Source organism: Apteryx rowi, unplaced genomic scaffold (genome assembly GCF_003343035.1).
Source record: "Apteryx rowi isolate R43461 unplaced genomic scaffold, aptRow1 scaffold_22, whole genome shotgun sequence".
In the NCBI taxonomy this organism is placed as follows: domain Eukaryota; kingdom Metazoa; phylum Chordata; class Aves; order Apterygiformes; family Apterygidae; genus Apteryx; species Apteryx rowi.
Genome location: NW_020448530.1, coordinates 1,533,342 through 1,605,430, shown reverse-complemented (window position 1 = coordinate 1,605,430; position 72,089 = coordinate 1,533,342). Strand labels below are relative to the sequence as shown.

General features: G+C 35.9%; 3 protein-coding genes across 4 annotated transcripts; all 3 read left to right on the top strand.

Annotated features, from left to right (window-relative positions):
• The first annotated feature begins 15,844 nt into the window (after positions 1 to 15,844).
• Positions 15,845 to 22,443, top strand: SPON2 (spondin 2). The gene is made up of 6 exons (XM_026064671.1): positions 15,845 to 16,012; positions 16,814 to 17,039; positions 17,400 to 17,623; positions 17,896 to 18,087; positions 19,205 to 19,379; positions 21,420 to 22,443. The coding sequence occupies exons 1-6, from the start codon at positions 15,845 to 15,847 to the stop codon at positions 21,596 to 21,598; spliced, it is 1,164 nt and encodes a 387-aa protein (XP_025920456.1). The 3' UTR covers positions 21,599 to 22,443.
• Positions 22,444 to 26,613: 4,170 nt separating this feature from the next.
• Positions 26,614 to 32,238, top strand: LOC112965564 (transmembrane emp24 domain-containing protein 11-like). Of its 2 annotated transcripts, none has more exons than XM_026064688.1 (5): positions 26,614 to 26,763; positions 27,691 to 27,805; positions 28,632 to 28,746; positions 31,003 to 31,149; positions 32,038 to 32,238. In XM_026064688.1, exons 1-5 carry the CDS (start codon positions 26,634 to 26,636, stop codon positions 32,185 to 32,187), a joined length of 657 nt encoding a protein of 218 aa, XP_025920473.1. In that variant the 5' UTR covers positions 26,614 to 26,633; the 3' UTR covers positions 32,188 to 32,238. The 2 variants fall into 2 exon arrangements, with proteins under 2 accessions (XP_025920473.1, XP_025920474.1); XM_026064689.1 differs by having other exon boundaries at positions 26,634 to 26,763; positions 27,691 to 27,791; positions 28,621 to 28,746; positions 32,038 to 32,187.
• Positions 32,239 to 35,175: 2,937 nt separating this feature from the next.
• RNF212 (ring finger protein 212) lies at positions 35,176 to 58,283 on the top strand. The gene is made up of 12 exons (XM_026064714.1): positions 35,176 to 35,287; positions 36,808 to 36,869; positions 40,234 to 40,308; positions 43,751 to 43,807; positions 48,308 to 48,366; positions 50,499 to 50,563; positions 50,653 to 50,722; positions 51,595 to 51,640; positions 52,756 to 52,819; positions 54,826 to 54,898; positions 55,724 to 55,920; positions 58,246 to 58,283. The coding sequence occupies exons 1-12, from the start codon at positions 35,176 to 35,178 to the stop codon at positions 58,281 to 58,283; spliced, it is 918 nt and encodes a 305-aa protein (XP_025920499.1).
• The last annotated feature ends 13,806 nt before the right edge of the window (positions 58,284 to 72,089 follow it).

The following is a 72,089-nucleotide window of genomic DNA, read 5'->3' as shown; positions in this document are numbered from 1 at the left end:
GGGAAAATGACAGAAGAAATATCTTATTGCAGTGTTTCTAAATATATATGGGTAAAATGAAAGTATTTTATGAAATTAAATACACTCCAATGTAAGGAGTTTAAAGAGAGATTAAGATTTTAAAGAATAAATATGACTAAAAGTTTCAGGCAGGCAGGTATTTCAAAGACATCATGAACTTACTAAAATCACTACCTGCTATTTCATACTTCTGAGTGAATTAATATTCTCTTTCTTACATTTTCCAGGAATATATCATGGACATATGAGAGGTACTCTGTGAATGGATATTTCTGATACTTCTTACCTAAATATTTCAAATTATTTTTTTCAAAATATGAAATGAACTTCCTTCATTACTGTACATATAAAATAAGCACCAGTCCATGTGATATCTGCAGATGTCTAAGATTCTCAAAGCTGTTTAGATTTCCACCCCTTTTTTTCTTGTGCTTTGGTAATGCTGACATACTTAAGAAATAAATATATATGATTATTACTTAAGAGAGGTCAGCAAGAGAATCCTGGAAATAAAGAGAAAGTACATCAATGCCCTAATAGCCTTTTCATGCCCTGGAATATATTACATCAGAGTTGAAAAATACAGGATATAAACAACAGATATTGAAAGCACCTGAATGAATTGAATAGTGTTAGAGTTCAGTATCTGAACATGAAAAATCCATATGGATTTTAGACCAGAAAAATTACTTCTTTTTTATCTTGGCTTTATTTTTTTTTTCTTTCTAGGACCTGAGTTATGATTATGGTAACAATATTGGTTTCTAGTAATTTCTTGCCACAGTGAAAAGGTGTCTTTATCCACATCCTTTCCCTATCTTTGTCTCTGAGTAAAAACTTAGAGCTTAGTAAAAACTTAAGAGATTTCTGATATCATAATAAGTCTCTTCAGAGTCTGCTATTAAAGGAGATGTGCTTTTAAAAGTACACTACTCTTTTCCTCTCAGTATTGTATATACAGAACATCTCAGCTGCCCTTTTAGGATAAGCACAGTAGATAACATGCTTTCCATTCACATTAGTATAGTCTGGCAGATATCGTTGTCTTCCTATTGGTGAGTCATATTGCCTCTTCTTCTACGCAGAAAAGTGGAACTCTAAACTCCTGGTAAATAGAAGGCTACTTATCAATAGCAAGACTTCCTGACTTTCTTAACTGTTTTTCCATATACGTGTTATCTAAGAGTACATGTAATTTGTGTGTTCTTCTACCACAGACTTTTGTCCTAGTACTATCTCTAGAGAAACTCTATCTCCCTTTTCTGAAGACCAAAAGGTGGGTATGAAAGGTGGGCCATTTTCTGCTTTCTCTTGTCTGATCTCTGGAACCTCTGTGCTGAAATTCCCCTAGGAAATGGGAAGACCAGGAATGAAATGAATATGTTTATAGACAGCATGTCTTAAAAATGTCTGCTTACTAGGAAATTGTTTTATTTTTTAATAAATAGTCTTTATCTCCTCAGAAATGTATGGGGCTTATGAATAGCAGTTATTTTGCAAAAGTCAGAGCTGGAAATCTGTTTCATTGAAGTGTGATACAGCCTGATTTCCAGTGACATACACCCTAAATGCTATCAATGGCTTAATAATGGCAGTATCATAGCATGCTTTCGTAAAAAATTGCTGTCAATAGCATATGGAAAGTCTCAGTAGAAAAATAGTTGTGCCCTTGACATTTTGGATATGAATTATTTTATGACTGTCAAGATATTTGGTACCATGGATATAAAATGATAAAGTACCCTTGGTGTATAGCACATGGAACAGATTTTCAAGGTGGTTTAAGAAAGAATTTACAGTGTATCTGAAGGAAACATCACTGAGGAAAAAGTCTGTCTAAGAAAAAATACTCTGAAGACCTAATGAATCTAATTTGCTTGTTGAGATTATAGACAACAAGAAATATGTGGTGAGATAAAGCAGTGAGTAGTAGGATATGGACTGACATATACACAGGCCCTGGTGAATGCCAGCAGTGGCAATCTCTCTCGTGATTAAGCAAAGCTGAAGCTGGTAAACAGCAGAAAGCAGGGTTTGGAATTGCTCAGTTTCCTGCAGATTATCCTCACTGACAGAGTTTTTGAAGTCTGATAGAGCCAAAGAATCCTGCAGAAGAGAAAAGCTCACAAAAAAGGTGGGGTACGGTTATAGGAGGTACAATCAGCAAATCCAGAGCCACTTGCATTACCAAAGCGATTCATTTCTTAATTCTTGTTTATTTTCTCTCCTAGCATCCTAGCATCTAACTCTCTAATATGTTATTTTCTACAGCAGAAACTTTAATTTGTTATTCTTTGTTTCTCACCTGCACAGTTTGGAATTAACTTTGTATATTATTATCTTAGGAGGCAATCAGATCTCATGACAACAGTCAGCAGTGTTAGAAGCTAGGCAGAAAATTATTTGATAACATCTTTGGGTGGTAACTATAGGAGCGAGAAAAAGTGGTGGGTGCATTTTAATTATTCTGTGATATCTATCCATTTGCTCTCTTCTGTATTGTCTATGTATAATGTATTCATATCATCCTCATTCTGGACCATGCTAGTGTCTTATAGACTTTGGAACAGGAGTACTCTGCAGTGTAAGCCTGCTTTTAAAAGTCTCCTGCATGTCCAGATTGGCAAGCTGGAGTGCTCCACAACACCATTCTGGCTCACACACCTGGGTTGTCTTTTCCCAACAACCAGGGCCTAGGGCAAGTTAATGGGTCATGGCCTTACCCAGGTTTCACCCTGGCGCTGAGGCAGGAAAATGGTCAGGGTGCACAGCTGAACCTGGGAGCTGGGAAAGCCCTTGCAGTTTAGATGGGACTACAAACCGCCTCTAATTCCTGCTGCTTTTTGCCTTCATGACAGATGATAAAACTGTTTTGTTCATTGTTTAGTCTGTATTATATGTTCTTCTTTTAAAAGAGTGTGACAGAAGAGCAGTGAGAAAGGCTGCCTCTTTGCTTTTTCCTGGCTGTTGCACTCTGTGTCAGGTGGACGGCGGGGAGGGAGAAGAGGAGATTATAATGTCTGGATGCAGATTGAAAGACTTGAAATAAGCRCATGGCTTGCCTGTAGCAAAGGAGCAGACCTACAGCCAAGCCTCAGAGGTCAAGGAGAGGATACATTCCTAGAGACCCGGAGGGAGACTGTGTGAAGGTTGCTGCAACCCAGGAAGGCAGTGCAGATTGCTGGAATCGAAAGCATCTGGAAGGAGAGACTCATCCTGAAAGGAAATGGAGAACAGGGGGAAGATTTGTTTTCAAAACTTTCATTTTGTGTGTATCATCCAGAAGATCTGCATTTGCTCTATTTTAAGGGGTTGCCTGTGCTCTAAGAAAGCACAGACATTAGAAGCACTTTAGTGTCTTTGGGTATGCTCATTCTAAAGATAAGATTGGCTAGTACCACCTAAAGGCTCAGACCTCCTCAGAATCACATCATAACCTCATAAACTCATATGTTTATATATAAGCTTTTGGGAACAGAGGGCCTCTCTTCCTTATTTGGAAATGACTATAGAAATATTAGTAAATTATCCCTGATGTAATTTATTTGGCTAGTCCTGTGGTAGGAGACAAATAGCTACCATAATGGACTAGAAATCATGGAAAAATAAGCTTGCTGTTTAAAGTTGACTTAATTAGTGATGACAACTAGTCTCCGGTTAGTATAAGTTATTTAATAGCATACTCTTATAATGTTTTCTGTTTTCCASAATTTTTGCCTGCTTTTCTATCTCTATGTTAATTAGCATTTCAATTTTTCAAGAAAGCACCTATCGTATAATACATACTGCAAACAACGTATATTTTCCATTCTGTTTAACGTGTCACCAACGTATCTGTGGTTCAATACTGCAAATGCATAGACTTGTGTCATACATTGGGCCAAGTTCTCCGCTGTCCTATATCCTCACACAGTCCTAGTACAATACAGAAAAATAAATGCATCAGCTGCAGGACCAAACAATCAACAAAAATCATTGATCCCTGTTTAAGTTGAGCTTCAAGCATTGTGCACAGCCTTTCTTCCCCCGCCTCTTAACTATTCTGGGATATTTGACAGCGTTACCAAACATGAACTGAACTCCAGATTCCACATGCTTTATAGAAGCGTTGTCACCTACATCCTACTTGCATGGTCCTTACTGAGTCGCATCATACTGTGCTTTGCTAACATCCGTTATAACACTAGTTTAGCTGAGATGCTAATGGATTAGTGTGAGAGAATAATGCTTGGCTTATGTGGTTTATTCAATTCTGATTGTCTGATTTGCCGTACTCRATGGGCCTTTGTTGAGGTGTCCAACTGTGAGATTGCTGCAATGTTGGTTTGGGATTTGTGCTATACTATATCTAGACTTATCTTCATAAATTACTATGCAGTTCACAAGTACATTTTACACAAACTGTTATTTTCAGAAATATAAATGTTATTTTATTTTATTATGGTGGGAAAAAGGCAGGTCAGGCACTACTGTTACCATTGTAAGCATCTGTAAAGGTAGCTTTTCATGCCAAGAATCAGAAGAGACCTTTTTATCTGCAGATACAAGGACAGGGCTATTTGTATTTATATCAGTTTTTACAACATTAGAATAACTATTAAAGGAAAAATATTGATATTGTTGCTGGGGATGATCCCAAGTTTGGCAGATCAAGGCTTTTGAGAATTCCTTTGCTGTCTGCATGCTTGTATCTCTGACTATTTTACTTGCAAGGATTAAGATAGTAAAGCTGCTTACACTTTCTAAATTGCCAAAAGTTACTTAGCCAGGAGAACTGTCAAATCACAGTTTAGATAAAGACATCTGCCTCTGCATTAGGACAGTAAGGAAAGCAAATGCTGATGTAGCTTTCAAAATAGTGAACATGAAAAGTAGGAGATGCAACAGCAAAAAAATGAGTTATATAGAGTATTGGTAGTGACTATCAAAAGCTTATTAAAAGAACTCCCAGAGAAGGACTAGAGGACTTCCAGAAAAGGCAGAGGATTCACACCTGAAAAAAAGGGAAAAGTCTTTTTCTTTATGTCATACATAAACATACAGAATATGATGAAACAATGGATCCTCAGCAAATTTGCTGACAATACTAAATTGGGGGAAAGGCTGACAAGACAAACAACAAACAACAAAACTGCACTCAGGCAGACCATCGTAATATTAAAAAATAGGCCAACATCACAGAATTCTACAAGGAGTACACAGTTCTGCCCTGGGGCTAAATAACCCCATGCATCAGCTCAGAATGGGAACGGACTGGCTGAGTAGCAGCCCTGCTAAAGAAACCCCAGGGGATTACTGTGGACGCCAAGCGGAATGAGATCTAGCAGTGCTCTCATCATGAATAAAGCAAAATGCATACTGGGCTACATTAGGAGGTACAGGGACAGCAGACCATGGGAAGTTGGTATCCCTGTGTACTCGTCACTGGGGAGGCCATGCTTGGATTACTGTGTCGTCTTCTGAGCTTCCCAATTCAAGAGGGATGTTGAGAAACTGGAGAGGGTCCAGTGGAGGGCTACCAAGATGGTCAGGGGCCTAAAGTACATGGTCTGTAGGAAGCATCTGAGGGAGCTGAACTTGTTTAGTCTAGTGAAAAGGAGGTTATGGACAATCTAATAGCAACCTGCAACTACTTGAAGGGTGTTTGCCATCAAAGCAGGCAGAGCTAAAACTTTGGAAATGGCCACAGTTTGTAGCTTGGAAGATTCAGATTGGTCAGGAGGAAAAACTTTTTCATGAGGAGGGTGGTGCAGCACTGGAACTGGTTACCTAGGGAGGTGGTGGAAATCCCCACCTTGGAGGTTTTCAAGACTCAGCRAGACAAAGCCAGAGCTGGCCTGACCTAGTGTTGGTGACTACCATGCTTTGAAAGGGAAGTTGGACTAGAGACCTCCAGAGGTGCCTTCCAACAAGTGTTTCTATGATTCTATGAAATAAATTGATTAAATATTACTAAATATTGTCCACAAAACACATGAGAAAATTCATTTCTTTGCTAACCACGTTGGTTTACTGTGTCAAACTAAACACTAAAGAATGTGATTCTACATTCTACATGCATCCAAGATTCAGGTTTAGTTTCCATTACTATTTCTGAGCATACATTACAGAAGATTAAGCCCATTATTTAGATGAGTAAATCAATGCTTTTAAACTTCCAGTTTTGACTATTCTGGCTTTTTGTATTATAGTAATTCAAGTGACTGCTAGAAATGTGTCATATTATAATGGTCATATAGGGCTATTATTGTCCATATAACAAACTCCATAGGGACTGAGAAAGAGAAGAATGTAAATTATCACTGAAGCCTTTTCTCCCAGTTCTGTGCTTACTTATCCTTAGTTTTAATAAACAGTATTACTTTCATGTAATAATTTTTGCTTCTAATAATTCATTTTATTTATAATTTTAAAAATGTTGTCCAAACAATTGCTAGGACAGATTCTCAGTATCCATGATTGACAATATATTCAGTAAACTGCAGTGCAACTTTGAAACAACAGGTTAGGACAAGAAGTGAAGAATACTATCCTCTTTTAATGGAATCTGCAGAATTCAAGGTGGTTAATTAGCACATGGTCAGGACAATGCCATTTCTATTGACAAAAGAAATTAGGATCTGAGTTTTGCATATTTAAAAAGAATATGTCAGATTCTGATTATGTTCATGCTGGCCTAATCTTAGAGATTCTCTAGTGATCTTAGTTTATATTTATGCTAATGCTCCAGAATTAAAAATCCATTCAAGCATTTGTAGCAATACAGTGCCTCCTAGCATGATACCTGACACTGATTCAGTTTTCAATGTAAAAGCCTATTGGTMAATTAGTAGTACAGCTTCCTGAAATATAAATTGATATCACCTTATCTTTAATTTTTAGTTAATGCAGAATATCATGGAGAAAACCTTAATCATAATCTCTCTGTCGAGTTCACTTTTTCACTATAATAGTTCAGAAATAAAATTCATACTCAGGCACTTACGATTCTCAATAATGCAGGGATGAAAAATTACATATCCCATTATTTGAACAGCAGTTTTCTTCAACTTTAAAATCACAAACCTTTTTTTATATAATTTTACTTTCTACAATATTGGCAAAAATACTGCCTTAGAAAGAATTTTTTCTCAGTTTTCATATTGTCATGAGTTTTGAGAACCAAAGGGTAAATGGAACAGTTTATTTAGTGTATTATTTCTGGAGTGCAAGTTTTTGTTGTAGACAAGACATATTGGCCAGTGGTCAGAAACAATAATCTCTTTTATAGAATAGTCTTGTTTCTCCTGCTTGTTACTATCTTTAAGACCTTCTTTTGTTCTTGGGTATGAAATGTCATGACATCTATTTTCTATCTGCTGTCACAGTCGGTAATTCTGTTTAAAGTTTCTTTCTGCACATTGGGTCATATTTCTACCCAAGTTATAAAATAATGACTTATATGTGAAGCATAATGTCCCTGTGATAACATCCCAGTTCTAAATGTCTTAGATGAAGATTGCTGACTATCTGATTCCTTCAGGATCCTGATAGTAGCATTGCTAATTAAGTGTATCCATTTGATAGGGGTTGACTTCACAGCATAACAGCCCTTTTATAAAAAACTGTAAAAAAAAAGCTGTGATATTACTTATTGTGAGGAAAATCACAAGACTTTTATATTGAAGTTTTCCATAATAAACTCTGGGGGGATGTGTTTACTTCTCTACAGGATTGTTTGTATTTCATCCAGAGATCCTTCACAAGCATGTGAACACCTCTGCAGAAACTGTTGTCATTCATCATAATACAGAGATAGCTGCATGGAGATGTGCATCAGAACTCCAAAGCAATATAACTGTGTTAGTGTGGCAGTGTTTCTGACCTAACAGATCTTAATTAGGTCAGGTGTGGCACCATGTTTATTTAGCTCCGGTGTCTCTAGATTGAGACACTTTTCAGAGATAGATTGTTCGGTGCTAGCTCAGGGGATTCTGCACTGTAATTTTATGGTGTAGACATGCATACAGCTCTTCCACACAAATCCTCCCTCCATCCTTCTCCTTTATAAATATTCATTTTGCAGTTAAGTTCCCAATACTACTTATGAAAGAGAAATTCCTAATGTGGAGAGACCCTATGCGACCACTGGACAAGTGAAAGTTTTTTTGCTGTAGACTTGAGGTACTGAACTAAGATCAGAAACAAATTTTCTTCATAGTATCATAGGATGATAGGATAATTCAGTTTAGATGGGACCTCAGGAGGTCCCTAGTCTAAACTGCTCAAAGTAGGGTCATCTCTCAGGTCAGACCAGGTTGCTCAGGGCTTTATCCAGTCTTGTCTTGACGTCGCCAAGAACTGAGAATGCCTTACATCTCTGGGCAAACTGTTCCAGTGCTAGACTGTCATGGTGAAGAAGTTTTTCCTTATATCCAGTCTGAACCTCTCTTGTTTCAACTTACGTCCTTTGTCACTCATCCTCCCACCATGCACCAGTCTGAAGATCCTGGCTCCATCTTCCTGATGACCTCCTCATAGGTACTGGAAGGCTGCTATCACGTCCCCCCAAAGCCTTTCCTTCTCCAGGCTGAACAAGCCCATTTCTCTTGGCCTCTCCTCATGGGGCACGAGCTCCACACACTGAACAACTTGGCAGCCATCTGCTGAACTCACTCCAGTTTATCAATGATCTTTCTTGTATGGGAGGGAAGGGGGGGTGCAAAACTGGATATGGTATTCTAGTTGGGGTCTAACAAGTCCTGGATGTAATACTGTAATTGCTTCTGCTCTTTAATATATCCCAAATCTTCTTGCATTTTTGAATGGCATAACATTTTTTTTAGCAGCTGTCAAATTAAATTGGAAATTCCTAGTTTTTCTTAGTGTGATTAGATCATATTTATGACCAAGTTAAAGAAAGATGACAGAATTATATAGGCAAACAGGAAACAGGAAAGTTGTACTGATTTTATTAGATAATTTCCATGGGGAAGGTAAAGAAAATATGTTGGTCCCCAAAATATATTGCACCCTGCCAGTTGACCACAACTTCCCCATTCCGCTTCTTAAATCTGCACTGACTCCTCACCAGTATTATTTAGTGCTTAAGCCTCTCTCCAATGGAAATTCAATGGCAAAAAAGAARTAAAAATGTTAATGGTACAGGTTCATTCCAGTTTACAAATGAATTGGAAGCTGTAATTGGAAGATTGGATTTGTTGGAAGATGCAATCCATATTTTCCACAAAATGTGAGCAAATTTTTATTATGTCAATTATTTTGCTGTTATTTTTTCCCTCATTTTCTTTAGCCACATTTTTGGTTTTCAGTTTTCTTTTTCTTAAGCTCTAGTATAGACTGTTTTCTTTAATATTCTTTATCAGATAATAGTGAACTATTGAATTTATCAACAAGTTAGAGTTAGAAATGAAGACTTCCATTAGCACGAAAAGGATGTGAGAAGAGTAAATCTGATTAAAAAAAATAACTGTTTACATTACAAACGGTGGAACAAAAAAAAATCCCCAAATCAATATACTAAACAAGTTTAGTAAACTTGAAACCTACCATATTGGAATGACTACATATTGGAATGATGTTCTATAAAGGCTGTGAGCCCAATCCAGCCTAAGAATGATGGAATGAAGTAATATGTTAAGCAGTACACTGTTTTTACATTATGTGTGTGCACAATACCATGAAAATATCCTGTCTGCTACTCTAATGAAGCTGCAGTACAATATATGCTGGATTTTCTTCAAAGCTTTTCTTGTTTGAGTTAGAGGTTTTCCTGCAATTACTCAAACAAACTTAATTTAAAGGTAGGGAGTCCACAGGTGTCTGACTCAGCTCTGTAAGGTTTTCTAAATGTTAAACTTTTTTTCATGTTTAGCTTTTTTGCTAAGGCATGCATGCTACACAGTCCAGTGAGCTAATACTGCTGGTGCAGGCATTTCACAGATTAGCATAGCGCTCCGAAAGCTGGCCCTCATCCCACAACTCAGCCAGCCTGATGAACAGGTGGAAGAAGATGTTTTCTTTCCCAGGTCCATGGAGTTTTGGTGGTAGAAAGATGAAATGAATTTCTGCTTCAGCATCCTGTTGCAAGATATTTTGGAAGGAAAAAGAGGTGGTAACAGCACTGGCTGGCTTTTGCAGGTACAGGGGTCCGAACAACTGAAGTCCAGGATAGAGGAACTGCCTGAGTGCCTAGGCCTTGTGAGTCTGTTCCATACTTATTATGAATGTTAACCATAGTGTCAAGGGAAGAAGATCCCTGATTTGTGTTTAGCTGATGAGTTGGGGAAGGTGGGTTAAATTATTTTTTTCTGCTTGAGTTTATTTTTGTCAAGATAACTCTCTTCATTACTCATAATTAGATATGAAGATTTCATGGTTTCTGCTACAGAAAAATTGGATAGATAACCTCTGTGGTTAGGTTATCAGGGTGTTTCAACTGCTAAGCATCTGTGAGAGCCAAGAATGACAAGCTATGCATATTATGTCTGAAGGACTGTAGTGAAGCAGAAGAAAATGGCTCTGACCTTTACTGACACCAGCTGATTCTTGGCTCTTCTTACATAGTAGAAGACAGCTGCTGCATTAATGTGATAGCTGATCGATCAGGGAATAGATTAGGGAACCAAAAGCACTGCTGAAGATGACTATCCAGAAAAGTCATACACATTGAGTAGTAGAGAGCACAGCAAACTAGAATAGTTAAAGAACACCCAGGCAAAGGAGGAACTGACAGGTACAATCCCTAGTCTCACTAACCTATGGGTAATCTATGATTATACTGCTTCTTTCATATAAGTTAAATATGTATTGCCAGTGACTCCCATCCTCTTCTCTGTTGGGAGCTGCTTGTTGTGGTGTGTTCCTTGTATCAAAACTAATAGTCATACAACTATACAGGGAGTCAAATGAAGGAACTCATTTGGCTAAATGCTAACTTAGAACGAAAGATTTGCTGTTAACTGGATCAGTTCTTCAGTTTGGCTGTATAGCCACACAAATCCTTGTACTGGCTGTTCTTAAATAAGCTCTAATCAGTACTACCAAAACCATCTCAGTCGCAGTACTCCCACATTTCATAAATAACAGTATTACTATAAAAACATAAAAATGGAGCAATCTGGTAATGTTCAAATAATACCTGGACTGCTGTCAGTACATTTTTTATATTAGGTGGTTAAGAGGAAATTCTGCCAATGAGATCTTTAGAGTTTCCCTGGATACTCACCCTGCAGCTTCAGCGTAAGGCAATGTTCTATGGTCTCCTTCTTTGGGAGGCGGGTCACATCATTTAGGCCATGACAACTTTAATCCAATTTAAACCTGCTGCCTCCAGATTAGGAAATCGTGCCCTTTTCTGCATCCCAACTTGTTTTCATCTCCATTATTGTCATCAACATACATTGAAACAAAAGATCAAGATGCCTGAATCAGTTGTTTATATGTAGATGTTTACGTGTGAGCTAGGTATCTAGTCAATGGAGAGTTTATCAATACAGGTAATGGAGACTAGAGAGCTACTCATCAGTTATTTGTTTGGCCAAATGCAGGTATGTATTCAATGGTGAGCTGAATACCTCTTTAGATTCTATTGACTATAATGACTAGACCTGTTTTATATATAGTGGCAGTTTAGATGCCTAGTTCATAAATAGACATTCAATTTAGGTGTGTAATCTGCACGTGAAATCCTTATCTCAAAGAATAAGTTGAGATTCAAAGTTGCCTTCATTACTGTTGTACCGTGTACTGTTGGGAATGCTTCATCCTCCTTTGTAACTGCTGCATTTTTTAATAAGCTTCCAATACAACACCACAGTTTCTCCATGATAAAATATTTTTCCGCTTACTGAGATTTTATGATTTAAAGCTCACAGGGTTTTGATTGAGAGTAAACCTTTTGGCATTGTTGAGTGTCCATAACAGTATGTGTATCCATGGTAACTACAGGAGAGAAAGTAGAGTGCATAATCCTTCTTAAGTAATACCATGCTATGTTTTTCTTGGTAGACAAAGAGATGCTAGCTATTTATAAGCATATTAAACAGCTTGTGCATATTCAGAGTTGTGCATATACTCCTTACCAGAAAAATGGAGATTGTTTCAGTTAAATTTTAATGTGTGGTAATAGTTCAGAAATATAGATAAATGAACACAAAAGGATTTCTGGAGCTCCTGTTTTGATTTAAGGTGGGCAAATTAACTTCAGATTGGTCATTTTAGTTAAATTTCCTTTCTCTTAATCTTACAGTTTAACAGAGAAGTCATAACTAAACACGTCAGTCCTGTTGCTTACCAGAGAAAGGGCTAAATTATTCTCTGGTTAATCAAAACAGAATTTGCACCCTTTTAATGTGCTATGTATAAGCGATGGCCTAAAAATGTTCATATAAATGTTTTCATATGGTGCAAATGATTGAAAAATCAGTATGATATTGACCATACTGATAAGTGTTTGTTTTCTTGTTTTCTTAATTAAGTTAATAAAAATAACAGAATATTTTAGACACAGTTATGACTGTGATTTAAAAAAAAATTTGCACACCATTTTTGCTTTATACTTTCCAACTTTCATCCTGTGATTCTTAGGAAAACCTGCAGGAGCTGTAAGACTGTTGTCTTATTGACAAAAAGCAGCAAAAATTGCACACAGGCACAAGTAAAAGCGCTGATGCTTAAGTAAAACAAATCTTAATGCATACTCCTTCAAGCATTTAGGAGCTATACAGGTATGAATGTGGATGGAAAATAGGTGTACCTGAAGAGGCATAAACTTGAAAAACAAAAGCTATTTTGCTGTAAAAGAGGGAAGAAAAAAAATCCAATTTTATATATATGGAAAATGGTTTCTAAATGGAAGATCTTTTTCCAGTTTTCCATGAGTATTCAACTGCTTTTTAATGGGACATACAAACTGAAGAAGGAATGCAAGCATAGGTTCTGATCCCACAGCAATTTTTTCTCCAACTGCTGGCCCACAGAAATTTGGCATCCCAGAAATTTGGCTTCCCAGCCATGAAAGTAATTCATTGAGTGGAAATCTGTTTGTTTTCCCCCCAGCTATGAGATACTAAATTTGTTTTTGATGTCCTTCACAATGTCAGAGACTGATTATGCTTAGCACAGTTGCTATTTAAAGAAATAAGTTTGGGGAGTCCTCAAGTTAGTATTTTCTGACAACAACTACGCGTGTTTTTTCTGTTTTTCTCCTCTCCTTCAGCCATGGGGGAAAAAAAAGGATGCTAAATTAAAGTTTAAAGCTGTATTTTGTCTAACAATCTCATTATGGAATCAAAAAAATCCTGAAGATTTTAATCTTTCCTGCAAACTCTGTTATGGTAGATCCCTCATTATAAATAGGGAAAGGACCAGTATAGGAATGGTAAGAATCCTGGTCTATTCTGGACCAGGATCAGTGAGAAAGAAAAAGCAGTAAAACCCAGTTTTCCTGTAAATATCTGCAGTCTTTGAAGAAAGAATCCCTCTCCATTTTTTCAAACTAAAAAGTTTCAAAGTCTCTTTAATTCCTGCACTGGCAAGGTAGGAAGGTAAAAGAACTAGCCTGAGTTGTGTTCCATTAGCTGTATTTCTGAAGCTGAAGAGACTGATGACCTCAGGAAATGGGAGTAATTGAGCTCTAGAAGAAGAACAAACTGATCACACAGAATTGTAGAACTGGAAAGCATCTCAGAAGATCATGTACTAATATTCCAAGGCAGAATCAACTATAACTTTTGCTATTCTTGATATTTGTTTCTCTAATCTATGCTTGAAAACCTCAGATGACTTCCCAAGTTAATCACTTCCAATGTTTCAGTACCTTTTATCATTTAGTATGTTCTTCTTATAATATCTGAGCCAAATTATCCAGGCTGCATGTATTGTCCCGTTCCTAGATAAATTCATAACATGTAGTCACAGAACCAGAACTATCTAATCTGTTTTCTTTTGGCAGCAATTTTTCTTCAACAGGAGAAAGATAGTCTAACATATTAAATCAGTTTTGTCCTGGATCCAGAGCTAATCACTTTGCTCTCATTTTAAGTGTCTTCCTGGAGTCCTCACAGTTTCACTGTGTGAGGTTAGCTGGCTCAGTAATAGTGATGACAAAGATATTTACAACAACACTGACTGAAGTTTAAAGCTAAAACTCTGACTTGGTAGTATCCTTAAGCACTTCTTTTTTAACAGTGCTATATGCAACATACTTGAATAGTCATGGGACCTTTGTATAGTTCTTCCAGAGGGCTGAATGGGATGGAAAGATAACCCCCTTCTGATATAAGTAGACTGAATTCTCTAAGGAACCACGTGTGGATCTGGAATTCTGGATGTAATTCACATATCATCCTGCAACAAACACTGTGAAGACRTGGTTTAAAAGTATCCATGAAGTCTCTTTACCCAGTGGATTTTAGGGAGTCTGGCTCCTGGAACAGAAATAATTTATGGAAAACATGGATATTTTCAGTGGCATGAACACAGGATGGAGGAAAAGGCCTTAGAATTAAAGGGCATGTCCATGTCTAGATAGCTTAACCTGTTATGCAATTCCTAAAAGCTATCCAAACATACAGGAACTGTGGATATTGGGTGCTGAATCCATCTATGCTGAAAGTTGCTAGAGATTCCATTTCCATCAATGGAAATGCCATTCAGACATCTCAGTTTATTCTTTGGACTTTTCCTGTTGATTTACTGGGTGGGGGTGGGGGTGGTGGAAGAAGGGGCAAAAAGGGAGACTAAGTTTCCAGTTACAGGGCCATAAAACTCTGCTTGATTGGTAACCCCCTTCTGGAGGAAAGCACACATCATTTAAGCTATGATAGCCTGGGAGTTTCATCTGAGCAGTAACTATTTTTTCCATATGCTGTACCATGATATTTGAGATCTGTGGAAGTACTTAAGTGATATCCCTCACAATTTGAAAAGAAGACTCCATGCAAGACTTCCCTCATGGTGCATGGTAAACTTTTGAACTTACTTCCTTTGTTGATCAGCCACAATAGAATTTGTTAACCTTATAGGGATGGCACAAAGCCCTTATTTTCCCTATGGGCCTTTTAAAAGGTGGTGGGAAGAAGAATCTAAAATAAATATTAAGCATTATTTCTTAATCGGGTCATTGTATTATAAATAATTTTTGCCAGATAATTTTAGTGAGTTAAGTAAGTATGTGTACTGTGTTATAGAGGATTATTGATTTAGCTGTAATAATAAGATTTTTATTTGGGGTTTTTACTCTGAAGACAGCTAAGAAAAATCTCAGAGCTTCCCAAAACCACTCTTTCCAAAGAAACCACAGTGTTACAGAGCCCTTTCATCATCCAGCATACGGTACTGTAGAACACAAAAATATACACTGTACTACTTTAAATTAATTCATATTTGCAGGAGACACAGTCTGTGTGAGTATATGCAATTATGAAATGTAACTTTTTTTTCCTCTGACTTTTTTAGCTGCCTCACCCCTTTTATTTGAACACATACATATGGTGTGTGAGAGTGAGCAAGCTCTCTGTAAATGTTTGGAAGGAGCATCTGTCAGACAATAAAACTTACAAGAAAACATGCTTCTCATTTAAAGAGTATTCACTAGAACTATTTCAGTGTTGGAATCAGTTCATTCGTATAGCTTAGAGGCATTAATAAGAACAGAAAACTGTACAGTCACCAGAAAACTTGAACTGTTAGTAAGAATTCAAGGTTTTTTTAAAGCATTTTGTGTATTCGGCATCACAGACTTCTGATAGGAGCGTGAACCAGTTGACCTACAGGAAACCTCTGATAGTCCATCCAAAAAGCTTGCAAGCAAGAAGATGGCATGCTTTTTGCAAACCTGGAAAGTCTAAAGATTACAATAATTGTTGGACCAAAGGGATCCTCTTCAGGCATAAATAGCAAGACTCCTACTGTCTTCTCTTGCAGACCAGCTCAGCTGCCAGCAAAAGCAGGTGCTCTCCCCCTACCAGTGCTCCAGAGGAAATATTTAGTGAGTATTTACAGCTCTTTTAACAAATTTGTATATTATTAGCGTTTCAGTCACATTTGTATACTTTTCTCAAAGGACAAAAGCATTTTAAAGTAACTTTTTAAGGCTGTTATTTTAAACAATTGCTTGAGTTCAACAGTCTGATGGAATTACTATATTAATTTAAAAACAAAATTTGCACAACCTATGACAGTAGCTTTTTAAAAATATTATTTTTAACAAATGTTTAAGTTTAACCATCTGAAGTGATTATAATGTATTTTTTAAATGCACAAGTTATGACAGCAAAGTAATTTATATAAATTTGAAATGTATTTGACTTTAAATATTATGCCATAAAACAACCTTTTCAGAACACAAATTTAAAATAAATCATTTCTTTTGGCAAAGTAACCTGCAATTTAATCTTTAGAAGAATAAATATACCACTAATGTTTTCCACAGAAACAGTTGCTACTCTAATTAATTCAAGATGTGACTCTAATAAGATTTCAACAGAAAATCAGAAACAGATTTTCTCAGAGGTAGTACTATGAACAAGGTTAAGATATTTTTATTTTCATTAGAAACACTTGTCCCGGGTAGGGTTACAGATTTGTTGCATATAGCATGGAAATATCAAATCTGGAAGCATTATAATAATGTTTTTAGAAGCATAACAATTTTTAGTGTTTTGGATATAGGCTTTGGTTTTGTTATAACTTATTCTATGTTACATTTTAATAGGTAACCGTTATTCAATTTTGAGTTTAGGGTGACTAATATGGCTAACAATCTTTTTTTTATCTTTTCATGTGGAAGGGAATGGAAAACCTGATGTTTGTCCACTGCTCCTGTAAAGTTATCTGGACATTGCTTATAACAATTCTAGGTTATGCCAGCAGCTTGCCTGTGGGTGATGATTCTATTTGCACAGCAGAGGAACTGGCTAAGTACAGCATAACTTTTACCGGGAAATGGAGTCAGACTGCTTTCCCTAAGCAGTATCCACTTTATAGGCCCCCAGCACAGTGGTCATCAATGCTAGGTAAGTGAAGTATGTACAGTTTTAAGAACAGATAAATCTCTTGACTACTRTGATTATTGTTTCTTCTTAATATTCAATTTTAAGCCAACTAATGCAAAAAGAAAGAAAATAGCCAGAGATACTAGGAATGAAATGCACAAATTGCAGTATCTACAATGCTTTCAAAATCTGCAGCTGTTTTCAGTTGACTTCCGTTTTCAATTGGCTAAAGCTGAAATAAACAGTGATAAGTTGAATGTTTTAGTGTCCACTCATTTTTATACACAAAATTTTTAACCTCAGAAATAAAACAGAGAAGTTGAAGAAAAAAGGACAATCTAAAACAGACTTTTATGTCATGCAATGTATTCACTCAAATAGGTGTTACTCATAGTTCTGACTACGGCATGTGGAAAAAAAACGAATATGCCAGCAATGGTGTTCGTGATTTTGCTGAAAAGGGTGAAGCATGGGCATTAATGAAGGAAATAGAAGAAGCTGGAGAGAAAATTCAAAGTGTACATGGAATCTTCTCTGCTCCTGCCATTTCCAGTGGTACAGGACAAACCTCCACTGAATTAGAAGTGCATTCAAGACATCCCTTAGTAAGTAATTAACATATTGATTTTAAAGGTTTATATCATGTCACCAGCAGACAAAATTAAATATTTGAATTCTCACTGGTAAGAACAATATAATGCAATTATGTTACTAAAAAAAGTCTGCCAAAATGCAAGGAGCGCTGTATAGTTTTTATTTTAGAATTTTCAAAAGTAATGTTCTATTTTACTCTTCCTCTTTACAAAATTATCATAAATATGACTGGAACATTTTGAAATAAGTGATGAAATCCTGATGGATCTTTCTGTTTCATTAGGTTTCATTTGTTGTACGAATTGTGCCAAGTCCTGACTGGTTTGTGGGTATTGACAGCCTAAATCTCTGTGAAGGAGACCACTGGATGGAAGAAATATCAGTAGATCTATTTCCATATGATGCTGGAACTGACAGTGGTTTCACATTTTCCTCTCCAAATTTTGCCACTATTCCACAGGACACAGTTACAGAGGTAGGTATATGTCCATGGTTTATCACATTATGCTATATACTTTAAGTACTCCCTTTAAGAGACCAATTATCTTATAATTACACAGTAGACTCTTTCTTGCAAAACTGACTTCAGTATTTGGGAGTGATGATGCTATGTATATTTTCTGCATAGCTGATAACTCTACAGCTTTTATTTATTTTCTATATCTTTCCAATTCATTTAGGTAAACGTAGATGGATCATGAAAATTTGGCCTACATTTAAAATAATTAACGTAAAGTATGAGTATTATAAGATGATTTTTAATGACTGTTAAAGCAATAAGGAAATCAAAATATTCACAAAAGTCCTGTCAGAACTAAATATGTATCTAAATGGGAAATCTTGTAGAAAAGCAGAAAGTAGAGAATTGTTGCATGTACTGATGTGGGGTGGGAGTTTTCAGTTAAAAAAATTGCTGAAACCTGAAACTTAGATTTGAGGGAAGGGAGCCAAGGGAAAGCAGAGGAGAACTTTTTTGCTGCTACAGCAGTGCCCCCACTTTCAACCTCTTTTCTCACTCTATGCTCTGTATTCCTCATACTTTGCTTTTGTCATTTAAAGGTGGTAGGAAACAGAGCATCTTGATTCAGCAGTTTTGAATACCATAAGCATTCAGACAATCCTTTCTCATGTTTAAGGTCAACTTTTCTACAGCCAAATGCTGTACTAATGAGTAATGAGAAAAAATGGAGAAGCTGAAAACCAACTACATTTGACCTCCTGTATCCATATGACAGCTGCTATAGCATACTTAATATTTTATCATTTAATACTCTTGTAAATTCTAGCATTTTCCACCTTGTAATAATATCCACTTTCCCCATCAAACCATTTCATACATTACTCTGAGTTTTCAACACATCCCACCCCAGTCCTCCATCCAAAGGTTGGCACAATTCATTGTGCCCAGTTCCCAAAGTATTTTGCACAAAGGATCTGGGATTATCTGCAGTAGTTCTGCATGTTGGGGTTTGTAGACTGGTGCATTTTACTTGCCAAGAAGTATCACGTAATGTGTAAACATGATGTTAAAGGTTTTTTTTTTAATTGATATTATGATGTACTTCCTTTGAGGTTCCCTTTTTCATTCACAGATCACTTGTTCCTCTCCAAGTCACCCGGCAAACTCATTTTATTATCCCAAACTCAAAATTTTGCCACCTATTGCTCAAGTAACAATGCTGAAATTAAAGAAAAACCAACCAGGTCTTCCTGTCTTTAATCTTAATCTGCCAGCTCAAAGCAATGAAATATTAGACTCTGTCTCAGGTGAGTGATTATTACTTTGATATGCTCAATTCTCTTTTTTCCATTCATTCAGAAAATATGTGGAAATCTGGCAGGTGATGCAGATGCGGTTAGGCTGAATAGTCTATCTGCATAGAAATAATTTCCAGACTCACGCACAGGAAATAAAACAAGCCAGTTGACACAGAAGAGAGTATCTGAAAGAACAATAAGGAATGAATTTCATATSTGAGCTAGAGTCTAAACATTTGGGTTAGATCCACAATGAGGGTTATTCAAGTCTTAGTATCAGTGTAGATCTGTGAATTTTATGAGAAATAAACAATACTTGATTCAGAATCAGAGTTCCCCAAATTCTTTGTAAATTTTGAAGTAAATACTCCTCCATGGGTTTTTGCATGATGATGGAGCAAAAGAAGTATTATTGTTGTCTCTTTCTGGGTCAGAGGGTTTGAAATTGACTTTGACATATATATGATAGCAACACACATCCCCACATAAAAAAGATTGTTCTCTCTTTTTTTTTTTCCTTAAAAAGCTAGGAAATAACCTTTTTTTGGGTAGGAAGGTGTACAAACTACTGACTCAAGTCAGTCTTAAATGTAATTTTCAAATCTCCAGATCAACAACTACTACATTTGCTCTGAGGGAAAGACAACAGATGGATGGTGTCTACCTGGATATTCTCTTTACATTTGTCTAGTGGCTTTTTATAAAGTAAATGTAAATGTAAGAGAAAGAGTTAAGAATAAGAAGATTGACATTCCAAATCCTATGTGAGAGAGCAATGGGCTAAATCCCCAGTGTATTCCTAGAATTGCTGCCATGTTCCAAGAAGGGCTTCTCCGGAATGAAGATTGCATGCCTATAGCTCTGTGCTAAAGTCACCTCACAACCAGTAAAATAAAGCTCATTCTCTACACAGACTGGAACAGGAACATTTGGCCCTATTTAGGATATAAAGTTAAAGCAATGTATTTAAAATATGGTATTTCAAAAAACATTTCTAATCATATACCCCCACTTCACTGTGTATTAACCAGTACATCAGTCTATTCAAAAACTTATTCCAGAGGCAAAAGGACAGATTCAATTACCAGAGATCAAATCATGTCCCACATTCTCACTAGGAGCATGGGAATCAGAGACTACAACAGAAGTGGTCAGTTGTCTTCTAAGAGGAAGCACAGTGACGGAAATTTATACCAGAGGTCACATGTTCAGTGCACCATTTAGAGCTGGGTTTGTGCACAGCTATTTTATCCCCAAATGCTGTCATAAACAGTACTGATGCAATTTCCTCTGACAAGCAATATTGTTATTTAACCTGCTAAGGAATAAGCATCTGTATTTTCATGAGAGATATTTACAATACAAGGATATGTTATGCAAAGTACTCTAGAGTTTCTGACTTCTTTGGTTACAGTAAATTAAAAGTACATTAAAAACCCTTTTAGAATTAAAAGGTTTATAGTTATAGGATATCTTTGTTGGTGATGAGAACTGCAGTGCACATGCCAAAAAATAGCAAGATGATATAATGCTAAAAAATGGAAATTTTCTTTACTTGTGAAGCAAATTGGAACAAGAGTTAAATGGAGTTTGATATGAACAACTTAAGGAACAATATCTATCTAGGAAGAAATAAACCAGATAAAAGATTTAATTCTGATGTTTTTAGTAAGCCATGCAATGGTAAATGAATTATCACATTGATAGTAAATGTTTTGAATGCAATCATTTGAATGCAATCATTTCAAACATAGGTTTCTTCGATGTGAATTTTATAATTTCAGTTCAATAAGTAATATCTACACTCACTGATTTAGTACCTCAAACAGTCTGTAGACTGCAATAATAATAATATCTATATCCATGAGTTCAGGAGCTGAAAACAAATGCTTTTATTTATTAGACAACATATGGATTTTATTAATATCACATGTATTTTTGTATAAGAAAGGACACTATCTGATCATCATTCCTTAATGCTTTGCCAACTATGTATTTGCCTTAAGCACAAATTTCTGTAAAGTTACCTTTTTATTGTGTATATTGCAGAAACACCACTGGACTGTGAGGTTTCACAGTGGTCTTCATGGGGTCTCTGTAGAGGTCCTTGTGGAAAACCAGGGACCAAGATCAGAACTCGCTTTGTACTTCTTCAGCCTGCCAATAATGGAACTCCCTGTCCAAATCTGGATGAAGAAACAGGATGTGAACCAGATAATTGTGTCTGAAATAAAGAACAGATAATAATTTAGATAATTTAAAAGTAGGATAAGTTTAAATAAATTTAAACTACATATCAGTCAATGTTCCTTCTAATTCAGGTACGCTGTACTATTTTACTGAAAAGGTGTTTTAGACTGGTTTTGAAAGTTTTTTTATCTCAAGATTTTGTGGGGGGGTTAAATTCCTACGGTTTAGTATAACAACAGTATTTGATCATTTACAGAACAAAAAAYGCAGATAAATCCTTGTTATAAATATACTGTAAGTTCTTGGAGTACCCTCTAGTGGCAGAAAAGAAGACATTTGGAAAGATTGCAGTTCACATATATCAACAAATCTTTCAATCACAAAATCTAAGCTAATATGTTCTTAAATACTATAATTTGTTGATTTAAAGCTATTTATACCTAGAAATTTAATTTTTTTCTCTAAATTATGTTTATTATAATTTATTGGCGTGTTTGTTGTCTTTCTAAACATGTTTAACGTGCATTACTTCAGAAACTACTTACATTACTCAGAGTGATCAGATGTTTGCAGTATGATTATGACAATAACATAATGAAGAAAACATGTCTTGAGTCTTGTGAATGCATGAAAAGGTTTGTTTTTCTCAAAAGTGAGAAAAATAYCTCCCATAAGGACACTTAGCCAAGAAAATTACAAGCAGAAATCAGAAGTTTGTATACTAGTAGAAAAACCCTAAACTTAATTTAAAGTGTTAGATGTGATTTAAAAACTGACTAATGGCTGGTGTGAGTCCCTCATGGGACAACCGCCTCAAAAATAATCGATAGAAAGTTAACACTGTTGACCACAACATAAATTGTATCATTCTCTTTATATACGCAATAAATGTGTCCATGTTTCTTTAAATGTGTTTGTTGCTACTTGTGTCACCATGATCTTTGTACAGAGAAAACTTACTGAGGTTTTAAAATTATCTGAAATTAAGGTATACATGAATATAAGTAAACATAATTCTCCAGAAACTGTTCCAGACTGCAAATTTTAATGCTCAAACAATCCTTTGTTGTAAGAAGAAAGTAACATGTGACTTACAGCCTTGGCTACCAGCTAGGAAAAGAATTTCAAAATAAGAAAGCTGAGTAGAAAATACAGTCAGCTAACAAAGCTTTTAGTGTAGCACACTACAGTTTTACGAATATACAGTATAGATATTGAATGAGAGACCTTGGGCTGAGTAGGTTCATTCTGAAATATGTCAAATACCAACAACTTTATTATGCCCTTAAAGGAACACAGCGTATTCTCTTAGGGTAGAAGCATTTAAACTGTTCCCTATATTTTTTTACAGGAGATAAGTCTTGTAAAGTCCCAGAGAAATTCAGACTTTATCAGCTTAGCCTAAGCTGGTCATACAAACACTGATGAACACACAGCTGTTAGCTGTTAGAGCTCAGAATAGGAAATTTTAGCTATTATTTCTACATCTTGCATTCTTCAGATTTCCACTGTTGCCTGTTTTTCAAAGTTGTTTGTCTTATTCTTTTTATATATCTATTTTTCTTCAGGTTCTCCTGTGTCCATTTTTATCAGCTGATTATTTTTCATGTGTGTTTATTTTAGGGAAATAGTGTTATTTCTTTATCATTTCCATATACTGTGTTTAGTTAATTTCTCCACCTTTTCCATTCTTTGTCTTCTTTTCATAGAAGTTTTTCCTCATTTTATGTTTTCTTTTCCATTAAACTTATTTATTATGTAGTTACACAGTATTATCATCATCTCAGAAAATGCAAGCATATATTGAAATACAGATCTAAGTATTCTCTGATGGCAGGAACTAAATTCAGATCGATTGATCAGCTGATCATAGGCTAAACTCAGTAAAGTCCTAAGCAGAATTCAGATGCAAGTCTAAATTATGACTTAGGGAAAACAAACATATAAATTTTTGCTCAGCTGCAAGCTATCCTTGGACGAACCTTAAAGTTCTTTAAGCATTAGAGTTTTGCTTCTTGCCACGTCCAGAAGAGGCAAAGGGCTAGGTCCTGTAGAAGAGCATCTTTGTTTGCAACTGCTTACAAGTCCAGAATGTAGGATCTCAGTCCTACAAGATATGAACTGATACTGGGGCATTCCCAGTGTTAACTCAAACTGCTGAAGGCAAAAATTCCCCAAAGGACACTGAGAGAGAAGGAATAAGAGGCGGAGGTGGGGTGGAAAGGGAAGTGACTATGCAAATGGCCAACACAATTCAGGAAACTCAAATTAGTGATAAATAACTTTCCTTAAGGAAAAGTTTCTTATCCAGTCAGTTCCCTGGTTGCTGGTCTGAGAGAGGAGCTCTTCCTTCCTTTTCCCTTATATCCAGTGTTACAGATGGCTGGCAGACAAGATACCATGGTCCTAACCACATGGGATTTAGGGAAGGAATAGGTAAATTCTTTTTTGGGTTAAACTAATCTCAGAAAACACTTTGGAAAGAAACTTAGAATGGATCTGTAAAGATGCTTTTTTAGCAAGAATGTCATGTAGGAAGAATCAGCTATACGGGCAGATACTGTTGCAATGATGGAAGACACCTTCAGAGGTAAGTGTAGCAGCAAAAAGGTTACCACAGGCTTGAACTGAGGTCTTACAAAAATTATGGATACCAATTTCAATTCCCATAGTGTTATAGAGTACCTGATTACTGAGAACAGATTGTCCATTGCCTGAAAAGAAATTTAAGAACAGTTAGCTGTGAATACATCAAAGCTCATCTGACAACTGAAGCTATGTCTACATTTTTGCTTTCCTGTGGGCTGTAGCTTCCCTGCAGACATCCAGAGAAGCAGCTTAGTGTTCACTGATTGCGAAAAATCAGGATATTCTTTGTAGATAAGTCAGGATACAAGAGGGACTGGTGTGATCTGTGACTAAAAAGAATTAGTGTTTATAAGAATAAGAGTGAGCATCAAAGGTTCCTGGCCTTTGACTGTCTCTTTATCACTATAGGTATACTGTATTTTGCCTGAAGTGCACTAATACTTGAACCAGAACTTTGGTGAAGATACTTTGTGATGTGGAACAGACTGAATTGATAATAGTTGTGAGCCTGGGCCAGTGTTAGACAAAAACATTTTTACTTGGACAACTTCATAGATAGCAGGTTCAGTGAAAGCCGATAAACAGGAATCAGTTTTTGTTTTCAGATATGCAATAATCCAGTAAGAGCTACTATCCTGAAATTTTAGGTATTTATGTTCCAGCAATAAAGGATGAGTCACTGTCCTCCTTTCCTTCTTGATACAAGGAAAAGAAATGGTCTTGTAGTATGATGGAGCCAATTCTATGGCTACTAGCACTAGTAGAATCTCAGGTTCTCAGAAGGGCTGCTCAGAAATGGATAGGGAGAGGGATATGGTTTTATTTACTAATATAAATGTAGCCAAATAAAAACTGAATTAATTTCTAAAACTTCACTAGACAATACATCTTGCCTAGTCAAAAGTTGAGTGCACAGTATTTAGAGTCAATTGACAAAAATAATTCCAAACCTTACAGTAGAGTTTGCTAAAGATAAACTAATCTCAGAGCATGGGAGTTACAAACTGACATCAGTGAGAATTTTATCAGGTGATCTCAATTACAGTATCTGATTAATAAATTCATGGTTATAATGCAATAAATGCAAACAGGACATTTTATGAGGTAGGTGAAGAAGGAAACAGAGAAAGTGTTGAACAGTAAGGGGAAAGGGCCAGTCACGATCCTTTGGTCTGCACATAGTGTTGAGGATCAACTTGTGCAGCTCAGCAATTCACAGTTATACAAAAGCAAAACACGAAAGAAAATCCAATTACCTATCCATCTTTTCAAGTAAAAAAACTGCTGCTGGAAGTCCAACAAGGAGATGGTGTTACCAGTCGAATGCACTGAGTATGACATACACAGCACGTGTGTGTGTGCAGTAGAGGCAGCTTACATCCTCCATCTTGAAGGCAAGATGAAAGACCTCTGAAGTGAACTGAGAGCTTCATCAAAGACACGTTCAAGGACTTCACTGCACAATCTCACCTGAAAATGCCAGGTGCTGCTGAAAAACAAGGCAGAGATGGGGACAATCAGTGATCAGACTGTAGAGAGATGGAAGTCTTATGGCAGGAGTGCAGCGAGCTTCTGAATAAGGCAATGATCCCAAAGGTGGGTCTTCCCCACTGGAAAATGATTGTGTATCCTCTCACCCCGAGGCCAGCTTCTCAGACACAGGTATCTCAGTTTAAAGGACGAGGAACACTTGAGCAGTAACTCAGTCAGGCATCAGGCATATAGATTATTGGCTTTGTGATACTAGAGAGGGCAATAATAAAATCTCAATAATTGTTTGAATTATACTATAACTTTCTTTAGAGAATTTGTTAAGTAGTATCTAAGAAAAAGACATTCTAATGCAAAAAAATCTTATTTAGATAAAGTGTTAATTCTAAATTTTTCTGCTGTATCATATCACTTAGTGTTTCAGACTATTTTATTAATCAGGTTCTTTTGACTTTCTTCTTCATATTTCTTTCAGCCATTTTATGTAGTCTGTATGTTTTTTGCATAGGTATATATATTTCCAATAATTTAAGTTGGAAATTACAAAATTTCTAGATAAGGGAGGAGTGAAGCTCTGGAATAACCAGGCAGGATAAATGGGAAATGATACAAGAAAAACAAATTCATTTTAAGTTGAAATTTGAGTAGCTGATGGAAAGAGATAGATAGCCCAAGAGGTTGCTTACAGTAATCTAGGGTACTGATCTCAAGTACCTTTTCAGTTCCATATTCCTCTATGTGTATAGAATAAAATTTTGATCCAGATGCTGGGAAAGAAGAAAGACTTTACATATTATCTCTTTCTTGTTATCTCATTCTGTGGAACATACTGTAGTTGTTTCTAAATGTGTAACCACCAGCTGTCTTTTCTCACAGCTTTTTTTTTTCTCTCAAAAACACACTGATAAGCAGCAAACAAGGAACAGCTACAGGACTACATACATTTGTAAATAGTCATCTTCAAATTCAGTACAACTGGGATACATAAAAATCATGAAAAGCCAATTAATAGGATTTCTTATGAACTTCTGGATTTCTTTCTCACCTGCTTTGTATTTTCATAGTGGAGAAAGAGAAGAGAAATGTATAATTGAGGACGTTCCCAGTGACACCTTGGTAATTGGTAGGTACCTGTCATTGCTCTTTAATGATGATCTAAAGTATGCAATAATAAAAATAGCTTGTAATGTAACAGGAAAATCTGTGACTGGTAAGTATGGTAAAATTGTGGTGATAAGAAAGAGGGCACAGTGAAAATAAGCCCCTGCAGCCGGGGCAAGCCAAAGTGTCATCGCACATTGTGTGTGTACATTACACATACAAATCTAACTTAGCAGTGCAAGTTTTCAGCATCTTTAACTGGATTAAGAAAAAAATTATCTTCTAATTTTATGGCAGTGGAATTGCTATTTTGACATGTGCTTTTACATATTCTAATTGATTTAGTCATTCATACCAGAACTTCTGTAACATGGTTTCCCCATATGAATGGGAGAGCTACTTTTTTTGCTTAACACTAGCTGGGAAGAAGCAATTCAAGACATACTAAAGTACCATTCCACTTGGGGTATCATAAGCCCATTAAATTCTTTCTACTACATTGGAAAGGTAAGATTAAAAGAGCACAGTCAAAGTAAGTATGTAATCAGCTTTTACAAATATTGGGATCTACGTGAAAGACAATCTTAAAAATGTAATTTGGGTACAGTACCTACACCCTCTTTTGGAGGTCTCTGCATTCTTTCTGGATGCTAATATTGCCAGAGCCTTAGGGGTAATCAAAAAGTATTATTTGTCAATCAACCATTCTTATAGTATTCTAGAAAAATTTCTACTGTAGTATAAACTTCATTGCATTTCACATTGTGTTATAAAATGCCTCCGAGCAATTTTTAGGCATAAGTCTATGAAATACCTATCATGTTTTATTATTAATCATTTATATCCATATTTTTGGATATAAAAATAATAATGGATATAAAAAATAATAAAGATGTTTACTATTAAGCTATTTTTTGTTTAGAAGATGTGCATCTATATTTTTATTCAGGAAATTACAAAGTACAACAGTGGGATATACGTGAGCAAGAGTTTCTTGAGTCTGCTCCTGGTTTGGGAATGTTTGTGACTGTCACAACTCCTACTGCTGAGGTAAATCTGTTATCGTGAACATTTCTGTAGGGTTTATATATTGACCTTTGGCACTGGAAGGCAACACTATCTAAAAAAATGGACACTTTTTTGTAAAATGTAAAATCATAGTATATCAGCTAATTAAATATTTTGATGTTGAAAAGTATAAGCACCTTCTGGCTGCCTTCAGAATAAATACAAATGGCAATGTCTAGTAATTATTTGTATGGTTTTAGAAATTTTATTTTAATCAGCTAGGGTTTTTGCCTTTTTTCCCTCTGTTTCTTTAATCTTGGCAAGACTTTTTACATTACTACTAGATTCAGAAAACAATATGTCGTTAAAAAAACAAAGATATAATTGCGAAAACACAATAGATTTAAAAGGAATGTAAACTCACTTATGAAGCAAAATGGTACAGAAAGTATTTGAGCAGCTGAAAGAAAGGCTGATAATAAATTAAACTGCAAAAGTGAAGTTAACCATGAGGCTGCATATAGCCACCATCCATAGCAATTGCCTGCACTGCCATGAGGTGCTGAGCTTTTTCAACAATAGACTACTTATTTCTGTGTCTAAATAAGGTCTTAGTTTTCAAACTTTAAAYGCTTATTTTAGAGAACATTGGCTTTTGTCCACTGCACATATTCATAGCATTTTGGTACTGTGAGCTAAAATTGTTTATTATTCTCTAAATCTATTCTGAAATTCAGATTAATTTACTGTTTTCAGGGGATTAATCAATTTAGTATTTTTACATGAAACACACAGTACTGTTTTTTGATTGTTTTATCAGTATACATAGAACTTAAATAAATACTCAATATACATAATATCTAAATTACAGGTACTATTGAGAAAACTGTATGGGCCACAAGCAACATTTTCTTTTACATCTTATATATCTGGGGAGCATGTTATCTGTTTACAGTCGAACTCCACAAGGCTTGTGGCATTTGCAGGAAGTAAACTGGTAAGTGTATTTCTTAAATATTCTTCATCATAATAGTATCTATTGTAGACAAACTGCAGAGTTTAAAAAATTAGATTAGAAGTTGGTTCAACTTCTAGGAGATAATCCCACATTTCCTAGTGGATAAAGAAGGTATCTAAAGAAGATAAATCTAGAGCTATGAAGATGAAGAGATAAAGAGACTCTGTTCTAATATGTAAGAAATCAAGATTAAGGAGGTAAGACTAATAACTATAGATTGATTTAATGTTTGTACAGTGCTTTGAATATGAAAAGATTCTGATCAATAAGAAGAGCCATTTGGTTAAAAAGGATAGATATATAAGACTAAGACAAATACTGTTGCAAAACTACTTATCATATTCCATGGCTCCACTATTTTGACTGAATTCTTTCAGAAAATTTAGCATTTAAATTTCTGAAAGATATTAAAATTAAGAACATATTACCATTCTTGATATTGCCAATGAAGTTGGTCTTAAAGCAGATTTGGAAAAAAAGGGCCATCAAAGGTGATATCATGACTCTAATCTACTTCTATTTCAGCAAACAATTTCATAAACACTGTATTAAAAATGTTATCTATATGCCTCTTCTCAAAAGGTAGTTGACTAAAATGCATGAGAAGAATTGTTTTCTTGAGTTGCCTTTTTCTTTCAGTGACTATAAAAATGGATTAGATAACCAGCTAGATATATACATCTTGTAAATCTGTGAAGTGAGTTAAACTAAATCCCATGCTAGATGCACACTTTGGAAACACGTAGTTGACGCAAAACTGAGAAATATTAATTGTACTGTAGAGGGACYGTTACACAGAAATAATTAGGTGTTCTTATGGGCTGTTCTTGTGGAAATGAGTTGAAATTTAATCGTACACATTGCAAAAGCACTTAGGTTCTACTAATAATTTTTTAAAGTGCATCAACTGGAGAAAATAAGGGAGATAAAGTACTGATTGGTCATGTATAAATACAAATCATCAATGTAATTCTGAGCATATATTAGGAGATTTTTATTTAGTATAGATGGTGAGGTATTAATACCATTTTACAAGTCATTGGCTAGATGCCATTTAGAATTCCATGTACAGTTTTGGTCATCCTATTTAAAAAATGCAGAGAAGGAGAAGATTAACAGCTAAAGTTAAAAAGCACTGTTTGTTTAGTTTAACAATGCAAAAATTAAAAAGAAAAATATTGCTTTCTATAATTATATCTGCAGGAATAAAAATCAGAAAAGGAAAAGCATTCTGTAAGCTAAATTAAATCAAGTGGACTTCTGGAAGAACCAGATGCAGTGGTGGCATCTAAACTGCTTCAAAACAAAGCTTCATAAATTCATGGACAAAGGCTATCATAAGGTTGTGATAGGAACTTCTGGATGTTCAATTAACTAACTCTAAAAGAGAGTTGAAAGAAGATAGAGTCTCCATTTGTTGTGGAACAAACTTCTGTTGTGTCAATACCAAGCTCTAGGATTTCTGCAGGCTATCTGGTGGGCTAAAACTTTTATTTTCTCTTAGTTATGAGCTGGCTTCTGGGGTCACTTCCCCTTTTATTTTTAGCAAAGATTTTTATTTAAACCCAAATCAGTTTTATAATACTGCAAGTTACATTCTTCTGTTTTCTTTCTATGGGTCTACAGTTTTGAGGTTTTGGGATATATTTGCTATAGATCTTGCAATTACAACAGGATACTGGAAGTCATTTCATACCCGATAAGGTGTGTGGAGACATAAAATMGATACCTTATGGATTGTTCTGCGTAAACATCTATGAGAACATTGCAGTTAATGATACAGCTGGTCTCCTTCCAGTCTTATATTCCTAACTTTAGGCAGAGGAAACCTACAAGCACATTTATTAAAAGGTTTCTGCAGTGCTATTGAAGAATGTGATTTCTGTAATATTAGGATGGAATGTGAAATGCAAGGAGCAGTCCTAATAATTTTCCTTTTTTTTACTAGTCTGGACAAAGAACAGAAAACATTTTCATACTGGTTGAATCAATATTAGTATAAAAGAATGCCCTAACATTAGTGAAGATTTTAAATTTGTATAATTAATTTCAAAATAAAATTAAGAAATACTTTAAATATCACAGCTGATTCTAACTTTAGTAAGGATTCCTATAAGTAATTAAAACCATTTTCCCATAATAAGCTTAAAAAAAATTGTCTTTTGCTTCTTTTTTTCTAAGGAATTTGAAAATGGGGAAAATATACAGTCATGAGAATATTTTTTATGTTCACAGCGTATCCATTTAGACATTAGAGTTGGAGAACATTTTCTGGATGAAGCTGTTGCTCAAGCCAAAGACAAAGTGAATGAAGTTAACTTTAGACTGGGACATCTGATTGAGCAAATTCATCACATATCCAAAGAACAAAACTATGAAAGAGTATGTATTTCCTAATTGAAATATTAAAAAATAATGCACAGAGGGTTATTTATTTTATAAAGTATTACAAGGTTTATTATTTAATTGCAGTATTATTTTTCATTAACTCATAAAAAATCTAGTAATATTTGACCAAAAAAACCCACATTAGCTTGCAAATTTTGTTTACTCTGTAAAGTGAAAGAACATAAAAACTAATTAATCACTGTGAATTCATGCTTATAACAATATATGTTATTTTAAAGCAGGAATTTCTAAATATAGTTTTCTTGGTCAGAGTCAATAACAGCAGCTGAGCAGGTGGCTGGTACCATTGTTGGTGCTGTTGCCAGCTGTTGTTTCCATGCTGGACTAAACTTTATTGGGGTGGGTAAGGAAATGATAGAGTGTGCATTCATGTGTCTCTCTGCAGTTAGAAAAAAAGCCCTCCTTCAAACAAGAGTACACCGATTGTCTGCACTTTCTTCAGATATGCGTGCAGTCATGTGTTTGAAATGTATTATCTGGTTCCTCAGGAAAGAAATTTGGGTGCAAAAAGATCCTGGTTGGCACCTGAGTTTTATCCTTGAATGCAATATGAAACTGACTGTAAGCCTAAAACATCTTAAGCATGTGCTAATGGAACATATTTAATACAGAACATATTTTGAGAACGCAGGAAACTTCTGCTTGCAATTCTGCTTCAGGACAACAGTGTATTTGCTTCTCGGTTTTGATAAGCAAATCTGACAGCCTTATGGATAAGAAGAATAAACTTTCTTTTTTATCATTATGAAGAGTGTTTGTTCACTACCGTTTACAGGAGGGATGCATGTCTAGTTACCAGGCTAGCAGCATGAAGTATGTAGATGCTGAAAAATACCAACTATGCTTTTTCTCTCTTATCAGGAACGCGAAGAGAACTTTCGGAAGACAAGTGAACAAACCAACAGCAATATTTTGTGGTGGGCTATTGTACAAACATTAATCCTTATCTCCGTTGGAATCTGGCAAATCAAATCTCTCAAAGATTTCTTTATAGCTAAGAAGCTTGTTTAAGTGTTATAAAGTAAATGCATAGATTCAAAAATTGTACGCCATGAAATGCCTTACATTTGAATTAATAAGACATTAAATATAAACACACAGATTATTTACATTATTTAGATATTGAACTATCTTTGAATTAGGAAAATAACCTCTGGAATGAAAAACGCTCAGAGAAAATCTAGCAAACTCTCTCTCTGTAATAAAACTGATTTCATATAACTATCACGCTTTTCTTCTTCTACCCCTGCTTTTATTCTAACTCTGCCTTCCCCATCAGTATCATAGTATCTAGCTCCCTCTTACATCCTATGCATTGAATCCCATCTTTTATCAATCAATCACCTGCTTTTCCTCTACAGATGTAAAGCTAAATCTAGAAGAAAGACTCAATGATTAAGGCAGGATTTAAGTTCAGCTGAGGACTGTTATATCTAATATTGAAATCTAAAACTATTTCCTATATTTTAAAGTTCTCTACTCACTTAGACATCTGCTTCTGTACTAGCACGAACAGCTTAGCATTTCAGCCTGATCAGGTTTCTGATGCCAGACAGAGAAACACCTATAACCCTTGTGGAGCTTAATTTAAGAGCGTCTTGATACTCTTCTGTATGTGTAACACCTAGCTTTTCATCAAATACAATTGCGACTGTTTTCTTTTAAAATATTCCAAGTTCTGGATGGCGGTTGAGGCCACCCTTGGTTATATTATGGTTACATTAYGATCAGTGGTTGTAACAATTACTGTGGAAGAGAGAGAGACCTGGATGAACAATTRCTTTCTGCTTGCAGATGAACCCTAACCACTAGCCTACAGAGTGGAGATCTGCCCTTTCCCACAGCTATTTATGTAAATTATAGTCTTCATGAAGTATGCCAAAGTATACTAATCATAGGTTTGTTTCTAAGCACTGAATCTGTGCCTATATATTTTAAGTTATTCTTACACTACATTCTTCAGGCTGTTTCTGTGTAGAAGAATTATTTCTGTTTCAATTATTTAGCAACTGTAGCACTGAGTGGCTAAGGAACTTACTAGTTTATGACTTAATCATATATTTCCCTTTCACTTATTGCAGCTTCAATGGCTATACCTGATTTGTTTTAATTTAGCTAGCTTATGTACAGCTAGCAGAGCAGCTACAGCATCATGCAAGTACAAATTCTATGCCAGAACTGTGGTTAAAAATTCAGATAATGAGCTCGTCTGAGCAGCAGTAGTGTAAGAAGGTTTGTAATTTAAGAAAATTTAAGATAAATCTGACTTGGTTGGAGGTGGCTATAAGATGATCCATTTCACCACTTGATTAGCAAGTAAAAGGACATTCTTAAAAAAGGTCTTCTAGAGAGCACTGTGACAGCAGAACATTACAGTTTTTGGCTTCCTGCTTGTCTTTCCAGACCCTTTGCTAGTCTAAAAGGTAGTGCAAGCTGAAATATTTGCAGACCAATTATTGTTTTAAAGGTGATACTTTCTTTTCCTCTGTCCTCTCATCTTTTGTTTTCATTAGCAAAGAAGTGACCTTGTATGTTAAGTTCATTTACTTTTACAGTATGGAAATGAAAATACATCTGTGAATAGGTGAGAATCCATAAAGCAGATATGAAATGGAGACAAAAAGTAGCGTTCTGCAGACTTAAACAATCAAAATAAAATYTTATAAAGCTGCTCACTGATGTGTGTTCTGTATTTAAAAGTCTGGAGATTTTAGAATTGTCACATGAAACGTCCGGTAAATAAGTGATACTAAGTTCACTTTTATAGAGCACTCTCTTAAAACATGTATTATAATAAATTCTTTGGTGGTGGGAAAGAAGGAAAGATGAGGTACAACCATATAAGAAATGAAGTCCAAGAAGAAAGTTTAATAACGGGTTGCTATCAGGTTGTGATTCAGACTTTAGCTGACACTTAGTTTCAGCCTAAGGCTCCTAACTATTCCAATTATAAACTTTATTGATCTCACTTAAAATGCACTTAAGCTTTAAAACCAAAGGGGCAAGCATCACATGAGAATTTATGAAGGGGCTATTATATTCTTTAGTATTAATTAGGCCTAACCTCAAACCAGCGCCAACAGCGTCAGCCTTGACTGCAGTCTGAGAGTGCTTCGATCTTTATCTAGAACTATCATTAAATATCTTGGCTTTCATGAAATGTTTTTAGCGTCTTTAACCAATTTTAATTAAATCCGTAAAAGGGAAGTGGAACCGTCGCTCTTTTGCGAGGTACTTTGGCGGCAGTTTTATGAACAGTGGGTTTTTATGAAGCTCAAAGCTGGATGTTCCCCCTGGGCGGTCTGTGGCTCCGACCCATCTTTCGGTCATATTCAGAGCTATATCCAGAACCACAAATAGGCCTGCAGGGGAAGGGTAGGGTCTCCCTTAAATCTTCTGTGAGGAAAATTTGAAATTTTTTCGGTTTATTTTTTTTGCGGTTTAAACAATGAAAATCGAGATGCTCGATCGGCGCTCTTCCCCCCTTCTCCAAGAGCAGCAACAACAAACCTCCCACGACACTTAATTAAAAACCCTCCGAATTAAAGGGAGTGAAAAAGCACCACCGTTTTCCGTGTGCCCCTTGCAGGGACGGTGGCACCTCGTGTCTGGGGGCCGCGTGTCTGGTTCTGTGGGGACCAGCCCTGCGGCCAAGCACCTCCTGGGGGGCCCTCAGGTCGCCGCGGCGTGGGGGGGAAGCTTGCTGGCAGGGCGTCCCGTGTGGGCACCCTCTTCCGCCTGGTTTTGGGTGTGTGGCCAGGGGCAGGAGACCTCCCCGCGCCTCCTCAGAGGGGCAAATCCTGCTGCCTCCCCCACACACACACAAACACACCGCGGGTGGGGGAGGGGCGGGGCGCCCCCTCAGGGCCTCGGCGGGGAAGCAGCATGGCGGAGGCAGGCCCGTAGGGCCTGGCCCCGGGGTGGGGGGCGGCAAGGAGGGGCCGCCGTCCGCCCTCCGTCGCCCACTTCGCCCCCCCGGCCCCTGCTGCCCACCACCCCATGGCCGCGCTGGCCTTCTGCAATGCCTGCTTCCGAGAGCCCTGCCAGGCTGCCCCGCGCTTCAGCCTCACCAGCTGCGGCCATGTTGTCTGCGAGCTCTGCCTCCAGAAAGGTAATGGCGGGCCGGAGGCTGCCCCCGCCGCCGCCGCCACGGGCATTCCTTTTTATCACCCCAGTGCTGTTCATAAACTTTTTAAATTTTTTGCTAGTGATTTTCCCTAAATTGTAAAAATAGCCTGAGTCTGCCTTCATGTGAGTCTTGCTAGAGCAATCTGACTTTGCAAACAAGCCTTAGACTCTGAAAACTGGAGGACTGAGTAATAGTTGAGTCTCGATACTTGCGATCCACGTTTGCACTGTAAAAGAAAGATAAGATGGCGGTCTCACTCCTCCTGGAAGGATATGCTTTTTCATCAGTTAAAGAACAATTTTCAAAGCATTGGATTAATGTTTTGGGGGCAGATTTTGCTAGTAGTCTTCGAATACTTTAAATCTCACCACTGTTGTCACTGAAACACTAGAGAAATTTYGACAGTGTTAGGAAGATTTGAGGTGATGTTTTGAAACTTGTGTGTTTTGTATGTGATACCTGAGCCACATTCTGGGACTCCTGTGATGTGCTTAGATGAGGATTTGTGAAAAAGACGTAAGGAAATCAGGAAGCTTCTTTTCAAAAGACAAAATGTCAGACAGACACCAGTATTTTTCCCTTTGAGGTCATGCTAAAAGCTCTGTCTTTCATCAGGACGCATAGAACAAGAGCTCCATCTGTATTTCAAAACTGAAAAGAAGTCTTTTGACCTTTAAAGTTTTGGCACTTTTGCTGTTAAGGAGAGAGGTTTGTAAAGTGCAGCCTCTCAATATAACCTGAAGACTCCTAGAACATGAACCACAGCCTCCTTGTGTGCTGTTAATATTATCTGGCAGAAAAAAATGAGACACTATAATTTTTTATTGCTGTGAACTCAGTAATAATGATAATATCAGTTTTACAATGTATTTCATCTTAAAGATGTTTATGAACATTGATCCTTAGAAAGGAGACATAATTATCAACGATGGTAAAAGAATGTATAAATATTGCACTTGTATGCATTTTATAGGCATAATTGCAAATGTATTTGCAAATAATAAAAGAGATTTTAAAAAATGATGAAGTTACTGGAAAAATTCATAAGGTAAAATTATGAATTCTTTGAATTTAGCACTTCATATGTTTTATCTAGAGAGCAAGTCTGAATCCCAAACTAAAAAGTCATATATCTGGTTGACTCTAACTCATTAGTGCACATAAGCATGCATTTAATTAAACCAGACAAGTAGTCCTATTTAAATCAAAGGAACTAAAAGTCACCTGCATTCAGTGACACTAATCATATTCATAAAATCATTTACATGAATGTTTATTTGCAGGATTAAGACCTGATGATATTCACGCACATTTTTCCTGTGCAACTGTATGCTAATATTTTTAGAATCAAATTATTTATTCGTGTTTATTTGCATTTCATATATAAACCTCAGATTCCTTCCACAGGCTCCAAAGAAAGGTGTAGACATCAAATTCGATTAAAAATGTATTTAATTTCTAGTCAGTTTGATGTACATTTTAAATGTGTCTTTATCCTACAGGCAAAAAAGATGAATGTTTGATCTGTAGAACTCCTTGTCGTACGTTGTTACTTTCAAAACAGGTAAATGAAAGCTTTAGTAATATTGTATTACATTAATCTGTGGTTTGCTTAACAGCTAAATTATTTGCGTTACAAAATACTTCTCTTTTGTTTGCCAACTGTGACATGAATATTTATTGATGATAGGCTGGTAGGCTTAGATACTTATGCACTATACAGCTTTTAGTTTTATGGATTTCTTCAAATTTCTATGTAAAAGTCTATGTAAACTTTTTAGATCTTCATATTCTATTGGACTACAAATCACTCCAAATTTTTCAAGAACGTGAATGGCTGCTATATAATATCAATGACCACTGTCAAAATGTGGAAAAATGTGTATTGACTTTGGCATTTGCATATCAGAAAAAGTGGACTGCAATGAATTATTTCACGTAATGAACTGAAGCAAAAATCTGCATGCCGGCCCATCAATGTTTTCAAGTGTATTGGCCCTTTTTTTTCCATTTTCTCTTAAGCGAAACTACTTTTGTAATGGCCATTGCCTTCTGTTGTGATGAAGAGATGATCTGGAATATTGTAGGGAATTCTTGTCTTCATTCACTAGAGAATGAATAGTTTTATTCCCTTCCTTGAGAAATCACTAGAAAGATTTAATTTTCTTATTTTTCTCCAGGAACCATCTTCTCCTTAGCTGATTTCATAAGTGGGTTGTGAAAACATTTATATTTTCCTAGACTGCCTATTTAAGAGGCAGGCCTGCCTTACAACGATAAAAGAAAATTACTAAGAACACTCAATACAGCTAAAACATTAATCCTACAAGGCCATAAGGCAATCATGTATATGAAATGGAGGACTGTTTGGGACTAATCCTGAGGTGGTAACATTGAAGGAGGTCATGATTTCTCTAGACATTTTTAAAACTAAGCTGATGGATAGCTAAATACAGAAATTGCTACCTCTGAATGCTGTATGTGAAAAAGCAGAATACTGTTACTTTATATTTTATATTTGTAAATACAGAATCCTTCAGAACTGAAATAGGGTGAAGAATACAATGCTACCCCCCCAAAAAAAGAAATTACAGCAAAACAATAAAATGCCAGCAAAATAAAAAGGCTGATAGAATATGGTAACAAAATAAAACAAAACACTCTTAAAATCTCTAAGGGAGAGTTTTTCATAAGCATTCAGTATCAGCCTACCTTTGCTGCAAGTTTTATTATTAATTTCAGTCATAGAATAATTTAGATTGTCAGGGACCTCTGGTCATCTTGTCCAACCCCGTGCTCAGAACAAAGCTAACATCTAGGTTCAACCAGTCTTAAATTGCAACATTTCAACAGGACTTAATCTACTTCAAAAATACTGATGGAGTTTAAAAATGCTGTGGCTGTGATACTAACAAAAATATTAGATGTTTCATTAGAACCTGCCACTACTCTGGAGGACTGGAAGGAAGCAAATTACCATATTCTTTAAAAAAGACATTAATGATGATTACTTAACCTTGATTAAAAACAGATAAAATGATTGGAATGATAATTAAAGATGCACAGAAAAAAAATCATATGGGTCTATAATTCAGGAACCTGAGTGGAAAAATACCTGATACCCTTTATGAGCTTGATGCTATAGCAAAATTCCCAATGAGTAGGAGGCCCTACAAATGTGGTAAAATTCCTCATTAAATTGTATATTGGGGCAATCAACATCTGCACATTAAATATTCTCATCTTTACAGTAATGCATGCTTGTCACCTTTACATTTTCCTTATATGTCTCATGCTCCTCTCTCGCTTTTTCTTAGAAGATGGTGAAGTGTTCTGATGAATCAGAATCTCACTGTTCATTATTTCAGAATATCATGTTAACATCTGCTATTCCTCCATGCAACAAATAAAATCTGAGCAATTTTCTACAAGCCTTTATTCTAAAGAGTATATAAATCAGCAGTGAAGCTGTAAAATGTACATTTTTATTTTTTTTGGATATATGTAATGGTGACTCAAACCAAGGTCCTTTCTTTGCTAGCACCCTAAATAGGTTTTAGAGATTGCCTCATATTTTAAATAAGCCAAATATATTTTTATGAGTATGTTGACATTTTTCTGGATGAAATTTTATTGTCTTGCTTCTATTTTCTTTACTGTAATACCATAGATAGGTTAGACTGTGCTGTCTGTACATCTGCTTTTCTCTTTCTCAGTGTGCCAGTTCACCCTTTGGTAATTTTTGAACCCTTTTGGCTAAAGTCAACCAAATTTGAAAGAGCAGAGGAAATCTCAAATGCAATTAATTTCCTCCTGTAAATTCTGTGAAAACTGGTAGTTGGGGAAACCAAGGAAACCCAGTTTAGTTCTCCTGATGACAGAAATGCAACTGCACCTCATCAATAAACAGAAGTGGCAGCTATGTGCGCAGTTCTAGAGTAACCACGCAATACATGCCATCTCTGCTCAGCTCACAGGACATGAAAGTAGCTGATGATGTTAAAATAAAGGGCAAAAATACAAAGGACGAAAGGACGAAAAATACAAATCTGTTACAAATCCAGGTTATTAAGTTAGCTGCTCAAATAATTATTTTTCATACATGTAAGGCTTAATTCCTTCCCGTTACTGAAAATACAGAATGCAAGTACAGATTGAAAATAGGTTTGGCAAGTACAGTTATCTAGTCTTGGATATTTCACTTTATGTTAGTGTTATACTCTTCCTGGAATGGATAAAATATTGTCTCTCTGTATGTTTGTGCAGTTCCAAGTAGACCAAAGCCCAGTTCTTTTTGATTTCTGTGTAATATTGGTAATTTAAATCCTCGTAATTTCTTATCAGGCTAGAAGACTTGTTGCTTCACTTGCAGGCGGTCCACTTATTTGTTTAAATAACTCACCTTTCTTTCATTTTTCAATTTTTTTGAGTTTTTGAGATTCTTTAGTACTTCTAATCTTAATTTACATTTTGTATGCAATAGTTTCTATTCTTTTTGACTGGATTTTGAAAGGTATCTTCATAAATGAAGGAAGACTGGGGAGAGGGAGAAACAAAAACCCAGAAAGCAAAGGGGCTGCCAGAAACCTAGTTGTTGATCTGAAGGCAATGCCTGATCCAGGACAGCACATACCTACGTCTTCCTTGAATGGTCTCTTAAAACAGTTTGTTACTGTCTTAGTTGCAATAAGAATGTATGTATGTGTGTAATATATTTAAACAAAAGCATAAAGCCTTCCAGATGATTAACATGGACATTAAATAAACTGAGCTTCTTCTCAGTCTATGCATCATCCTACTCCCAATTTGTTCATTGACATTTTTGACTTATATAAATCAATCTATTTATGAAACACTTCACAAATATTTTATTTAATAGAGTCTGCAAACAAAAGCACTAGCCTTGATATATTTTCTTTTCTTGTTAGACAAATCCTGATATTCAATCACTGTTCATGGGAATAGATACGCTATGCAAGAAGTATTCGAAAGAAATAACACAGGTGAGTCCTGTGAAAAATGTCTGTGAGATTCAGCTTCCATCTGCCAGTCAGAATCCAGATAAAGTGTTTCTTTCTTCATTGTAAATTCAGTCACACCCATTGCATAATTTCATTATACTTGAACGTATATTTGTGTTTGTTTATCAAGCAGGATGGGGAGGAGGGCATAAGAACTAAGTTTTCTTTTCTGGTGGAGGAAATGACAAGGCCAGTATTCTTGTGCTGTGCAATTCTCTGTAGTCTCTCTTAAATTTTTTAACTGTAGAAAGTAACCAGCAGCTTCTACTGATTTGTATTTAAATGGGAAAAATGAATGTATGTGTGTATGAAAATGAATGTATGGCTGTTTTTATCTTTACTGCTCTACTTCCACAGTTTCAAAGTTCTTAGGAAAGCAAAAATTATTCATCAGGGTCACTGCTTATGTTTCCAAACTACCTTTGAAGACAGCTATTTCTGGTTATTTTAATGATGTAAAATAACTTTCAATACCATGCAATGAAAAATTAGATCCAGCAGAACCTTAAACAGGCCCAAGCAGTGTACACTAATTACAGCAGTAAAAAAATTACACAATGGAAGCCTGAGCTGGCCAAAGCTCTGAGGTGAATATTTCTCCTGGCTTTTTTTTTAATAAAGTGAGCAAGTCAACAAATACCAAAGACGTCTAATCTCAAAAGCTAGGCTTTATTAAAAATAAGAACAATATAATTCTTAAAAACCTCAGGGCCTCTTATTCACACAGATGCAATGAAAGATTTCAAGGTAAATTTCCTCCCTCCTTACTGTAACCTCCAAGGAGGATCCCTTCCTTTGGTTTTAGTTTCCAATCCAGCAACTTAGTAGCTTACTGAGTTAAAAAAACTACATATAAGCTCCCTTTGGATCCTCTTTTCTTTCATCTCTGCAGCTTTGCTTTGGGACTTGTCCTTGTCCCTGTCCCTCTTACTGAGCATTTCTATAGCAGCTTAAACAATTCTAAGTTGAACTGTAGTAATGTGTCCTCCCTCAATCCACCGGCAACCTTCACCATGTGTTCTCATCTCCCTTGCACCGGTACTTGTTTGACCCTGTGGTAAGCTTGCTGATCTAGCAGATTAACCCAGGGAAGACGATTTGCTTTCTTCATCCTAGGAATCTCTTAATTGACAGTGTTGATTATGGACTTGTAATTGTTCTACTCTGTGCTCCACAAACTTCTCCAAAGCTGAGCATGTTCCCTTTCCTTAGCCCTCCTCCTCCTAAGGCGCACAGCTGACACAAGGTAAACAAGAAGCTTTCCTCTATCCTGCCCAGACACACAGTTTTTAACAGCATGTCTAATGAACAGTATTTATTCTGTAAACTGTGTACTGTGAAATCCAGAGAGCTATAACACCAATCACACTTGAATACAAACTTCTGTAATGTGTCAAAGAAATGTAAAAAAGGACATGATCTCAAGAGACTCCGGTGAGTTTTCTCTAGTCTAAAATAATGTAAAGGCAACATACTCAAGTGTAAAATATAGGAAGCATTGAGGAATGTTCAGAACTTCCACCAGTGTCAAAAGACATAAGAGCAGCCTGTGCTGTGTTAGGGCAAAGGTTTTATCTACTCTAATGTCCTGTCACACAACAGGTACTTAGGAAAGGTAGAGATGGTGTCTTTGCATTCAAAAGCTTTTAGTTGATATTTTTCCCCATGTAATTATCAAGTTGTTGTCTGAATATTTAGTGTCTGCCACATACTATGGACAGGATGTCCACAACTTATACACTATTTGAAGAATGATTTTGTTTTGACTGTTTTTAACCTGCTACCTGCAAGTTTTATTTGATGCTTTTGCATCCTGTGCTGGAAGAAAAAGCAAGCATTCTCATTTACCCTATCTGTGCTACTCATTAGTTTTAGACTGGTATCGTATCCCTTCTTCAACTGTCTTTTTTCCAGCCATGAGGACTCATAATCACAGTCATTCTTTGTACTGAAACTGCTCCATACCTCTGATTAATCTGAACTATTTCCAGATCTATTACTCCCTTTCTGAGATGTTAGGCATACTCAGTACAGTAGCATCATACATTTTTACAATGGAATAATGAAGCCTATTCTATTTCTATGAAGACTATTCTATTCCTTTTTAAACTGTTCCTAAGGCTTGATTTGCTTTTTTGACCACTGCTGAGTGCTGAACTGACATTTTCATGGAACTCCCCATTATAGGCCCAAGAACTCATTCCAGAGTGGTAGCAGTCAGCTCAGAGCCCATTATTTTCTGAGTAAATTTAGATTTTTTCCCCTCTGTGCATGACTTCACGCTATCTATATTGAATTTCAGCTGTGGTTTCATTACCCAGCCATTCAATCTTATAAAGTCATTCTGAACGTCTTCACCGCATGCTCTTGATTAACTTAATACCATCAGCAAACTTTGCTATAAGAATAATAATAATATCTTTGCTATTCACTTTTCCTGAAGATCATGTATAAACGTGTTGAACAGCAAATGTCCAAGAATGGATCTTTGTGGAAATTCACTGGTGATCTCCCTCAACTGTGTTAAACTGATTTTTTGCTTACCTATTTATTATCTTTTAGGAATGAGTTAGCCATACAAAGATGTGGTGAGTCCTTAATGTTCCTTTTTGGCTGTTTATTCTATCAGTTCTTCTGAAGACACTTCTGATCCTTTGATGAGGATCCAATGGGAACCTCCCAGGCTCTTCTACAGTGAACCAAAAGTAACCATTTCTGTTAGCTACTCCACTATGGTTTCTTTTTTTCTCTGAGTGTTTCTTCTTGCCTGACACAGTCTCTGACAGGTTTCTTACTCCTGGCACATGAGAAGAGAGATTTATTAGTAAGTTTTTGCCTTTTGTAATTTGTTCCTCAAGCTCTTTCCTTGCCTAGCATGTATGTTTTTACTTTTAACCTGTCATGGTTTATGATCCTCATTTGGACATAACCAGAAGTGCTGCTTACTAAAATCACCACAAGACAGTGTGTCTAACAATTATATCTAATTAATAGGATATTTTTACAAGACAAGTTATAATTGCCAGCAGGACACATTACATTTTATGTTGCCATTAATTTTATGTGTTTGCATAGCACTAATGATAAGAAACACCACAGGTAATTGCCTTTCCAATTTCTTTACCTTGTAAATGAACATAGTTTTAAAATACAAATTCAGGGAAATAAATCTACTAACTCTATGGTAGACCATACTAGGTTAAATAAACTTCATAAGAATTTCTGCCTCAGTGATAATAACTTGGACATGAAATTTTTTTGTTGCATGAGGATTTAAAGGATTGTATAAAGAATATGTTAAATAATTATTAGAATATAGAAAAACACAAATTCTATTAAGTGATTCTTCTCCATTAGTCTTTTCTGAGGTTGCATAAATGTACTTAGGTGAAGATTGGTATAACTGTAAAAATTTTATTTTTAGATTTCAGAATTTCAGGAAAAACATCGTAGACATTTAGCAGCATACCACAAACAAAAGGTAACTCTGAGTTTGACGTTTTTATTTTTGTTGGCTATGTTTGCCTTATTACTTTGGTTTATTTTTAGCAAATACATTCATCTTTTATAGGATTACTTGGCACAGCTTATCAAGATTTCCTCCTTTCTGTCATTATAAATGCCAGTTTTTAACTGTTTAAAATCTGTGATGACTTTATTGATTATGGTTTAGTAAGATGGCTGTTAGTTGTGGAGTGACAGAGATTAAATGGAGAGTAAAAGACAGGGAGAAAAGAGACAGATGATTCACTACAGGGAGGAGGCAATGGAAGGAATGAAGAGATGTTGGTTCTCAGATGATGAGCCTAGAGGAAAACAAGACCCAGACTGACAAACTAAAGTAAGACAAACTAAATGAGAAACTTGAGCAATGCAGAACAAGACTAAAGGCTGGTGCCCTGAGATAGGGATAGTGCAGTGGGGAGAGGAATAGAATCAATCATTCTCTGGAGAACAAGTAGTGAAATTTATGCCTCTTTCTCTGCAAGTTGGAAAGAAATCCAAGATTTCTTTTTCATTTCTCAGCTACTTCCAAGTATTTGTGCAAATAGATGACTGTTTTATTCATCTTTAAGGACATGGCCAGCTATATTGCTTAAAGCTACTTGACAGTACTGGTAGATCAACATATCAGTAGGTGTCCTAAGTTTGAAATGACAGAGGCAAAAACAAATGCTGGCCAGCTGGACATTTCTGGTGTAAAGAGGGCATATGATATGGTCCCAAATTATGAAACAGCTTGTAAACTTAAATGTTTTGAGGCCCATTTTCCCCTAGCTTCCATGACTGCATTTTGGGATCAGTCCTAGTTTACTTTGGAGTGGGTGGTTCTTTAAAAGTCTTGTCCTTCTGCTTTCAAGGCCAGGCCATAGAGGAATTCATTTGATTTCATGGTCCTTTCTGATCTGATTCCATATGGTAAAAATTCAGACTCGGAGGCAAAGTAAGACAAACTCTTAATAGTTTTTCCACAAGTGGAAATGTTGTCTCCAGACAATCTGTGCAGAGTTTTGGTACTTTTTATACTTGATACTTTTTTATGATAACTTTCTTAGTTATTTACTGTTATGATAGTCATTTAACAGTGGCACCCAGGATGCTGCTGAGCTGAGGAAGGTGTTCAGGTGCTAGTATGGAGACAGCTGAAAGTTTGGCTGGTTGCTCTTTCAATGGTACACTGGTTTGGGTATTTTTTATTGTTGTTTTTTCTGTTCTGTGTATTTGTTTATAATTTAAAACTGCTTGCACTGGATCAGGGTCAGAAGAGGGTGGTTGAAATATACATCCTATGTGCAGTTAAGGCTAGCACTGGTGAGGCTGTTTTGTTGGAGAAATGGCTTGGCAGTGAGGCTGAGGTGAGCAGGAAGATAAGAATTTCCCCATGCAGCAATATACCAATCTCCTGCCTGTGAGTTTCAGTTAGTGATACTCCCCCTGTCAAGGCTACTGCCAGGGAGCCTGAAGGAGCTGGGGAGAGGTAGATTGCAGCTGGCAGAGGCACAGGGGACAGTGGAGAGTGAGTGTATGTTCATGTCAGGGTGATAATCTCCATCCAATTCTTCCTGCCGCTGGCTTTGAGATGAGGAGAGGGGGGAAGGGATGAAGTAAGGGTGGAATGGCCTAGCATGTAAACAGCTTGACAAATGGCAGTGAGCTGGAGGGAGGTGAGGAAGCATAAATCTTCCCTTTGACCCAAGTGCTTCTTCCTGGCACCCTCCACTTCTCAGGCCTTGGCCCACAGCCTTTGGGAAAGGCAGAGTACTGCATAATGAAATGCACAACGGGGGTTCTCATGCTTGTCTATCTTTGTGGTTTCCTTCCTTATTTCTAATATGTCCTCACTATCATTGTCAACTAACAGCTTTCATGACCTTGGTGAAAGCTTCTTTGTTGCTCTTTCTGTGAGTTTCAGAGATACTGGGGGGCGGATGATGATTTGTGATGTGAGCACTTGATGTCCGTATTCCTGAAGAGTCTAGTCCCCACATATTCTGATAGGACCTAGAGATATTAAGAAAGAAATAGCTACTCACTTGCTTTAAGGGATTTTGGCCTTTAAATCATCCAGTCCTAGAAAGAGGCAGGATAAAGTACATTGTTCCTGACATTTCCACCARCCACTCTCTTGATCAAACCTAACTCTCATTAGGAAAAAAAAATCTTCTGGGACTTTTGTGGTCATTATGTTGCCTCAGAAATATGTTCTCCTGAAGCTTGACCCCTGTCTGGAGGCGTTTATACTACACTGCTGCCTTCTCAGTGCAGGAATGATGTGCAGAGGAAGTTCTTGCCAGGCAGATCTATTAGACAAATAGATATATTACAACAGTCTCCTTAAATCCCCTGAGCTGAAAAAAAGGAGACTGGGAGAGTATTAGGGCAGTGGTCTGTAGTCTTGCCCTGTTCTTACTGTCTCCCAGGTGTCTACTTAGGGCCACTGCTGGAAACAGAATACTGGGCTAGCTGAACCCTTAATCTGTATCATTATGGCCATTTGTCTGTTTTTCGTAATTGAAGACTCTAAAAAGAACAGGAGTTCAGGGGTCTGAGGACTGAAAGATAAAGCCAGTAGAATTCCTACTCAATAAAATACAAAAGTAATTTCTTTTGCATTTGAAACAATCTGCGGATAAAAGAGGTGTAGCCAATAACCTGTGTCAGAGATGGGGATGGGGAGAACTGCCTCCATATACACAGTGATGGATTGGAAAGACAGTGGAGCAGAAAGGACAAAAAGGCTGACTTAAATATGAGACCAGATTTGATATGCCAGAGGTAATTTCTAGAAACTCAATTTGATCCCACAGTGAGAAGTTTTTACTGGAGGCTTAAAATATGACTCTTCAATATATAACACTAGAAGAGGAGAAATACAAATTTTGTTTCTCTGGATACCTTTTTACCTCTTTGCAAATGATTCAGATTAGTTTTACTAGAACATTCTAAGGGTATTACATTACAGCATTTGCCTTACAGGTTATTCTTACAGTGATACTGACCATTTTCCAGTGATTTTCCATATACTACAGAGCTATCATCTTATGTGCCTGTGCACACAGCAAATACACCATTGCTAGTAATTATTCTGTTTGCTTATGTTGCGGACGATAGACTTGTGATAGATGTTAATATTTTAACTTCACTAATGAATTATGTAATAGGTTTTCTGGTATTTTTCAGTTGACTTCCATAAAAAAATACACACATTAAAAGAACTTTCAAGTTGTACATGCAGCCATTCAACATTCAGGAGTTTTTTCCCCACTTGTGTATATTATGATGCAGTCCTGAAGTACATGATTCCATGGTTTTCCCACAAGATCTGTGCGATTGGGGGTTGACACAGGACTGTGTGAAAAAAGAGGGTTTTGTTTGTAAAGTACCTCCTCTGTGAGTTAAAAGTCAAAAGTCGTGAATGAAATAGGACATTGCAAGAAAAGTGTTGCTGAATCCTATTTTAGAGAACTGAATTCTACCCCTTCTTCTATCTCAGGCTACCTGTCTGATGCTAATCAATTAACAGAAAATATGCAAAAAATCAGATCCTACATAAATTAGACTTTGTCCTTAATCTGTTTTCCCTCAGTTTCTCATCTGCAAAAAGAACATAATGTCTTCCACAACCAATTTGATTTTATAAAGGTAAATCAATCAATGTTTATAGAGAATTCAAATAATACTGTAAGGAGAATCACAAAAAGTTAACATGAAGACTTATAATTTGTCTTCAGGTCAAAATATGAATAGTATGAAGTAGTGAAGGACTAAGGTCACACACTGGAAGTTAAGGATAAAATACAGATATGGTATCGAGACTACTGAGTAAATTTTTACATCCTCCATAAAAAATAAAAATGTAGCCTGTAAAAAAAATTACACATACTAGAGAGTTGACCTAAAGTTCTTTGGAATCTTCAATATTGCAAGCTAATAACATTCTTTAATGGAGATTTTTTTTTGGTTATGTCCACTACATAATAGAAAATATTCTTCACATAAATCATTGCAAGTAGATATACCGCAAAGAACTGAATAAATTTTGAATCTCAAAAAAGAAATATGGGATCTTGGTATTCTGGAAATGGTATTGGTATTTTTTCAAGATGCTTTTAATTTACATATGCTAACTTTTCTATCAGATATGGAAAAGATGAAGAAAAACAGAAGCAAACTATTTTTAAGCACTGTTGTTAGTATTCATGTATCCTGTGTTACCAAAGCATTTCTTCACAAAAGATAATCACACTAAGTCTATAACTGCCCCAAACAAGCTCATCTTCTTCAGACTGACTGTATAGTGATCCATATAACAGCTATAGTCTTGCCCCTTTTTATCTAATAATAAATCTGGAATGGCAATGATATCTAAGATTAAAACCAGCAAAACACAACCTTTCAACAGTTTAGAATACTAGTTGTATGAAAATGGATTTGTGTATTACACAAATAGAGTTTGTTTAAATCTCTGATTACATCACAGACACTGAAGTTGGAAGAATCTCTCAAGAAAGCAACGCAACAATTGCATCAGATACAATGGTAAGAGGTTTAATGCAGCAGAAATAAATGGGGAACATTCTTTGTAATCAGATTACAGCAGGGCTAATTGATAAAATGATAAAAATCATGCTTTGTTTGCTTTTCTCTTTGATATTGTGTTCTATAAATAAATCAAGTATATTTTTAACCTTATAGAAATAAATGAATAATGATTTTTGTTGTCAGGTCCATTTCTTCATGTTAATCAAGCTTGTCAGGAAAGAATAATTTAAAAAAAATTCAAGTCAGTAATTATTCTAAAAATGAACTTTTAGCAAGCGGTATTTATTATGATGGATTAAACATCTGAATGCTTATGCAGTTTTAATATTTCTGTTTGCACTGACATGAATTTGGGTTGCTCTTTTTCAAGTTTTCCAGCATCAGTTTAGAAGGTTCACAATATCTTTTCCAGTATATCTACARCTAGCCCACTTGCTGAATTAGCAAAGTTTTGTAAAATGATTGTAATCTGCCTTGTATGTAGTAAAAATAAACTACTCAGCTCATCTCAAAATAGTCTTTTGCACAAATGCACTAAGAGGTAGCTTATTATTATCCCCTCATTGACTGATACACCTAAATCTTTTTTATCCTTTATTACTGGCAATTGCTGAATTTCCAAYTTATAGCAGTTCTTATTACTGACTTCTAAGTGTGCTTTGTGCTATTACTTTTTATTAGCTTTCATTTTATTTCAATCATTTTATTCAAAAAGATCACATTATTTTTATTTTATCATTATCTTGTCCTCCTTCATATCGATGATACTTTCTAAATCTGTCTACAGATTTCACAGACTGCTGGCTATGTCTAAGTCAATAATGAATATATTAAATAGAATCAGTTGCAAAACTAATCTGAAGGAGACATCAATAATAACACTTCTGCACTCTCTTAACCCTTTTTTGTTGTTGTTTCCCTTTTAACATTATTTACATCATAGTTAACTGAATTAATCCCTCTTATCTCTGCTTTAAAGACTAAGTGACCTATACAGCACTGTAATGCTTAGATTGAATTAACATAGATTAAATGTACTATCTTACTACTGTTTAAAAAATCTGCTTACCAGAAAATAAAACAAAACAAAAAAAATGTCCAATCAATCTGATGTGATCTCCTATGGTAAAATTATTATTCATTCCATCTTCCATTTGCTTCCATATCGTATTTTATTCTTCTCCTTTCTAAGACTTCAAAAACTACTGGAAAAAATCTAACAGCCGTGGCCCTTTTTTTTTTTCCTTTTAGTGAGTATTGGTATCAGTGTATCAGAGTTCTTACTGTGTAGTTATAATGTACTACTTCCCATGGGTCCATCTTCTTGAGAGAAACCTTTCTCCATGAATGCCACTTTATGCATTCCAATAGTAGGATCCTGAAATGTCCTTGATAAGCCAGTTCACTGAGCCAGCAATTTAATTGCAATATCTTGTGTTGTCATTCCTTTTCTGTGTTTTTTAATATACACTTTCTTCTGACTCTGACATGCACATAGTGTACTAGATTATGCTCTCTTATGGTGCTTGGTGTAAGATGGCAAAGATAAAGAGTAGAAAGGAAACTATATTTTTATTCTCTGTTTCCTTTTCCTTATCTGCATCTCAAATAAATAGCATCTTGGTTTTACCAACTACAGAGTTCTAACTGAATTTTAGATTTTCACAAAGTTCTACCAAAACAGTTTGACCTAGTGGTTCTCCTCATATGCCCAGTGAGACATATTGCTCCTGCGTATGATTATTAGCAAAGGTATCAGTTTTTTATAACAGTTGGTGATTAGTAGAAATATGCCAACATCTCCTTAGAGAACTAGATTTTTAAGGTTTGGGAAATTTACACATCAAAATGAAGATTTTAGAGGCAGTTGTAGTTAATAACTGTATTTTAATACCTGTTGTTCCATAAAGTATTCTGCCATAATRTTATCCTAAATTGGCATTATTGTGCATGGAATGACTGATATATCAAATACACTGCTTATTTTGCTTCATGATGAACTGTGACATGGTAGAAAGCTATTGATGGATAATATACTTTGATCTTATGCTCTATTGACCAGTTATACAAATGAGTTAACCAAACCGATTTTTAGCTTATATCCATTGTTCCTTTCATTTTGCTTTTAGTATGAAACCTCCTCAACAAACTACTCAACTGCCACTTTCCAGTACAAGCAGAAATCCACTTTCCAGTAAGAAGTGTTAGTTTAAAATATTAACTATGTAATATATATCACTGGATATAACAATGTTCTAATATTGCATTTATTGCTAACTTCAGTTCCTTCAAAAATTCAGAATGGATATTCTTCATATTCTCTCCACCCTAGTCATGCTTCTACTTCTGAAATGTAGGTACAAAACCATTAATTTCCAATAAAAACCTTACAATAACAAAATATTTACAAATTTTTTCACCTAAAACCATTTATTTTGTAGAGTATGTATCCTTTTGGCAGTGAGTTTAAAATGACTATATTTTCTAATTTTTGTGTTTCCTTTTGCAAACTGTGTATATATAAAAGTACTGGGGAGGGTTTTGTATATCCTAATATACATATTAGCTAGCTGTATAGATTGCCTTGGTATTCACCGAAAAAAAACTTTAAGGCATGATTCACCTTATTCTAAGACTTTTTGGACAGACTGATTAAATGAGCTCCAATGGTGAGTATTTCTTCCCATTGACGGTACAGGAAATCTGAATGACTAGTACAGACATCCATGTTTACACTGTAGTTATCTAGTTAGATAGGATCAACCCCAGCTAGGCATTCAATGCTCATTAAATTTTAAATAAATTGAATGTATAGCTTGTTCAAGCTAAAAGATTTCTTTACCTATGACTAATTCACTTAAAAAAAAAAATTTCAGAATGCCATTAGTGTGAAGACAAATGACAAATATATAAATGTGCATGTTTATTCTGGCTTAAATAGAAGTATAACATCATTAGTCATAAAATAACTTTCTCTGTAAGTATCTAAACCAAGATTCTTACTAGAATGTGGATTCTAGTAAGATTCTTACTAAATCTTACTTGATTTTTCTTACCTCTAGTGGGTTTTGGAACAGGTGATAAGTACTTTTTTATGTATTATGCATTAAGCATTATTAATTATGTATTAATCAAATTAAACATGGGGAATATAATGTAATTTTAGTCATTATAATGAATGTGTTATTTTTATTACGTCATACTTRCTTTGATTTTTGTTATAAGAATGGATTCAATGGAGATTGATCCTGTACCTTCACCAATGAGGAAAGTAAGTTCCTTTTTTATATATATATATATGTATGTTTTTGGTTTCTTCTACCCTGTTAATTACTGTAAAAAGTAGATTCCCCCCATTCAGAACAATTCTTACATGCATGCTGATTTCAGCTATGGTTGATGCTTAGTAGAAGTCAAATACTTCCCAAAAGGAACTAGTAAGAGATAAATCACAACACTGATTTCTATAATTTTATTCTCCCTATGGCATAGACAAGGTTATAAACTTGTGATGCTAAATTAAATAGCAAATTCTTGAGTTCCAAGTATATTTACGTTATAAGAATGTTGTAACTGTTTCCAAAATAAATGTTGCTATTGCTTGAAACTGAGACTYAGGATTAAATTTGAAAGTCAAATATATTAAGGAATGGAAGTATACATAAGATTCCCACCTTCATTCGACCTCATGTAGATATCTGCAGTGCAGATCTAAGCTAGTTATCCAGTCATTAGTTTTCACCTTTCATAAAGAATTTTATTTGCTGTTTGACCAGGTGATGATGCCTCTGGCTATGTCCAGGGGCATCAATGTGTGAATGACATCTTCACATGTTAAGAAAAAGCTAGATGGTAGCAGTCACCAGTCTGAGGGCAGTGTTAAAACCTTACATTTTAAGCTCTGAATGACCTCTCTAAGAGGAAAATGGAGGGAGGAACTCTTCCCCGGTTAGGAGAGGTAACATCCAGGAAAAGAAGATTGCTTAAGGATGGAATCTCAGCACAGAAAATGATGTAAGCATATGATAATTTTTTTATCTGAATGTGACAGAAAGGACATTTTGGAATAAAACTCAAGTACATGTATTTTTTTCCCTGTGTATCTCTGAAAAAAACAGTAACTTAATTCCACGGTTTTGCATTTTAGTGCTATGAACAAACCTGGAAGGGATAATTTGGAAGTTAGCAATGCAGAATGGTGGTCTAGGAGATCTCTGTCTCTTAAGGGCAACCCTTCTTAGAGTATCTTTGCCTTGCAGGAGAGCAATGGAGAGAGCCCAAAGTCTGCTGGTTTTGTACTCCTCAAACCTAGAACACTGTTACTTAAAATATCTTACTAATTTGTGTACTTATTACACTGTAATTAATACCTTGCCATTCATTTAGCCTGAGACACTGACTGGTCCAACAAGACTATCACTAATAACTCCACCCCAAGGTGGACGTATGGGTAAGTAAAAATAAAATTTATAACTAGATAAAATTTATATTACTTTAAGAGTATTCCAAAATTAAAATCCGTGCTTTAGCAGTTTACTGAGCAAGCTTGGATTGTGTTGAGGTGTAGGGAACTTGTCGTGTAGATGTCAGTCCAGCAGATGAGAAATGGTTAAAAATGAAGAATGAAATAAATCTCTGTATTTACCTGCTCTGTTCTATCAATAATTTCTTATAGCCAAAATGATGTTTGCTGAGCAACCATAGTCAACAGTTGCAAAGAAAATACTGTAATGATGTATATGGTAGAACAGAACATACATACTGGCAGTATATGTTATTGGCTCTCCATTAGTCTTCATGGTTATACCGATTTATAGTTACCAGAGATTAATGCTGCCCATAAAAATCATTTTAAATATCAGATGAGAAAATAAGGGAAAATTGAATGAAAGTTACAAAAATACTTGGTAACAACCAGGAATTTCTTCAGAAAGAGGTGATGGTTTTACTATATCAGTATATTAGGGTATGAGACATTTTATCTATTTGACTGCCTTTCAATCCTGGGCTGTTGTAGCTCTCTGAAGTAAAGAAGACATGCATGACAGCCAGTTGAAACTATTACAATCTTCTTGCGCATTGTTTATTTGTGAAGAGTTTCACAGAATTTCCAGTGGTCTGCAGGTATACCATTCATGGGCCCCTTTCATTCTCATTTTTCTATCCAGCATGCTCCTATACCAGTCCATTCTCAGGCAACCTTACAGCTGGATTCAGCTGTTAAGAGGATCCATCTCCAGCCAAAAAATGGAGCTTTTAGCACTCTTATGCTTTTACATGGTGTAAAAGTCCTGGAATAGGGATAATTACAATTGCAATGCACAGTGTAACGAATTTTTGTCCAGAGGTGTTGTGGAGTCTCCATCCTTGGAGATATTCAAAAGCTGTCTGAACAGGGCCCTAGAAAATCTTCTGTAGGGGACCCTGCTGGAGCAGGGGGGTTGGACTAGATGATCTCCAGGGATCCCTTCCAAACTCAACCCTTCTCTGATTCTGTAATAAGTAAAAATTGCTTTTTTCTATATTATGTCAGATTTTTTCTATGGTATGTCTGATTTATATGTTCAGATCCTTTCTAAATGCACTTTTGTGTATAAATTTATGGATAACAAGATAGCCATAGTCTAGGTAAACATTTTTTTCATTTTGTCTGAATATAAATAGATATGTAATTTGATAGTAAAATTATATGTAAAACAGTTATGTGCTCAGCACATTTCAGAATCAACCCATAAAGTCTTGCAATGTTCAAAGCTGAATGAATCAAAGCACAGTCATGCAATAGATTTAATATTTATAAAAGTAAGAGTCAGTACAAACAATGATTTATTGGTACAGCAAGTAAAGTTTTTTTAAAGGAGATCGATGAGGCAGAAAAAAAAAAAACAGCTGAAGAACTGAAGCACCTCAGCAGCACTACCTTAATATTCTAATAAATGAGAGCAGGTGAAAGAAACCAACTTATCTGTGTCAATCTTGGAAAAGATTTGCAGGAATGGTACAATATCATGTTTTTTGTGACAGCTAAGCWCTATGTAGGGATTAATCTGTTGAGATTTAAGTCAATTTTTCACCATTACCTTCTGTTGGAGTACTGCTGAGGAGTTATGAGAGCTTTCACTTCTGCTGGACTTCTAGCAAAAGATACTGGAAAACAAATGCTGCCTCAGCAGATGTCTTGTATGTGCTAAATCCCCCAAAGYATTATTCATTTTTAGGGCTATTTTGATCTTTCCTCAAGTGTTACGAGGATTTTATTTTGTCCGGATTTTATTTCATCCCTTATCTTTCATTTTCTATTGTTATTCTCTATGGTTTTTCATGCTTGAATAAACTGATGGTGAATGTGGCCCAGAAAATGTAATTAAGGTATTTATCCTTGTTTCCAAAGTGATATCTCTTAAGTAAAATGGGTAATTCATTTTAATCCTGTATTCAAAAATATAATTCTTACAGGCAGTGTATCCTACAGAAGTTCTCAGCCATCTGGAATAATGTCAAGTCAAAATAGTAAAGCAGGATCTACAAGGTAATTAAATAGAGCTCATGCTTTTCAAGATGTTACAGTCTTTTATTGGAGACTGAAATTTAACTCTTGTCTGGCCTCAGTGATTCTGTACACTTAAAGGCTATATTCTGTATCTGTCTTTCTAAATAAGAAATGTTATTGTGTAAGCTAACTATCACCTATATGAATATGTTTTTGATTGCTGGAAGATTACATTTTGAAATTATTTTCTTCAAAATGTTCAGAGGTAATCTGAGTTCCTGTAGTTGTGTACATCTACAGTCACAGTACTTTATATAAAGAGTGGTGAATTTTTATTAAGAAAGTGAAACGTCTCTGTTTTATGTTTCTTCTAAAAGTCAGAGATTGCAACACAATATCCCCAACATCTTACTGAGAAATTGCACAGAGAGCTATTCTCTGAGTAACCTGAACATCGTCATGCAGTGTGCAGCAGCTCTTTCAGGCTTTTCATCTAAACATTGAAAAGGTCTCAATTTGTGAGAAATATCAACATGAAGAAAAAATTTAAAATGGATCCAGAAAGTATAAACTCTTGTTCCCCATAATCATAAAGCACAATATACCTTCTTAGCATAAATTTAAAATACATAACAAAATATTTCTTTTCTATCTCTGATTCTCATACCTTTTGTTTTCCTTCCACTGTTTAGAATGTGTAAAAATCCGAAATATCTAAATGTCTGATGAATAAGGAATCTGTAAAACATAACATTTTATAATGTTTTTTATTAAAATGTTAGCACTGTGAATTTAAAAGGTTTGAAATCTCTTGTAGTACAAAAGTAGCCTCAAATCTTACTCAGAAATTAATTTAATTAATAGATCCACACCTATAAGACTACCACATAATGGATGTCCACTCACATCATCATCTGGATCACAAAGTAGTAGAATGGGGTCATGGGCTACTTCTGACTTCAGAACACCGCAGCTGTATCCATTTACATCACCTTCCTCACAATCATCAGGAACAAGACATCCAATCACCATCCCTGGCCTTCTGCAGAGACAACATTTAGGCAAGTATATTTTATAAATTAACAAAATTTGACTCTCTCTACTGAAAAATTTTCAGCATAAAATACAATTGTTGCTTGTTTACTGGAGCTCAGAGAAACAAATTATACAGGGTAGAAATGATATTTGAAAACTGGAAGCAAGCTATCAAAAAATATGAAAAAATTTGTGGTTTATTAGCACTATTTAGCCTTATCCATCTGTACAATAGAATATCTGCTATGAGAATGTGTTCTTGCTTCACTTCCCACAATGTTTTTACAAAGATTTAAATCTGACAAATTCCTAGCAATTCTGAACAATGCAAAGCATATAATAATTTGGCAAAAACTAATCTTCCAACAACTCTCAAGTAAAGAATGGAGAATAGCAGACAATTAGTGGAAGAAGTAGACTCAGTGGGAGTCGTAGTAAGTCAGAGTATTTCAGCTGGAAGTAAGGAGTAATGAACACAGATAAGACTGAGATAGTCAACAGGAGTGCTTTAATAAGGACTCTTATTAAGGAATTAAGGAATAAGAATGGTTGAATTTACACAAGGGAAAGAAGGAAAGAATAGTCTATAATGAAAAGAATGAACCTGAGACAGTTCCTGCATGAATGAATGGAGTGCTGTAGAAAGTGGATGACAGCTGACCTCTCATGTCCAGTGGAGAAAACGGAACATAAAAGGAAACTGCAGTATTCTGAATGTAACAAGTGAAGTATTAGTGTTCTAGTTATTAGGAACTTGGGAAAATTAATGGAAATGAACAAATAAACAAACTCCTCTTGAAGTAAACAAGGAATAGAGAACGAACAGATGAGACAGAAAAGGAAGGAAGGCATATTCAGGAATGGAAAAGAAAGGTGAGGATATTAAAAGGGTTTGGAGAAGAAAAGGAGTACAGAAAAATGCAGGATATAAAACAAAGGCTATAGAAGAAACAGAATAAAAAAATGATGAAGAATGGCTATAAGAATGCAGAATATTTGTGTAAAAAAGGGAACAGGATGGACCAAAAGAAAAAGATGAGAGGACACTAAAGTCTGTTTTTCCAGGGAAGCAAGAAAAGTATAAAAGAGAAGCCCTGATAATTACAGCAAACAGACTTAGACCAAAGAATAAAGAAATGATGAAAATAAAATTAAAAATGACAAAACCAGTTTATTTTCTAGTATTATTTGTGTATTTTATAATTATTATTAGATATTTCATTGTACTTCTGTATCACATGCTCTGCATCTTCACAGTCTGGGAGAAAAGGCTTAGATGATTATATATGATCATTTATTTCTGSTCATCTTTCCCATATTCTATACTATATTAATTGTATTTCTTTTGTTATTGCTTGTTATTATCTCATCACTGTCTTTAGTAGTAATCTTCCCTATCCTATGAACTTGTCAGTCCTAGTACTGTTCCCTCATTTGCCAGAATTTCTCTTTCAACCTCACATTTCTTGCGAGTCTATCTGTCATCAAGACACTGACATAAATATGCAGGGTAATAACTGCAGCATAAAGCTAGCAAAAGTAGCTGTACAGAGACTAGCCCAAGAGGTGTGTATGGTCATGTTAGGAATTCCACTGGGGCAAATTGATTCTTCATATTGCAAAGTTTACATCACAAGTGAAAACTTTGTTATTTACATTAAAAGGAAAATTCAGACTAAAATTGTTTAATTATTTTTCTTTATTTATAAAAGTGACTTTTCTATTCCAAGGGCAACACAACTCAAGCAGTTTGGAGTTTATAGCTAAACTGTTCTGTAGATACGAAGAAACCTAATGAAAGCAAAATGAAGATGTTTTAGGAAATTCAATCATTTTCAAATTTTGAATGCTTATAGCTTGTGAAAGCTTACATCATATTTGTTTTACATGTGGAAGTTTCTGGATAGTGATATACCATGTGATATAATATATGAACCAGATAGATTCTGTAAATAATGGAGTAGGAATCTGAGTAAATAAAAATAAGCAGCCATACTGAACTTAAGTATTGGTCTGATTTCAACTATATGTTTATAAATTAATTGCAGTTTATATTCAGAATAACAGTATTTACTTTGACATTCACCTGTGTAGCCAAAATTCAAATACAGCACAAATTCTTTTAAAGAAATAGAATTCTAATTCTTTTATAGAAATATAGAGGAACATTTTTCAATTGATAAAAACAGCTATACAAAAATTTATATCAAAATGTCTGTTTCATATTTTTAAATTTTGATAGTTTTAACTTTCCATTTTCTTCAGTAGATTTCAAAAATATTTACATGAGTAAAGTTTTCCTTTAGTATTATTAAAAATACTTCTATTTGTATTTGTTATTGTTATTCTAGGATCTACTAATTTTGGAGGACATTCAGTAGAAAGATAAGCAAACATCTGTGATTTGTTTTGTTCAGTATGCATCTGGAGAAGCCCTACACAGTCTTTGGATCTCTGAGTACTTGTAATTTCTATAAAATGTCAAACTGGCATAAACAGCTAACTATTCAGCTTGAATAATCTATTTAAAATGTTGCTGATATTGCTGATTAACATCTATGGTAGTTTTAAACAGGACTATAAAATACTGTAGCTATTTTTAGAATTTTTGGCTTAAAATGTATTGTAAAAATAAACAGCCTTTATTAACTAAGTGTTAAGACAAAACATGGTTATATACTCAGTGAACACTTCTTGCTGTGAAKGCATAGACCTCCAGTAGGCTTCTGTGTATAAATGGTTGTGCCTGTACAGTATTAGAGATGAGCCCCAGGCCTGAAATATATTTTAATTTATGAGTATTTGATTCCAGAATTTCAGTTTGGGGTTTTTGTTCAGTAGATCACTTTTTGTTTGCACTGTTGAAAGACTTAAGATTTGGGATATATTACATTCTAACAAGCACTGCTGAGTTTATAAGTGCAATATTTATACCACAGTCCAAGAAGCTTACCATTTGATTTAGGTAATAGTGATTTCTTCCCAAAATGAGATGAAATGGGGGAACAGCTATGAAAAGAAAGAATATGTTGGAGGCTACCTTTACTCTCCCTCGGGAATAGCAACCAGAGGCTCTGAATGGAGGGTGCCAGAATGACATCTTTTTCTTTTGAGGGTAGCTCTTCCTTTGAGATTCCCACCATTATTGTGTATGTCTGAGCAAAATCTTGTATGCCTGAGTCAGTAAATATGCAGCTGGAGGGCTGCTGAAACTATTTGTGAATTTGTGGCACATTTTTTGTAAAAACTTGGCAGGTTTTTTTGAAATTCAAAACATTTTGAAAATTTTGAAAGAAAAGAATTTTACTTTGTTTTGTTTTGACACTAACTTTACCTTAATTGTTCTAAAAATACTAAAACTAAAAGTTTGTTTGTATTTGAAATCAAGTCCTCTAAGTAAATGATACATTCTCTTTTGGGTTGAAATGTTTTGTTTGACCTAAAGGAAAAAGAAAAACCACAATAGAAAGGGGAGTATGAAGGAGTTTTTTGTTTTGCTGAGACAAAAAGAGTATTTCATCTAGAAAACTGAAAAGTGAATGACTGTTTTAACTAGCTCTGGATTTGATTTCATTGTTTCATATCTTCCCTCTGGCTGTCTACAGAGTTGAGTTTGAACAGGTGGGTGTGCCACTTGATCTAGTGTAAAATAGGTGAAGAAATACCTAGTTTGTGAATCTTTCTGGAGTAGGAGCTTCCATAACAAATTTTAAACTTCACATTTCCCTTATTTAAATGTAAACCCATTACAAACAAATGAGTAATTGTTTTTATTTTTTACCAGGGGAAAGTTTGTGTGTTTTCTTCTCCACTATGACTTTATACTTCAGGGATGGAATGTCTAAGTAAATTAATTTTCAAGCAAAATTTTAGTTTGAAAGGTTTAGTTTTAGAAAGACATAAACATATACAGTAAAGGACTATCCATAATCTTTTTACAAATTCCTACTCTTCTCTTGTTCAAGATGAGCTGCAATAGATGAAAAATGAGGCTAGTAAAATATAATTGCCATCTTCCACATGAACTGTGTTTCAAAGGTTTTCCTGTCAAATTTGTTTGGATCACAAGAAGGTATTCTTTCTAATTTCTGTTTTATTGTACTGCAAAGTCATCATCCAGGTCTGCAAGGTCAGGTTATAGCTTTTGTGACTGCTAAAAGTTAGATTCTACACTCAGTTGAAATATCTAGGGTTTATCAGTTTTCTTTTTTTTTCTGGAATTGCATGGATGCAATTGAAGACAGAATTTGAAGTTGATAAAGTTAACAAAGCTGGCTCTATAAAAGGGGCTTGCCTGAAGGTTCACTGGGAAGAATCATGTTTGTTCTCTCAGAGACACTTGTTCTACAGAATTGACAATGATAAAAAATACACCCTGTCATTCAGAGATGTGTATACATACACACAGAGAGCAGAATGATTTCTATATTGCTGCTCATGACAGTGGTTTCCACACAAATTCAACAACAATCTTAATGGCTCCGGTAATCATCATCACTTTTCCCTTTCTGAGGTAAAAGCTTTGCTCAGACAGGGTGTGCTTTGTGGTCGTAGATTGAGAAGAAGAGGGTTTGGAACATCTCGTCAATAAAGAAAAGAAATATAGTATAGAAATTGGTATTTATATTATTTACTTCTGCTGTGAACTACCTAATAGTATCTAATAGTATCTTCTACTTACTTAAAAGGTACTACATAATCTATTTGTGCCTACAGTCTAATTCTGAAGGAAAAAACCCACACTCAGCTTTGGAGATTTTGCAGCTTTGAAATGATTTTGAAGAAAAAACAGAATATAATTTGAGTCAATTAAAAAGAAATGGCATAGGAGCTATACATCTTGAGTAGAAATGCCTTTCAAGTGATCACCTCTTGCTTCCCAGTTCAGGTAAAGTGAAAAATTTCAATGAGGCAAATCAATTAAGTGACTAGTATGTGAAATTTTCAAAATGTAAATCTAACTGGGTCTAATTTATCATACAAAATAATTACTAGCAAAATTAAATTCTAAATAATAAAAGCCATACGAGGAAATAAATGTGCCTAGTTCAATGCTTTTATAATTTGTATGAAACAAAACAGCATTGAAAATATTTAATGCTGTATTTTCTTCTTTAAGAAGAGAAGAAAATCCTCTATGTGACATTAAATACAAAAGATCTATTCTTCCCTTAAGCATGCATCTCCTGTTAAATTGTTCTTGCTTTGTGATGAGTTACCTTCCTTTAAATCTTAAAGGAAATTTGCAGTACACTAATGATGCACCAGAGGGTGCTAAGTTACCTCTAAACAAATTTATTTTATTCAGTCATTTCACTCTTTCGGGTATGTAGAATAAAAACTGAACTATTCTGGCCTTATATAGAAAAGCTACATATAATAAAAAGGAGGGCAACAAAATGATGTTGGAGTCTGAGGATAAAACATCAGAAAAACATCTGATGGTAACAAATGAGAGGGATCAAATGAAACTGAAAGTCAGAACAGTAATTCAGACACAGTATTCCATAAATATGTGAAAGGTACCAGTAATGGAAACAGAGACTAGTCACCCTGGTGCAGTAAGCAATAGTGGCCTGAAGGAAGAAATTGTTTGGGCTTGATATTGGGAAACGTTATTAACAGTCAGAGTAATTTGGCAATGGGCTATTCTCTCAAGGAATAGGGTCAATGCACCATCGCAGTGGGTATTCAAGACCTTAGAGATTAGATGGTGGTGGTAATGCTGCAGTGTAAAATTTTGAAAAAGGTGGAGAATCAAGGCTGAATGAGCCAACAGTTCTTTTCAGTCTTTGTGTCTGCAGCTTTCTGGCTCTGGGTCGTAAGATGGCACTAATTTCTGTAGAGTTTTGTGGGAGAGAACGTAAAAGCATATACATTTCACTAGAAGGGTGTTTTATGCACATATAAACAATAGCATAAGATTTTATTACAAGTCAGAATCATGCTATTCATGCAATTGGGTCACTGCTGACGCTTTAACATATCCTCGTTTGCTTTATCTTTGCCAACTTTAGCTTCACTTCATATTTTCATCACTTATCTTCTTCACAAGGTGACACTCATACCATATAAAGTAACATCATGTCTATTTATTGCTTTGTCATACAAAGGAAGTCTGTGGCAGACAAATGCTTAGTCTGTTAGACATAATATCTGATACTTGCCAAGTAGCATTTTCTACAATTGTGCTAATTTAAATGCCAAATTGCTACCACTTATTTCTGAACTCTCATGTTGTACCAGTCAGACAAGAATGCCGTAACTCATCAAGATGCAGCATTTTTGGCTTATCTGTGATGGTACTACTTTTCCTCTAGAATTTAACCTGCTTGTGACCTGAGGAAATGCAATTTGATAGTTCTCTCCTTCTGTGGTCTCTGTGTCAAAAGTACCAATGTAAAAACTGGTTTGCTCTCTTTTTCTACAGAGGACATGGGAAAGCACACAGTTCTGCCCATAGAGAACAGCAGTCGCTTGACCTTGCCTAGGGCCATTTAGAAGCCACCAAAGCCTGGACAGAGGGCATTATGTATCCTGGGACACCTTGAAATACTTTGAAAGCAGGTACTTACCCCAGCTGTGCTGCCAATGCCCACATACAAAACAATCTGCAGAAGATATACAATGCTGGGAGAATCTGCTTTAGTTCTGGCGTTTTAAAGAATCACCCTGTGCAAGTGGTGTTTAACCTAACCAACACAGAGGCTCACAAAGGAAGGCATACAACACATTTCCTATAAGGTCAGCCGCCATAACAAAATCAAGGTCATTCTATTTGTGTATTAAGGCATGTGGAGAAAATAACACAAAAGAATTCTTGGCCTGAGTGAAGAGGAAAACTAGTCTTACTAGACTCTCCTGAAGGCTTTTCAGGCCCCTACCTTAACCTAGCGTGCATTTTAGCCATGTTTGACCTCCTTGCCCAGCTCACTGCTGAGCCAAATGGAAGCTGGCTTTGGAGATGGTCTAAATAAGCTTGTGTCTTTTTATATATGACTGTGCAGAACATGGTGAACAAACAGCCATCTCCAGCTCTTCTGAACTCAACTGATTTCAAACAGGTGGGACACAGCTCCAAGAGTCACAGTGGGTGACAGTAAGCAAGGCTTTGTGGGATGGAAGTATGGACCAGATGGGACATTCAGGATGATTCAGACTGATCTCAATTATGTGTTTGACATGCTCACAAACAGGACCTGACCTGGCAGAGTGACAGCTTTGTGTGGGTTACCCCTGAACTGTTAAGGTAGGGGCTGTTGGCAACACACTAGCATTACAAATTGGAGATGGTGAAGGGGACAAGCAGGAGATCCTAGCTGGGAGAGAAGGGGAAAGAGGGAAAGCGGGAGGAAGAAAAGCAGCCTGGAACATCAGGGAATGTTTTCTATGCAAACAGCCTTCCGCTCTTGCTCAGCTTTTCTCCATGAGCAAACTCAGGTGTTAATGCATAACTGCTCCTTTCCACTGTTGCTCATGTAACACTAGTGATGGCCTGCTCCCTGGAGGTGTTTGAAGCAAGGATGGACTGGGGCAGTCCTAAAGGAGAGCTGACTGAATGCCCCACACTGTTGGTGTAAGCTTTAGAATCATTCCTCTAGGAATAGATACGTAGACCTGGACTGCCTTATCTATTTCTCTCACTGTGAGCTCTCAAATGGATGTCTCCAGCTTTCCRTATTTTTATTTCCCCTTCTATTAGAATCTTTGTAGTTCATAGTAATGGTTAGAAGGTCTTTTTAAAAGATATTCAGCTCTCTAATTAAGGAATAAATAGATAAGGAATAAGAAGCAAAGCCTGTTCCCCTTGTATAAAGGAGGCCTTGCACATCTTCACAAACATAGTGTAGTTATCATTACTTCTGACAGCATTTCACAGCATACTGATGGACTTTATACAGTGTGCTCGGTAAAAGCAATAAAGCCTAGTAATGTTACAACACCATACCTTAAATCTTTGCTGAAATGTGAAAAAAGAGTACCAGTTTGTGTGTGTGAATTACTGAATTTGCAGATTACTAGCTTGAATTTAAAAAGCTTCAAGCATAGCATATGGTAAATACATTAGAGTTTTATTCCACAAACTATGCTTTTCCCAAGATATAGATCTTATGTGGTAGAAAGGCCAGTTCTGCCAACTGTCTGCTTTCTTCATGTACTCTGATTTTGGTGCAAGTCTAAAGCAATATGGTTAACAGCCTTAGTCTAGTATTTTGAAAGACTGCAATACTATGTATCTTCATGGAAAGTCACATATCAATGACATTTGGTTGGCACAGTGGGTTTTGAGAAAAATTGTATCAGAAACAGTGCAAGTCTGTATGCAGTAAACTCGCTTTTTACTTGCTCATATATCAGTTTGTCAGAGTTTTCAATAGTTCTTGTGGAAAATGGGTGAATGCAATGTAAAGCAGCTTTCACACATAATAAGTTTTTTCCTTTAATATCATTGCTATTCTCACAACCTGTGACAAATACAATATGCTAGGTAGTACAGTGTTGTCTTCCTAAAAGCTTTCCATGAGCCCTCAAAGTAATTTCTTTATCAAAGAGTCTGTCCATTCACATTTTGCAGGGTGTGTATGATGCAGGGGTACATGTGTGCAAGCATCTGCTGAACAACTGATATCCTGCCATGGATGCACATGGGCACGGCAGATCTGTATCTTCACTTGCTCCTGTAAATATGATGGAATGCCTCCAGCTTTACAGAAAGGCTGCTGCATATTTCCAGTTCAGTTCCATTCTGGAAACTGAGGAAGCCACACCCCAGCCACAGTCACTCTCCTTCACACCATAAATCACAACCAGCAAATAATAATGCTCTACAGGCAGACTGTGAAGCCTTTTTGCACACTGACAAGAAGGCAGGCTTTTTGGTTTCAGGAATAACRAGTTCAGAGTTTCACCAGTGGGCTGAAATTGGCATTTTTTTGGAGTCTTTGTAGGAGTACGTGGATGGGGCAGAAAGCCATCCCCTTGCCAGAGCTAGGAAAACTCTTCTGAATCATTGTGTCGTAGTGCCTCTTCACTCCTCTCCCCATAACACTCAGAATGAGTTTCCTAAGGGCTATTATTAATCATTGTAACACATCTGCAGTGAAATCTGCTCCAATCATTCTTGTTCTATAATCCAGACCAAAGGGTGACTTTGTAAGTATTGTTCATATGTGCAAACATTTGAATAAATTAGAATTTGGGCACTCTTTATTTGGGACAATTTTTGTTTCAGAATATTATTCCCTTAAAACTCTTACCTCAGTTATTGACGACAGAGCTACAAACATTATCACTAAACTTACAGGCTATAAAGTAAACACCACAAATATATGTACATTGTACATTAAACACACACACATTAAAAGCCTTCCTGTCATTTGCAATGGTTATTTCATTACACTGTTTCCTTGAAAATAAGTTGAGAGAGATATAAATCAGAAAATCAGCTCCCTACAATATGCTGTTGATGTAACTGCAGATTTTCTAAATTGATTGTTAATATGGCAACAGAGTGTTTGGGAAGAAAAAAAAGAGGTTGGAGAGAAGGGAATGGCTCTTGTAAGACTTAGCTGTGCTTGTCAGAACTGTTAAAGAGAGTAATAGTTTTTGTTAGGCAATAAACTGGAGTCCCTGCTGTGCTTCATTTAGCTTCCAAAATTCATAAATGCAGAGTGTTTTCAAAAAAATTAATTAGTTCATGAGTGAAAACCTGAAGTTTATGCAGAATGTTTTAGAGCTTTCTCAAGATATGCTAATCAATATTTTACTTTACCTGAATTATCATTCATCAGGATTCAACTGTTTGAACATACCATATATGATGTCGTATTACTGCATAGATCACTTTTAATGAGATATTGCTATAGTAGTTATATATTTTCCCCAAATTTACATAGTCCTTAATCCACATTCTTTATACCCCGAGATAGTGAAAACTGTGGCTATTCATGGAATACAACCTCTTACATTTTCCTATTAAGCAGAAATAAGCAGATCCTGGAATAGTATATTAACATAGTACAGCTAAACTGAAGTCAATGGGCATAGGCCAGATTTTACCATCTAAGGATCTGGCATCCAACAGTGAATTTACTCCAGCAAAGATTGTCAGCAAACAGCTTGTGAGCCACTGATCTCCCACTCATGCATTGAAAATGTAATTAAGTAGGACAGAAGTGATACGTGAGTCTGGCTGTCTGCACAAGAGGGAATTTTATTTTTTGTGAAACTTTTTGGGCAGAGGTGGTTGGAATATATCTATTTGCTGCCAACAATTATTTTTAAAGTAGAGCAACAAGTAACTTATACTTTAGAAAGAACAATTTCTCTGAAAGTCAAGCAGGGGTGAAACACTGCAGGCCGTGCTCACCATTCATAAGCGCATCCTGGGTTTTGGTGGTTTAACAAGAGATATGTGAATATGTTTTGCCAGATAATTTCATAAATGACCAAGTTTCTGGCAGTCAGATTCTTATAACTGGAAAGATAACAAATACAAACTTTTGCTTGACAATTAGTAGGATTTATGTTTGAATTCTTCTCCATAAGTCTGATATTATTCTTTTGGCAATACTGAATATATCTTTAAAATATGGGGCTGATTATTTAGGTTAAAAATTAAAAAAGAATGAAAAACCGCAACCCACTAATTTTACAAATGATTTAGCAAAGTCAGAAGAAAATTAAATTAAATGGCAGCAGTTATATACATCCTTGCTTGGGGTGCCAGTTATGTCCAGCTATTAGGATGCTGTTCTGCCATAAATATTTATGTGACATATAACCCTGATATTTTTTAAACAGAGTTCATAGTGAGTTTCTATTATACATTTTGTGCAAATAGGTAGAGGAGAGAGAGCACTTTTTAGTTCACCATGGAGGGAAGGCCACCAGACGAATGCAATAGCATTGGGGCACCAGAGAAGCCATGTGGGCAGGTGACTGTAAGGTTTCTCTGCCATGTGGGTTCTGGGATGTCTGATGTCTAATTAGCTGCGAACTCCTCATGAACTTTCCCTTGAGCTTAGCGCTACATTGCAAGGCCTTCCTAGTGTCTAATAAGGATGAAATCGAACTGCAGTACAAATCTAATTTAGGTAAAAACAAACAAAGCCTGAGATAGCTATCTGCTGGAGGCCAGCCTTTTATTAGTTCATGCATTCAGGAAGGTGCTCGTTAATCTAATCCAAAATAACCATTTTTTGTCTAGTATTTAGTTTAAATATGCAAATCATTTGTGGTAGCGATTTGCAGAACAGCCTAAGGAAGATAGGTGCGCGGGTCCCATCCGTGCGTGTAGCACTGGTCTTTATCTGGTTTTCTGCAGTAGAACCATTTTTCAGTGAAAATGAATGACCTTTTGAAAGTGGTGATTTGTGAAAAACTTGGTCATGTTTTCAAAAAATATCTGTGTACCATATTTTTTCACTTTTCAACCAAAAATACCCAAAAGATCATAACCCCCAAATGTTTTACTTAAAAATACAATGTTTCTGAAACAGAATGTGTTCATTCAGAGGACAGTAATATAGGTTATCCTGGCCGCCTCTTCTCCCTTATTTTTTCCTCATACTTTCCTTTTCTTTTGCCTTCCTGAAAGAGCAAGTGGAGTTAGGGCAGTCAGGATGGCACATAAAACCAAAAAACTTTGCCAAAGAACCTCCTCACCCAGAATGCTGCACCTAAGCAGCAAAAATACAAGAACAGGACAAGTGCACAGTAATACCTCCCAGTACTTGCCCAGGTTACAAGGGGTTGTGGGGCAGGGGCTTCCTTAGATCAAAGTGGTATCTTTCCATTGGATAGCACTGGATGGATTTGCCTTCCATGAATGACCATATGACATAGATAGGGAGAGGAATTCAACCATTCTGTCTCAAAAGAAAGGAAAACCTTTCTCCAGCTCCTTCTAGATCCATGAAAACACTCTGGGATTATAAAATTACAGAAGTTAAACAATATACTTGAAAAATTAAAAACTAAAACTAAAAATAATTTGTTATTAACATTAATAGCTTTTCTGTACTAATTTTCATATCTAATTAGAAGCTAAATTTATCTAGTCTAAGGGCATGTTTCAATGTAGCACAAAGTGAGATCTCAGAATTTGAAGTGGAGTAACCCAAGTATGTACCTCATTTTCATTCCAGTCAGTTTAATCCTGTGAAATTTCCAATATGCAGTACAGTAGAGTAGATCTAGTATGATACCAGCTGAAATCCCTCAAAAACTTTTAAGCAACACAGAATGTGGATCTTCAGTCTGGTTCAAATCTGAACACAGCTTGCAAACCCTGCTATAAACTGGAACAGCATTTCCTTACAGTCGTGATATAGATAACAGGGCTGAGTAAATGTAAAGGCAAAAGGCACTCTGAATAATGAACTGCTGAGTAAGACTGAGGTCAGGATTACAGTACATACCTTATGGCTATCAGCATGCAATACGTTGAATGGTAATGGTCTCTGAAAAATGCATTCAATCAGGGAAATTGCCCCACCTGTAGCTCATTAACAGGATTAAGTCCTGATACAAAGTGACAGTCAGTATTATTTGTTTAGGCAAAAAGCTTTCTCTCTTTGTAGTTTTTGGCATATCCAGCTGGCTTTAACAATATGGATCTGAGACAGCTAGTGTAGCTTTAATGTTAAATTAGTTGGGGTTAAAAGCTTGCCAAGGCCGAGCAAAAACAAAGTGCTCTTTTTTGCGAAGCTGGCACATGGGACGAGTTTCATTTCAGTAGCACCCATGTGGTAGGTACTCTATTTCCTGCATTCATGGCAGCATTGTTCATGATATTAAATGACATTTTGTCATAAGAGCTGCATGCTATCACAATGTGAGGGAGATCTTGCTCTCCGAGGCCGAATGAACCATGTAAACACTCCTTGCTTACTGGAAAAGAGTTCTCCCTGCTTGCTGGCGCTAGGAGCAACAGAGGAAAAGGGGAAAACCAAAGATCAGCCCTTTGTTTAGAAGAGAATCACACTGCAGAAATCTGAGGTCTGTTCTGAAGTCTAAACAAAAGATAAAAGCTCAAGTCCTCAGCTGGTAAAAATTAGTACCGCTACTGTGAACTTCTGGAGCTGCTGCAGTTCAGTTTGTTGTAAGACAGCTGGAGTGTGGTCTACAGTATGTAACTGATTCATTGCTGCATCGTTCCAGCTCCGCACTGATGAACCAGGGCTGGAGAGTTTACTAATGCTCCAGTGTTTGCTTTATATGGATGTTGCTCTGGATTTAGCTTCAGAAAATAAGTATCAAATGTTATTGTAACAGTTGTTCTATTACTGTTTTAAAATCAAACATACCCTAGTTTAACTTTTTGTAGTTGGGGACTAAGGTAGGTATTTATGGATGATAGACAGCAGAGATTGTATTGGTGTGTTCAGGTGAATTATTTGTGTATCCCTTTATAACAGCATAGCATACAAAAATATAGAAATCTGTTTGCTATTAGTAACAAGAACTTTTTAGATGCAAATACTAAATGGTGTTTCCTTGCCTGTGCTGCTGCCATCCCACTGCATGCTACCAAAGGCTAGCATGAACCTCTTCTCCCACTGACAAAATAATATGGAAGTAAAATAGGAAAAAAATACATTTCTCATTTCTCTGTAGTCACTTGCCATACTCGCAGTCATTGCAGAGCCGTTGATTTAGAGAGAAGATGATTCCAGACAGACATACCTCTGAAATTTTATATTGAGACCTCAGGGAGGAAAATGAAATAATAAGGAAAACACAAAGGGAAGCAATTAAAAAGTGGGAGTTAGAAGACATTTCATTCGGGGGATGTTGTATGTTGCACAGATAGGAAGGAGATGGTAGTACTGCAGGTGGCTATTTAGGAAAAATACTCAGGTTGGAAGAAACAAGAGGTGCAGAAAGCAGCAGCCCAGGAAGAGCAGAGCTGAGTGGGTATGGATTACCTGTGTATTGAAGATAATCTGGGTTAGTTTTTTCCTAGTTTTGCATGACCTGGAAAGATGTATTTTTTCAGAGCTTAAACTAATCCCTGGGCTTGGTGGGTTAGGAACAAATTTTCCTTGGAGGTCACCCTAAACCTGTTCATTTGCACCTTTTTTCTGCAGTGGCTGGCTGGTGTAACAGCCACCATCAGAGCTGGCACGGACTGGCGTCTAGACTTCTGTGCTGACCTCTACACTTCTGCCTAGGATCTCAGCAGTGCCTGTGCCTTTGGGGTGATCCAGCCCAGCGACATTTGAGGTAATCTTGGTTTCAGAACTGTGATTTATTGTGATTAAAGAAAAAACAAAGTTAAACCTTGTAACTTTCTTCAAAGTCCGAACATGATATCCTGAGATTTTAAATAAAATGTGAACCAAACAAGGTAATTTAAAATCTATAAACCCCTGTGAATGTTGGCATTAAATGGGCACAAAACTCTGGAAACACTTGTTAATGTTACAGCTTAGTTAAATCCTATTGATTAAGAATCAGGCATGCAAGATAAAAGGAGCAACGTTTAAGAAAAGGAAAGACTGATACATTCAAAAAGCTTGATCAAAAAGCAGGACATAGTCTTTTTGTAAATCAGGCTGTACCAGATCTTTACAAAGCAGACTACTTTTTGCCTGTTGTTCTAGTATGTAAAGTAAACAGGCAATATAGCTCCATAAGGCACTAGAGCTTGCCATCATTTATAGCCAGAACAAGGTCATGGGTAATGTATGATAATGTAATCTAAGTAGCACTGACATGAAACCAGAGTAATTTCATTTAGGTCTGAGAATTCTGTTTGTGTGTAGACTTATGAATATAATAATACTTAGTTCTGACACATTAGCCTGCCAGTGTACTACAGCACTCTGGACTTCTACAGACATGCCATCCTCTGTTGCATGCTTTTTTTAGCCTGTGATATGTGTTGGATTTGTGATACATATGAGCCACTGAAGACCAAACTGAAATTCCTATATTCGGTATAATCTCAGAAACTATAACATAAGCTGCCCAAAATGAAAAAATTGTACCATTAACTCAGAGGATATAGGTGATAATAACTAATTTTTGAATAAATAAGAAAATTAAATCATGAAAGGCCCAAGGAATTGGGAAGGTGTTTTGTTCTGTGAGCTACCACCAGGGAGAGTTATCCCTATTGCAGGGGAATGTCTCTAGTCAGCCAATTAAACTAACACCTTTCCTGTATTAAATTATGTTTAAGAGTGCTGGAGAATAGTGATTGCACACATGTATTTCACTCTCAACTGTGGAAAGCAAGAGGGAAACCAGGAAAAATTGCCTCTCCATCCTCTAAGAAATGACCTATTCCAGATCCTAAATATATTAACTAAAATCTTACAGTTTCTCTTCCTCTGCTTTGATTAGATCTGTTTTGTGTTAGCACCTGTTAAACAACATATTGCCTGTCCATCTCTTTTTTGTGTGTATAATGTCATACAGTCAAAAATGAAATAAATAAATTCCTGTTTCTAGGCCTAAATATTCTAGCATGAAGGATTGCTGTGTTGCCAACAGTGTTAAAGTTCTTTATTTCTCACAAACTCACATCATCCCCATTGGAAAACCTTCACTCGTTCTTTAGACAGACCATCATTTGTTAAATGAATTTTCTTCTTTTGCTTTTTCTCCTTGTTTGGAAGGTGGCACTCAGAAACAGATTTGTGAATGGAACCACATTGTTGCTTAAGATATCTAGAATAATCTTCATCAGCATGACATAGGTTGGCACAGGTATTTGCCTTGCATCTCCTTTGGGATGTTTTGAAGCATTTTTAATACCTATAGACTGTAGGACAAGTATTTTATGGTACATCACAATTCTGATGCTGCCCAGATTAAGGCACTTACTGAATCTTGCTTTGACTTCCTTTTGATCCATGTGCCAGTGTCTTCTTCCGAGAGCTTAGATGATGGCAGGCTGGGGGAAGGAGGACTAAGGGGGTGGGAAGAACAGATCTGTACTTAGGATTCACCCTATGCTGGAGTTGGGACATAAGTAAGTGGAGCACATACTCAGAATTAGAGACCAAGAAATGCTCCAGGTTCCTGCAGTTTACACTCAACATTAGTGATGCTGGTTAGTTCGTTTTAATGTGTAGACAGAGATGTCATGACATATGAGCAGAAGTTTCTCAGCAATGTGTATCTTTGCAGTGAGAAATCAATGTGTGATTTTAAGTCTTGCACTGAAGTATAAGGAAGCCGC

What these genes read in the sequence shown, in the direction of transcription:
- SPON2 (XM_026064671.1), top strand. Translation starts at nt 15,845, where the DNA reads ATGCTTTTTGCAAACCTGGAAAGTCTAAAGATTACAATAATTGTTGGA. An exon ending in TGCTCCAGAGGAAATATTTA is followed by an intron (nt 16,013 to 16,813) that starts GTGAGTATTTAC and finishes TTCATGTGGAAG; the next exon opens with GGAATGGAAAACCTGATGTT. An exon ending in CACAGGACACAGTTACAGAG is followed by an intron (nt 18,088 to 19,204) that starts GTAGGTATATGT and finishes TTTCATTCACAG; the next exon opens with ATCACTTGTTCCTCTCCAAG.
- LOC112965564 (XM_026064688.1), top strand. Translation starts at nt 26,634, where the DNA reads ATGAAAAGCCAATTAATAGGATTTCTTATGAACTTCTGGATTTCTTTC. An exon ending in CATTTGCAGGAAGTAAACTG is followed by an intron (nt 28,747 to 31,002) that starts GTAAGTGTATTT and finishes TTATGTTCACAG; the next exon opens with CGTATCCATTTAGACATTAG. An exon ending in AAGAACAAAACTATGAAAGA is followed by an intron (nt 31,150 to 32,037) that starts GTATGTATTTCC and finishes CTCTCTTATCAG; the next exon opens with GAACGCGAAGAGAACTTTCG.
- RNF212 (XM_026064714.1), top strand. Translation starts at nt 35,176, where the DNA reads ATGGCCGCGCTGGCCTTCTGCAATGCCTGCTTCCGAGAGCCCTGCCAG. An exon ending in ATTCGAAAGAAATAACACAG is followed by an intron (nt 40,309 to 43,750) that starts GTGAGTCCTGTG and finishes TTTTATTTTTAG; the next exon opens with ATTTCAGAATTTCAGGAAAA. An exon ending in AAGCAGAAATCCACTTTCCA is followed by an intron (nt 50,564 to 50,652) that starts GTAAGAAGTGTT and finishes TGCTAACTTCAG; the next exon opens with TTCCTTCAAAAATTCAGAAT.